Raw genomic sequence first — 72,089 nt, forward strand, 5'->3', positions numbered from 1 at the left:
ATCGACGACATCCACAAATCTCTGGACTCCGATCAATGCCACCTCCTCATTCTCCTCGACCTATCGGCTGCATTTGATATGGTAGATCACAAAATCCTCATCAAAGCTCTGCAAGAGAGGGCAGGGCTCAATGAGATAGTCCTCAAATGGTTCTCCTCCTTCCTGCACAACTGCTCCCAGAGAATCAAAATCAACAACTTTGAATCGGATCTACATCCAATCAACAGGGGAGTCCCTCAAGGATCAGTGCTCTCCCCTCAACTATTAAACATCTACATGCAACCCCTCACTACCCTACTCAAAGAAGCCAACATACCCTTCCATCTGTATGCCGATGATACGCAGATCTACTTAGAAATCTCATCTGCGAAGGACATTCAACGACTCAATGGCATACTGAAGGAAGTACAACTTTGGTTGACTAGCAATCATCTAAAACTGAACCCTGATAAAACTGAACTACTCATATCAAACAAAGCAGAGAACCCCCAAATGATAGATTGGCTAAAGACTGTAGATGCTCTCAATGGAAACCTCACCCTGGCAAACTCTGTTAAATCACTAGGTATCACGCTAAACCCGAAACTGGACATGACCAATCATATAAAGAACTCAGCTAAGAGCGCCTTCCTCAACCTAAAGTTATTGAACAAAATTAAACCTTTCATTCCTCCCAAAGATCTCAAACAAGCCACTCAATCTCTGGTGCTGTCAAGACTAGACTATGGTAATGCCGCCCTCACAGGAATTCCAAAAGCACATCTTTCTCCCCTTAAAACCACCCTCAACGCAGCTCCCAGAATGGCCACTGGACTCAAGAAATACGAGCACATCTCACCGGCACTCAGAAAACTCAAATGGCTCCCTGTCGAAATGAGGGCTAATTTCCGAACTGCTTGCCTTACACACAAAGCCCTACACACACGCAAACCTGAATTCCTGGCTGACAAACTCAAAAAAGCAGGTCAGAACAGGAACCTCAGAAGCTCAAACACCCTTCTACTCATTCCACTGAAAGCTTTTAAACAAAAAACAGCGGCCAGATCATTTGCAGGAAATGCGCCCAAAATATGGAACTCTATTCCTCCCCACATCAGAACTAACCCCTCCTTTACAAGTTTCAAAAGCCAGCTCAAAATCCTGTTCCTCGATCGTTACCTAGTGAACAGATAGGAGGTGCTGGGGCGCTAAACAATTGACTCCGTACTCGGCTGGCACTGCGCCAGCCAGACATTCTCTGGCACTGTGTCTTCTCAGTGTTTGTACTCCAAGATTGTCTCCATCTTTGTATTGTGTTTGTACATGTCCTATAAATGTTGTAAAGCGCTCCGATACCCACCGGTCAGGCCAGCGCTATATAAAACTCTGAAAATAAAAAATGAAATTATGTACTGGTAAAACAAGCTGCTGAAAAGTCACATTACAAATGAAAACATACTATTTTATTCATAACCCTATTTAGTATCAAGATAAGGTCTTTGCAGGCTCTTTAAACAACACATGGCTGGCATTTTTCTTTTGGCAACCCTACTTTAAATTCCTTTTCATGAAATGCATTTTCACTCTAAGGCAGTAAATGTAAATTTAAAATGTAAGAAATAGGCAGAGTGGGGGCCAAGGGGGTACTGGAACAAGGAAAAAAAACTAAGCCTTTATAACCTGTTTACAAAGGTATGTAAGTATGCAAATGATCTTTAAAGACCTGTGAAAAATGTGGGCGTGCTGGAGACAGGGGCTCAACTAGAGCCACATTTCGGGGGCGGGGCTAAGGAATAATTTCAGGGGGGCTAATTCTTCCAGCGATAGTCAGAGTGGAGATGTAGGGGATGAAGAAAGGGGTAAAAAAACAACAAAGCCTCAGTAGCGAGTAAATGGTCTTTCAAAGACCTGTGAAGTACTCGGGTGCGGCTGTGTGTGTGTGCCCGGGAAGCTGTCTCAGCCCAGGCTGCCACACACGACGGGGCAGGGCCGGACTGGCCATAGCGGGCAGCGGGCAATCCCCCGGTACGCCACACGGGTAGAGGCCGGTTTTGGGCCCCTGGGGGCAGGTTTTGTTACAGGGCCGTTTTTGCAGCATAGCTGCAAAATCGGCCCTGCACCAAAATCGGCCTAAAACCGGCCCCCGCAAAGAGCTCGGCGGCACCTACAACCCCCCCCCCCCCGAGTGGAAAGGGGGGGCCGGCCGAGCACTCTGCCAGGGCCAGTTGTGGTTCCCAGTCCCGCCCTGCGACAGGGGGGGACTGAAGACCTTTCAGCCCAATGGGCGTTGCGCGCCTGGCTGGAGATAAGACTTCAGACACTGCCCAGCCGAGCCCACAGCAGCTCAAGCAGCAGCAGCCCAGGCTTGGTGAGGGGGTTAAGCCCTTTTAGCCCTATGGGCTTGCACGCCTGAGACGTTGTACATTAAAGAGTAATGTAATTTGGAATGATTATGGACTATATGTTTTTCTAGCCCTGAGAAAGTCAATGATAGTTCCAATAATATAAAACACTTGTTGGCAGTCTAGAAACATCAGTAGCAAATATAGGCTAAAGAAGATTCTAGATGAAGAGTACCCAAAAGGAATACGTTGTGAATTATTACAGTGCCTGTGGTGATTGTCTGAACATTTTGGACTTTTGTCCTACCAGAGGAGCAATTAGGTGGCTGCTTTAGTCCAAGACGGAACAAACCCTTTGAAATATTGTGCCAGTTTAGGAGTTTATGCCTGCCACAACCTAGCCAACGAGCTGTAAATATTCCCTTTAGCATTGTTATACCACAGCTATTCCTTTAATTTAACCCCTCAAGTGCGTTGACGACCCATTGACATCAATTACACTACCTCTGCTGTGCAGAGAATGCCTTGGGTCTTCCACTGGTGGTGGTGGTGTGAGGGAACCTTTGGTGCTTGCACCGCTGGCTTCCACTGATGTAATTCCTAATTGGAGCCAGGCGTAATTGCTTCTGCGTCAGCCTCTACATTTCTCCATGCCCATCAGTGATGTCAGCTCAGGCGTATGGCGTGCTGACGTCACAAATCCTACCGATGGCGGTTTGGGAGCTCCATGTAGGTCCGTTTGGGATTTCTCACCTCACCCCCCCCCCCCCACCCGCCTCCCCCCAGGCGCTACCCCGAAGATGATGGAAGGCCTTGCTGGAAAGTGTAGATTTTCCCTTTTCAACAATGCCTTTCTCAAGGAAATTTCTGCTCAAAGAGTTGGGAGCGTGACAAGATCCATGGGGAGAAATCACACCAGGGATCTTTTGTTCTGGAGGATGGATCAGCACCCCTGGCATGGGTCGAAGCTCCCCCAACACAAACGTTGTCTTCTATGGGTGCTGACACGGCGAGTCCACTGAAACTCAAAGGGGTAAATTAGAACAAGTAAGTCATTAATTTATGTTTAGAGCAATGTATATTAGCGGTGCTTCATACTTTTAGGGGATGGGGGCCATCCTCAAAGACAGTCCCAGCGGTTCAAGACATCTTTTCCAAGTGCCAAGTTTGAGCTAGTTGGTCAACGAAACTGGTGTTTTCCAAGTGGCTTTGCTTTTACGGAGGATGATATGGTGTAATCGTCTCTAAGTATCTAGAGAGAGAGAGTTCCACACTTAAAATTGAAATACAGTATTTTCGGTGAAGTTCGGCTTCTGCTAGCAACCAGTCAAAAGACCTTCTGAGTGCCATCTGTTTCAAGTCTTCATGTTACATCCTTTTTTTGAACTCCAGTAGCTCAACCAAAGCACAGGTTCACCACGCTCCCTCTTTGGGCAGAAGTTAGTTTGCAGAGACAATAGGTAACTACTGGTCATATGTAACAATACTGAGGTCAGAATATTGACTTCTATTCGCTGCAAACTATTGACTTCCAATATATTATCAAGGTAAGAAAAGTTGTTGGAATTTAGATGTAATATTCTGACTTCACATCTGCTTAGACTGATGATATGTTGGCTGTTTAATTGTGCAGTGGCTGTACGTGCAGGCTGATATTTTAAAGTCGGTATTCTGGAAGCACTTTCTGGAGGAACTTCTATTCTACACCTGTTGTTGCTTAGAGAAAGAGAGAGAAGCACCTTTGATTTGTCATTTTAAGTATTCAGACATTCGTTGATATAGGGCCAGCATCCAGGTACTGCCTCCCATAGTAAGACCCGCTTCAGAAAGAACCTCTTGTGCGAAGGCAGCCCTCATCTATGCTTTAATGGCACCTGTTTGTGAAACCCAGTTACAGCCATTTCCATCTCCCACGTGCTTAATGACAGGTATGTCCACCTGCAACTTACTTAACATCAGATGTTGCTAATGTCACATGCCTCATAAGAGATGCTGCTAGCACCAACATGCCCCAATTAACAGGTATTTCAAGCTAGCACATACAAATGAACATGTAGTGCCAGCTACGTCCATTCCTACAGTCACACATATCTGCAGTTTTGATAGTTGCCCCAGCAATGGGTAATTCTAGGATATATGTGTCATCAGTAACAATTATTGGCACCTTCCAGTGCCCCAGTAACAAGAATTGCCTTCTTCCACACACTCCCATCAACAGGTATTTATACTTTGACAGTTTCCGCATGCATACTTAGACAGTTTCCGCATACACCTGGAGCCAGCATTGCTTTATCCTATGCCTCCATGATCAATATTGCCTGCTCATACCATGCCCCCAGTAACATTGTACATTATGCTTCAAGCATTCGCGTAGCACTGTTCTCCCATTTGTAGGAATCCCTTGTGCTCGTGGAGTCTGGATTCCATTCCAGCTCTGGAATTCTCGTTGAAATGAGACAAGGTGGTCTGCAAACATTGGGTATGGTTTGAAAAGAAAGGTATGTCCACAGAACGCCTTTAATATTGGTTTGTAATGCAAATAGGCTGACTAGAAAGGTAACAGATTTAGCAACTGATGTTAGTTCCCATTTCTTTCCCTTAAGCTAATAGATATTGTCTCCTCAGTGACTTTTAGAGGGCTTTAAATATCTATAAATGAAGCCTTCGATTGTGACATAAACTACAGAGATACTAGCATTATCCTTCTCATTTACATGCTTATCAGATGAACCTTTGTATTCATTTTCATGATTTATTGGACGTATTAAACATTACTAAACCTTATTTGAATAGTTGTTCAATTAAAAAAGCAGCATGATGTTGTTATGATCGAAACTTATTTACCTTGTGGTTCTTTAATCTTAATTTAATGAATACTTTTTGTTCTTGTTGCTTAGGCTGTTTTGAAGCCTATTGATTTTTATCAGAGGCCAGATTATGTGTGCTTGATTCTTTCAGTGGGACACTAATAGGTTTGGAAAGTTTGCCCTTGGAGGTAGATTTCTGAGAACAATAGCTCTCTACAGATGAAAGAGTGTTAGAAGTTTACTTTCTGCAGTGTGCTCAAGAGTGATACAGTTAAAAAACTGCTAAACATTTCAAATGACACATAAACCGATTCTGACACCGTTTTAAAGGAAGTTGGACAACATGCACAAGTTACACGTTAGATAAAACTCAGGAAATTTTGTTACTGTATCATAAAAGCATGTAAAAGAGTGTCGATTAAGCAAAAGAAGTCATTTGAATAACATATATTCATGTTTCACTAAGCTGCATTGGTGTTATCTTTAACAAGTAATAGAAAAAGTGAAATTGACGGATCAAGGATTATAGAGATTTAATTAACCATCCTCATTATGTAATGATATATGTGAAGAATTGATGCAAGGCTAATGTAGTCTACATGATATTCATTTACGGAATGGAGACTTTCATTTTAAACTCCATCTTTGCATGTGAAAAAGTGTTTATTAAATGAAGAAAGAGAAATGGTACTGAATATTCATAATTGATGTAATTAAACTGAAACCTCCACAGAATGATCTCCATATATGTACTAATGAGATTTACTTAAAACAATATTAATTATTTAGAATTTGAAATACATTTACACGTTGGTACTTTGAAAATGCAGATACATCATAGTTACACCTGCCATTTACAATTAATTTAACATGCTTCTTAAGTGTTAATAGGTACAAAAGGGGGTGGTGATGGACGGAGCATCTGAACCAATCAGACACTCACACCCAGTCAACAGATCTGGGTTTAATCCATCACCGTTCTTTAGCCCACTCTTAAGTGTTAATAAGCAGAAAACAATATTTGAATTCATATTTGCAATGAAAATGTTTACATCAGTGAGTCAGTCGATAAAGTCTTTATTTCGTTTTTATAATCATAAAAGACAATACATCAATAATTAAAAAGGCTTAGAGGATTCCGAATATAATATGTTTTCTACAGTCATCCAGGCTTGTATAAGAACCTCAAATATATTTACATGTAAATTAAAAACATATATACAATAAGTTAACAATGTTGTAAGTACAAAGGATAAGAACACTTTCAAAAACACATAAAAAGTGCATGTCTGTAAAGGCACGCAAACTGTGGGAGGACAGTTGTTTCCTTTTGTCAGTCCATGATACGGGGTCCAAATTTAGGCGAAGGGTCAACGAGTGATCATTTCTTAAATAACCAGTTCTCGGGGTCTAGATGGATATTTTGTCACCAGCCCCATAACGTGTTGTCTAAACCCTCATAAATAAGAGTGGCGAAATTAGTGTACCCTCATCATTTTGGTTTGGATGACCCACATCCAGTTCAAGAATTTTGCCATGGCAACCACAATGGAATCTTTGGTGTTTGTCCTTAAAATCCTTAAGGCCTCCAGAGCTATTCTTGTGCCCAGATTCATACAAATAGGTTTGTGCCATTTGGTCCTAGGTGAATTATAGGCTGGGCATACAAACAAAATGTGCGCTAATATCTTAATTTGAGCTGGGCATGAAATACATTTGTCATTCGTAGGCGGGTGCCAACTGCTAGTAAGAGCTCTTATAGGGAGTGAGCCCACCCTGAACTGGTGATACAGTTTCCTGTCTGTTGGACTGGTAATGAGGTCCGAATAGGTTTCAAACTTAATCTCATGCTTGAACTCCAAGAATTCTCTTGTCAGGGTGGGCCTCATAGAAGATGAGAATCGCTTGGTTTGACCATATTCCAGTATACTTCCTTGAAATTCTTTTTAGAAGGAAATGGGTTAGCAGCTGGGTCCTCCCACAGGTTACTCATCCCCATATCAATCAAGGTGGTTTTGATGTTAATTAGCCAGGAGATCTTATGTAAGCGGCCAGCCCCGAACTTCAAGGAGAGCTTTAGCATACAGGGAAAGCTCAGGTGTAGCCCAGAGCCTTCTCCAGAGTACTATAGGTCTGGAGTGTGCCAAGTCCTCTATGCTGTAGCAACCCAAATCAAGATAAAGGGGCGTTAGTGGGGTGGACTGCGGGAGTCCTATTAGTGCTCTAACAAATTTGTTTTCAGCTATTACCAGAGATGTTAGGTCCTCAAAGCCCCAAAGTTCAGCACCATATAATATTGAGGTACTGATTTTAGAGTTATAAATCTTAAGGACGGGACGAAAGGCTTAGTCTGGGAAAGCCTCTGCTCTTTTATCAACACACCAGCTAATTGTGCATATTTTAGGGCCAGTATATCCATCTGAGGCTTCCAGTTAAGTTTCCTACCTAGGGGCCGATTCCGATTCAGCGTCCATCCGAATCGTTTCCGGTGCCCTCTCCGTACGAATCGTACACGTCCGTCCGAATTGCGTAGTACGATCCGTATTTCATCAATCTATCCGAATGGTCGTGAACCGTACGAATTGCAAGGCTGAAACCGTACGACACGGACCCTCACAGTGAACCGTACGATTCGTAAACATGCCGTACGACCCGACGAGTACGATCGGACCGGGGTATGAGGACGGGATTCGTACGGTCCACGTCAGGTAAGGGTGATTCGTACGGACAACCACACAATCATACAATCACATACACACCGTACGGTGGGTACACCCCATGATCGCAGGGTTACGGTGCGTACCCCAGCGATCATGGTGTGTATGCACTGTACCCCATGATCGCAGGGTGTACGCACCGTACCCCATGATCGTGGGGTATGGTGCGTACACCCCATGATCACAGGGGTATGCCCCGTACCCCTGCGATCATGGGGTGTACGCACCGTACCCGGGGTTGGCATTCCGTACCTGTTTCGAGGCGTACTCTGCTTCTGCGGACGTTTTGGGCTCCTCTAAAAAAAGCCTTGTACCGTGCGTACCCGACACGAATCGTACTTGCTGGGTCGGGAAAACCTGCTTCGAACCATACGGATGTCGCGTACATCGGGTTCCGAGGGATAATCGTGCGGATATTAGAGTCGTACGGTCTTTGTACGATTCGTACGTAGTCCTGCTCCTGGTACGAATCGTACTTCATTGTATGTACGGGGAGGTTGCAGGGTACAATTCGTATGGGAAAAACGCTCTTTACGGCTATTCGGAGTGGTTTTCCCCGAATTGGAATTGGCCCCTTAGTGTTATACCCAGATAAGTAAAGACATCAGTCTGTTCCAAGGGGACATTATTCATGTACACTCTCCCAGTTATGGCTTTAGATTTGTGGAGCACCATAAACTTTGTTTCCTCCACATTTACCACTAATTCATGGCCGTGGCAGAATACCTTGAAGCGGGACAAAGCGGCCTGCAGACCCTGTTGAGTCTTAGATATTTTCAAGGTGTCGTCCACGAAGATGAGCAGGGTTACCTTCATGCCAGCTAACTGGGGCATCTGTGGGATTGGTGGAGAAATACTGAGCAACCTTGTTTATAAACAACAAAAACAGGGTTGGGGCTAGAACACACCCCTGACGAACCCCCTTGGAAACCAGAAACCTCTTGGTAACATTCCCCTACTTTCCCCAGCATAGCTTGAGTCGTGTAGTTTTACTAAAATAGCCAGCAGTTCCAGTGGCATCCCCATGTCCACAAAGACCCTCAATATTTTCGTACGGGGGACTAAATCAAATACGGATTCAAGATCAATAAAAGCTGCATAGATTGTGCCCCCTCCAATGATAACCACCCGCCAATAGATAAGCACAAACCTAAAGACCTGATCTAAGGTACTCATGTGTGGTCGAAACCCTGCCTGAAGAGGGGTCAGGATATCTGTCTCATCTATCCAGACCTGGATTCTGCCAAGAACTAGCCTGGCAATAATCTTCTGAATGGAATCTATAAGGCTGATTGTCCTGTAGTTACCTGGTAGTGAGTGATCACCCTTTTTATATATGGGTAGGATTTCAGCACCTGACCATGTGTCGGGAAAAGGAGCACCGCTAGCTATGGCATTGGCCAATAAAGTTATATAAGATACCCAATGTTCTTTATCATATACAAACAAATCTGCAGGTCTACAGTCAGGGCCTGGGGCCCTGCCTCTCTGGATTGATTTTAACACTGATTCGACCTCTAAACTGGTAAAACACAGAGTAGTAGTTGCGGTAGGCCATAGGGGTATATCATCACTGCGATTGGTGGCAGTGAACTGAGCCTCATAGTGTAAAGCCCATTGTTCCGGAGCAACATAATCAGTAGGTGTCTGCTTTAATTCTCCACTGCCCCATTTAACAAGCTTCTCGATTTGGATCATGTTTTTCTCCTTACTGGCTTTGACCAATTCTTGCCAGCGGTTCTCATCCCAATCATTCTTCGCTTGTTGCTGGACTTTCTTATACTTTACTCTAGCCTTTTTGATATCGCCCACAACTTTGGATCTAATAGCCCTGGGTAAAATCTTATAGACCTGTCTACACTATTTAACCATGAGGCCGCCTTTGCGCAAGAGTTTTTCCTAGGTTTGCTGCTTTTGATAAAAAAAAGTTTCAGTTGCTTAAACAGGTCGTTGTGAACCTGGAGGATAGTGGCATTGATGACCTCCTAGGAATCACAATTAAGAAGGGTATTGATCGAACAAGCAAATAGTTCCTTCATTTGTTACAGAACACCTTCATTGTCAATAATCCTAGCCCATTGAACTCTCCTCATATCATTAGTGAGCATGGCCTCTGTTGTTATATATTCAACTGCCCTGTTATTTGGATTTAAAAAGCCTGAAAGCCTGCAATTGTAAAATCAATGGGTTGTGGTCACTTTCAGTTCACTATTGCACCTTCATACCCAAGAGAGATGCCCAGAATTCTACTTTGAGGAAAATGAAGTCTATGCGACTGCGTCTGAGACCATTGACTGCCTTCAGTCCCCTTTCCAGACACAGCCCTTTTAACTATAAAGCAGCCTCTGTCCATTTTTTAATGGGGCATCATTCTAGTAGTGGGATGTTCCACTGTGCGTCCTCCTCTCCGCTAAGGTTTCCGTCATCGTGGTCCAAAGGCTCGAAGCAACAATTAAACTCGCCAGTGATTATCAAATTACAACTGCCCTGTGAACTTTCCAGGTGGCTATCGAGGGCGGTAACCACACTTGATACCCTGCCACCCGGCTGTCCTCTTGCATAAACATTGATAATTAAAACATCAGGTCCATGCGCCATTCGAAACCGTATGGACATGATGTCTGGACTATCAATGAATACTTCCTTCACCGAAATACCCGCTTGCTGTCTGACCCAACAAGTCAGCCCACCTATAGGTCTCCCTCTCTGCCCTGCTAAAGCAGCCTTTGAAACAATTACACATTTTATCCAGAGACCAGGTTTCCTGGAATATCCACACATCATGACTATCAATATATTTTGACCAATCGGTTGAGGTGGTTTTAGAAGATAAACCTGCGATATTCCAGGAGACTATAGACATATGGTTTTTTTTTTTTTTTTAAACTTTATTGATAGGAAGGAATAGTGGTTAGTCAGTTGCACACAATTTTCCGGCAATCGTTACATAGTGTGTAAATTATCATTTCTATACTTGACGATCGGCTTTCCGGTAGCCCGGACTGCGCTGCCCATGGCCTCTCGAGTTCTACATATACATTAACCGTCCGTTACAGTGTGTAAAGTATAGCTTCCCGATAATCCTTCCCTCATATATCAGTGATGTTAGCATCTCTTTTTCAGCAAAACATTATCAACAACTTCCCAACTAACCCCCCACCCATGAGTCATCTTCGCCCCTTGTTCACCCACATCTCGTAGTATCCTGTGTCTCCATTTGCACTTTGGAATACTGCCAGGTTAGTGCCACTCATGTTTCATTGTCCCGTTAGAGAGGCACCTGCCACGCCTCCACCCAGTTACTCCTCCTCCCCCTCCGAGTCTGAGTCTTCACCTTCTGGTAGGGGTTCACAGATCTCCCCTCTGTACCTGTTCCACGCCGCCCAAACCCGTTCCACTTCCGTGGCGCTGCTCGAAGCACGTAAACTGCTCTTTCCGTCACCATTAGGATGTCCATGTTTTTGGCCCATCTACTGGCAGTGGGCACGTCTAGCGCTCCCCATTTCTGCGCTATATCCCGCTTAGCCACTGTCATAGCCAATGATGCCCAAATCAGTTCGTATCTACCCAAGTCGTTGGGGTCCCAGATGTTTAAAAGGCATTTGCGCGGTTCAGGTAGTATGGAGAGTTTAAGGGCCTGGGAGATGGAGCGGAGTATCTGTCTCCAGAATTCGCGTATTCGCGGGCATTCCCATAGTGTGTGTATCAGTGTACCCTCCTCCCCACAGCCTCTCAAACAGAAGGGGTGCGGTGCTCTCTGTATCGTATGCAACAGTGTCCTGGTGTAGTATATGCGGTGTAGGATTTTAAGTTGTACCAATCTGAGCCTACTAGAAATTCCGACCTCCTTCGGGGAGGCCAGCGCCTCATTCCATTCGAATTCGTCTGTCTCACCTAGTTCCCTCTCCCATTTTTCTTTAAGTTGTAGCGTTGGGTCTTTGAGATTGTTGAGCAGCTTTTTATAAGTAAGGGAGGTGGCGCTTTGGAGCATGAATTCCGTTAGCAGTCTGTCCTCCAACGGGGAGGAGTCCGGTATAGTGGTGCCTGTAGGGATTGCCTGCAGTAGTGCATGTCTAATTTGGACATATCGAAATGTCTCGGTGGGGCCAAGATTGTACTGTTGTTGTAGGTGCGGAAACGGTACTACTGTGTCATTGTCCCAGAGGTCTCCTACCGTAGAGATGCCAATGGAATCCCATCGCTCAAACCCCTTACAGCCCCTCAGGTTTCCCAGTGTCTTTGTGTCCCACAAGGGGGTCATTTTTGTGATTCGACCTGCCCACCCTAGACGGGCCTGCGCCATGTGCCAGAGGGCCGCCGTGTGTTTGGTCGGGCCAGTCAGGGCCTTCAGTTGTGACTTGTTGTAGAGCACAGACAGCATACAGTCCATCCCAAGTTGCGACCAATCCGCCCGGTAGGCCGGATCGTCTTTCGGGGCGTGAATCCAGTAGTTTATAACTTTGAGTTGGGCAGCCCAATAATATAGTTGAATGTTGGGGAGCGCTATGCCCCCCTCGTACCAGCTTTTTACAAGCTTGTCGTACGCTATACGAGCCGGACCTGTATTCCAGAGCAGGACAGTAACCAGTGCCACAATCTGTTGAAAGTAGCGCGGTGGTACCAGGTGTGGAGTATTTTCGAGGACATAAAGGAGCCTCGGGAGGGCCATCATCTTGTATAATGCCGCCCTTCCCAGTAGGGTCAGGGGCAGGGCCGCCCAATGTTTAACATCTGCTCGCAGGCGATCTATGGGTGGCTTCAGGTTGTGAACAAAGAAATCTGCTTCCCCGCTTGTGATAACAATACCTAAGTATTTGAAAGAGGTCGATGCCGTAAGTAGCGGACAGTTCCCCTGTAGTCTCGGCGCCGGGCCCTTTAACGTATATAAGGTGGATTTCGACCAATTTAGAGTGTATCCCGATGCTCGCCCGTGCGTGTCACATAAGTCTAGTAGGGCTGGGATGCCGGTATCAGGTGTGGTCATGTAGATGAGCATGTCGTCCGCGTATAGCGAGACTTTGTCTTCCCACCCTTCCTTCCATTTGATTCCTGTGAACAGGGGCGTGGATCTGATCTGGATGGCCAGAGGTTCGAGCACCAGTGCGAAGAGCAGGGGGGACAGGGGGCAGCCCTGTCTAGTCCCTCTGCCCAGTGGGAAACTCGGCGAAATGTGGCCATTGGCTACTACCTGTGCGACGGGTTTTGTATAAAGCAGCCGTACCCATGCTATGTATTTCGGCCCAAATCCCATACGCTCCAGCACCACGAAGAGATATTCCCACTCTACCAGGTCGAACGCCATTTTAGCGTCGAGAGAGAGAATCACAGCCTGCTCCGTGAGGAGGTGCGCTCGGGCCAACACTCCGTGTACTCGCCTTAGATTCATCGCAGTGCTTCAATGGGGCATAAAGCCCGACTGATCAGGGTGGATCAAGGCATGGAGGTGGGGCAGCAGGCGGGTAGCTAGAAGTTTAGCTAGTATCTTGGCCTCGATGTTCAATAACGATATCGGGCGGTACGAGGCACACTCTGTCGGGGGTTTCCCCGGTTTGGGTATCGTTACAATCGTCGCTGTGCGTTGATCGAGCGGCAGCTCTAGTCTGTCCCTGCTCTCCAAGTACATGGCCAGCAATGGAGCACTGAGGTCTGGGGCCATGGACTTGTACCACTCCACCGGTATCCCGTTAGGGCCCAGTGCTTTACCGGACCGCAGCGCCTGGATCGCCAGCTGGACCTCCTCCTCCGTCGGGTCTAGTTCTAGGACGTCCCTATCCTCTTGTGCAATGCTGGGGATAGTAATGTCTGCAAGAGTTGCCGTTGCCAGTTGTCGTGTGACCCTTCGTTCTGGTGTGTATATTGCCCGATAGTGTCGTGCTAACTCGCAAACTATTTCTTCTGGGTGTACCAGTGTTCGCCCCTCCTCTGTGTGAAGCCTTTGAATACCTCTCGTACCGTTCCCTCTCCTATCCAACCAGGCCAGCATACGACCCGCTTTATCACCCACATCGTAAACCCTATGGCGAGTGTTCGCTATATACCCCTTCTCAGTCGTTTTGAGGTGTGCTAGGTATTGTTGTTGCCGAATCGTGAGGGTGTGTGTCGTGGACGGGGAAGGGTCTGCCATATGTGCATTATTTGCCGTGTCGAGTGCAAGTTCCAAGTCTGTGAGGACCTTCTGTGAGTCCCGTCTGTGTCCCGTAATCGTTGAAATGGCCGCCCCCCTGAGGACCGTTTTGTATGCCTCCCATAGGGTGGAAGGTGACACCACTGTACCTGTGTTCTCCGCAAAATACTGCGTTGTCACCAGTTTTAGTTTTTTCCGAATCTTGGGGACTTTCAAAAAATTGGGGTAGATCGGGTAGATTCGGGCCTTTCTTTTCCCCCCGGTGGTAAGCGATAGGATAATAGGAGAATGGTCTGAGATTCCCCTGGGCAGTGTGTCTACTTTGTCTACCATACCCAGCCCCAGTCCCAATGCCAAGAAGTAATCTATACGAGAAAGGCTATTATGTACCGCCGAGTAATAAGTGAATTGTGTGGTTTCGGTGTGCAAGTGTCGCCAGATGTCCGTGAGGCCTAGTGCCTCCACAAAGTCCGACAGCGGTGTAGCATCTCGTGGTCGGGTCCTAGAGGGAAAGGCATCCTTAAGTGGATCCATGATTGCGTTAAAGTCCCCCCCCACAATCGTGTCGCCATCGGGGAGATCAAGAAGGAATTTGCCCAGTGCTGGTAGGGCCACAGAGTGTAGGGCTGGGGGAACATATACTGATATTACATTAAGAGCCCTGCCCTCCCACTGTCCATGGACCGCGGCAAAGCGACCCTGGTCATCTGCCACACTGCGGGTTACAATAAAGGGGGAAGACTTTCTCACCAGTATGCCTGTTCCCCTGGAGCCAGTAGTGAAGTCTGCGTGTACCGCCATTGTGTAGCCACGTCTGTCCAGGGCCTTGCAGGTGGACCCCGTGAGGTGGGTTTCTTGCAGGAGGACTATATCCGGGTTCTGTCGTTTTATGGCCTGCAGGACTAGTCCCCTCTTGATTTTGTCACCCAGGCCCCGGACATTCCATGTCAGCATGCGAAGTGGGGGAACCCCCCCGGCTGTGGAGGAGCCCTCAGCGGGCGTGTGAGTAAGTGGCCTGGCCATTAAGCTGAAGAGGGAGTTTTGCACACAACGTGTGCAGTGGCGTAACCCATGTGTCGATCTGTGTCGCCCTGCATTGGAGACATACAGCTGTCGGGGCGATAGTGCAATGTAGGTGTGGAACGATGACTATAAACAAATTGAAACATCCCAACATGTAAACCTCAATCCCATCCCCCCTCCCTGCTACCCTGCTCCACGGACAAATCCCCGCCAGCTTCCCCAACTGTGCAGAGTGCTTTAACCCTCCCCTAAACATCTCACTTGCTCGTGGGGTTGGTGAGTCACCTTCGGGCACCGCCTGTGCCCACCCTACTCAGCCGCGTCCGAATCACGGCACCCGCGGCCCACACAGTCCCGAAAACAATATTGTTCAGTTTCACACTGGAGCCACTTGTCCAGAGTCTAGCGGGTCTCTCTCAAGATCTGATTCTATTTCTTCCTCGCCTCCCTGATGCGGCGGAAGGGAGGACTGACTGGGTGTTGGCCTTTCAGTACGGTGTCGTGGCCGGTCTCGCTGTGGGCGGTGTCGCTGTCCCGCCGGTCTCCAGCCCTCCAGCCATTCCTGAGCCGCCTCTGGCGTGTCAAAGAACCAAGTCTTCCCCTCGGCCACTATCCGTAATTTAGCAGGGAACATCATGGAGTACGGCAATTCCCTATCTCGTAGTGCCTTTTTGACCTCCGTGAAGGACTTGCGTCGTCTGGCCACCTCCGCCGTGTAGTCTGGAAAAAACGCTAAAGTCGCATTTTGAATCCGTACTGGTGGCGAGTTCCTTGCCGCTTGTAGAATTGCGTCTCTGTCTCTGAAATTAAAGAGCCGGGCCAGCACCGGTCTTGGTGCTGCCCCAGTCTTGGGCGGACCCCCCGGGACTCTGTGCGCTCTCTCTACCGAGAAGAAGTGAGATAGGCCTTTGGGCTGGAGTTTGCTCTTAATGAGGTCTTCCACATAGAGGTCCATGGCCCCTTTCCCTTCCGTCTCAGGAAGTCCAAGGATACGTACGTTGTTGCGTCGTGAACGCCCTTCCTGGTCATCCAGCTTGTCATGGAGGAGCTTGTTCACTTTCTGCATCCTTTCCATTGCCACTTGTAGCTCCGATGTGTCCTCCACGAGCGACTTTGTGACCACTTCTACCTGTGAGACCCTCTCCGCCATTTTGTGAAAGTCCGCTCGCAGCAGGGAGACATCCGAGGAGATGGCGCCTACCGTAGTTTTCACCTCCGAGAGCGTTCTCATGATGTCTTCCAGCGTTATTTTTGTCGTTTTTTCTGCTTCTTGGGCATTCCCTGTGGAGGAGCGCCCTGTATTCTGTTGTTGACCCTGGTGCCCATAGGCGAATTTGTCCAATTTAGCTTGCGTGGACCCACTCCTGAGGCCCTTGCCCGCCATGGTGCTGGGGTCTGCGAAATTCAGTGATAGGCCCTGCGGGATCGTGACCTGCGCGCCGTTCGAAGTCGCCGTTTGTAGGTTGCAGCCAGAGAAGTGTGGCTTGGCAGGTGGTGAACGGAGCGGCCCCCTCCGGTGTCTGCGGAAGCCTCCCCGTTTGTCCGCACGGGTGTCGGTGGGCCACTGGGACACTCTGAGTTGCCGTCCCCTATGCACTCTTTCAGGGCTGGAACGGCCACTGCGCTCCTCACCCCCCCGTCCACAGCTGACAGTGTTGGTTCCGGGTCCGGGCAGCCGCCCCCCCGGTCACCGAGTTCCTGCCACTGTGTCGGAGCTGCCGGTAGTATGCGGGTCCCCTCTGAGGTCCACAAATGTTGCTGGTATGGCGCTCTCCCCCTAGGGCACCGACGTTGTCTTCCACAAGACTGGGGCGGTAGTATTGTCCCCACCGATGGTGCCCCCCGTGGTGCTCCGCCGTCCGCTAGGCTCTTGCGCGGCGGGGGGGGTTATCTCCAAGGCGTCTGCACCGCCTCGCGCGGCCGAGATTGGGGTCCCACTGACCTTGGTGCTACCCCGGTCCCGCTTGGTGATCGCGGTAGTCCTCGCGCCACTGGATGACGCCGCCGGGGATGTCAGGCCCGCTCCGGGTTTCCGGGCAGGCACCGGGGAGCTTTCACTTTCCTCAGCCGGCTCGGCCGCACTTCCGCCGGGGCCTGGACGTCACTCGAGACCGGTGCTGCTCCTCCGGTCCTAGGCCCTGACTTGCCACACGACGTAGATCAGGCTCCGGTGCGCCGATTTCTCCACAAATTGGACCGGTGACACCGCTTGGGCCCCGGACCCGAACGCCGCCGCTTCAGGCGTGCTAGGTGTCGGATTAGTATGACGGATATATCAGAAGGCTACAGTGCCCTCGGGAGCTCTCACTCTAGGCGTCCGCCATGCTTGGCTGTTAGCCACGCCCCCAGACATATGGGTTTTTAAGTGCCCTGAGTCGTATTGCTGGTGTTTGTTTAGATACATGATCATTTTCCAGTATTACCAAACTGGGTGTACTGGATGAGGTATGAGGTCTTACGAAAGATGTGTGGGATGAAATATTCTCCCCCGCCCCAATGCTTATTTTCATCTGGGTTTGACACGCACCCACAGCAATATCAGAACTACTGGCATATGTAACCTTTCGAATGGCCATAGGTTCAGGTGGTACGACTGGGTCAGGAATACACGGTCCAAATTCAGACCCTGGCTGGCCCATAGGTACTGGTATTCCAATTAGAGGGGGGGTTATCGATTGTTCCCAGTCAATCTATGTCTTCTAAAGAAGCGAAGATTTCAAATTGATTACTTGTGGTCACCGGGTAGTTGTGTTGGCTATGTGCTCGGGATAACCTCCTCATCTCGCTACACCTAAGGGTGCTGTTTGGTTGGTAGAAAAAACCCAGTGGAAAGATGTTTTTCTCGTCCTCCTTGATAAAACAGTTCCCCCACCCTCTCTAACATATGCTGGACCAGACTTGGCGACCTGAAACTTAGGACTATGCAGTCACCTGGTAAAGACTTGTGAGATTTCCCAACCCAGGGAACTCTACGAACCATTTTTAATTCAGGAAAAAGATGGATCTTTTAAGCCAATCCTATTACCCAGCAAATGTAGGCCCTTATTTCTTAGTGTTGACCAGTGCTCCCATGCATTGGATGAGAGCATTGGAACATTGGCCAAAATGACTGTGTGTGGAGTAGCTTCTGGGAGGAGATGCAAGAAGGTATGGTGATTCTGAGCACTAGCAGCATAAGGCTCGGAAGGCCGTCTTCTAAGACCGCTCTTCCCTAGCTGCGATGTTGCTGTCAGCAACATTCCACCTTGTGGTACGTTAGCGGGTTGAATGGCCTCAGAAGTTATTGCTGTTGGTGGTAGGGGGCAACGTGCATTTTCTGGTGGTCCTCTTGATACTGTTACATTTCTCCTCTCCGATTGGGTTACAGTCCTGACACCCCTCTGCCCATTAGAGTTGTTAGGGGGGGCTACTAAAAATGCCCTGTTCTATTTTGTTTATGACTGTCTTCAATCGAGGTCCATTTCTTGAGTAGGGGATCTATCAGGGCTGAAGATTTCAGTTCTATCTGTGAGCAGAGCTCTTCCATATTAAACTGGGGAGGTGAAAAGGCAATACTAGTGGGGGGGCATGTAGGATAAATTTGCTATTCTTTTGGCTGTTGGCTGCCAATATTTCCATTGCCATTTGTAACTGCTTTACGTTTAGCTACTCTAGAAGGTAGGGGGTTTGACTTCGATGGCCCACGGCCGTTCCTTTTTTCAAAGGCGGTTGGCTACCTGTAACCCCAATGAGCTTCTTGCCCCTAGTAGTGACCATAGACATGTTTGTAGAACAGTACGAATTAGGTGAAGTGGATGAAATAAGTGGCACTGGTTACAGTTGTATTGTGGAAGACTGGCTGGGGTGCAATGCTGTGTCAATGGTGCAATTTATCAGTGATTGAGAGGGTTGAGCTATGGAGCTATGGCTGCCAAAAGAAGTTTGGGGTTCAAGTCATAACCTGCGCTCAGTTATTTGGATCTCATGCATTAGTGCTGATTCTGTCCTGGAGAGAAAAGCGTCAAGTGTACCCACAACCCCTGCTCCCACCTTCCGTTTACTCATATTGCTAGACCCTGACCTCCGAATAACACCCTTAAGTTATCTGTCTGTTATATACAGCAAAAGCTTACTGTTCATACGTTAGTGGGATGGCCCAGCCCAGCCTCTTCCAGTCTCTGACTGGCGCGGATGGGCCCGCCCTTAGCCCGGGCATGCCCGCGCGCGTCCCGTGCTGCGGGAACCCGTGGCTACTTTGTAGCGCCTCCTGGCACTGGTTGATGACGTGGGCGGCCGTGCACCACAGTTGCAGGCTAGCTGTTCCTTCGTCAGTGGCCAGAAAACAGTGCGATGGAGCTCGGGGTTCAAGCAGGACACAGACGGCAGAAAGTGATGGCTTGTAACAGGTGAGAGCGGGTCCCACACTGCGGGAGCCCGCAGCCGCAGGAGCCCGCAGCCGCTTTGTAGCGCCTCCTGGCGCTGGTTGATGACGTGGGCGGCCGCAGTTGCAGGCTAGCTGTTTCTTCCCCCGTGGGCAGAAAACACTGTGATGGAGTTCGGGGCTCTAGCAGGACACAGGTGGCAGAAAGTGATGCCTTGTAACAGGTGAGAGCGGGTCAATACTTTGTCCTTTGCTTATATCAGCTTGAATTCAGTGCAGGCCTGCCTGCTTGCATATATTTTTCCTTGCTTACTCAACTTCGTTCTCATGGGAAAGCTTTCTACTACTGCAAGTGAATTGAATTGAATCTGTGTTTTATTTTGAAAAGTTCCCACTCGTATAAAAGGACCATTTGACACAATTTCTGCTACATTGGAACTGTCCTTTTGGACTTGCTCATGTCCCTTTGCTAAAGGATGTTTGTTCAAAGGTATACACCCTCTGAAAGGTCTGACCATGTACTTATTCTGCACCGCCTATATTCCTACAATATGTATCTTCTTGATGCCTCATTATGATCATCCTATACAAACTGACCAATGGACTGAGTGGTCTGACAAAGTGAGGTGACCAAAAGACGTGTCACTCCAGAACTTGAGGATTATAATATGCATTGATTTGTCAGAAAAAGAAAAATTGTCTGTCTTTCTGTCAGATGGACATTAACTTCTTTTGAACCTGAGGATTTCCTTGCAGATCGTTGATCTGCCTTCTGATCCAGACTGGGTTATGCGGACTTCTCTTTCGGACTGAAGCATATTATGTGTGCGCCTTGGTGGTCTCTTCTACCCTGGGAGACTGCTTTGAACTGGCTAAACTCATGTCTCTCCTTGAACTCTCCAGTGCTTTGGTAATTTATGACAACCTAATTTTGCATGATTACTCGTTAAAATTGAATCAAGCTTTAGTACTAATGTACTTATCTTTCACTTATATAAAGCTAACTAAATTAAACTGCCTTTGTCATATCATGATTTGTTTCCATTTGATTGTGCATTTCAATTGATTATTAATGACTGAAAGGCATTGATTCAGAGAGATCTCTGAATATCAAATATTAATGTTGTTGTTTTGTACAATTTTAACTGAAGTATTAGGTTGCATGATGTTAGCCCCACTAAGGGGCATACTTACAAGCCCACATCACGCAGGAAAATCACTTTTAGTGGTCAGTAAGGGAAATAAGTCTTCAATTTCTGCTCACCAGTCACACCAGTTTGGACCCAGCCATATGCAAATCAGTCTTGACCCTGCTCCTCATGGGATCTGTCCACCCCGAACTGCCAAGCCAGGTCCTCCCTAGACTGAAAAGAAGCCTCCTGAGACCAGTTTGGGGGTAAATGTACCACACTCTTTTGAAGTGTGGCTTACTCATACACAAACACAACATCTGACTAGCAAACACCTTATTAAATATATCATTTTGGGAGCTGGGAATGTGACACTGAAGAGATGCATCAGTCTGAATCCTGTGACGTTAATGCCTCTCTCTGGTAATAAAACTGTGGTTGACGAAGTTGATCATGATTGTTTGGACGTGACTTAATTGTGTACCAAGCATTGGCAGGATATCCTTGAAACTCCGTTGACTGAATCAGATCATGTGTTGTTTGTCGATGGGTCTTGTTAGGGTGATGCAGAAAAAAATCGGAAAGCTGCGTATGCTGTTTATACAGTTGCATGAGTTGTTGAAGTATCATGGTTGCATGGTGTGTTTTCAGCTCAAGGGGTTGAGCTGGTTTCCTTGACGCAAGCTTGTAACATTTTGGACCAACTGAGAGTCACCACCTTTACCGACAGTCAGTATGGATTTGGCATCTTACATGACTTCGGGCAGTTGTGGTCACAACGGGGTTCATGATTTCATCTGGATCCCTCATTCTCAATAGGGAAAAGCGTAAGGAAGCTTTTGCTGTCATTGCAACTGCCACAGTGAAGTGTGCTGCCCATCTGCAGGGCAATAATTACGTTAAAGTTGGAAACCGCTATGCGTACGAGACTCGTCCCTATTGTGCCCCAAATTCTTACACTTTTATTGGAGATCCTTTAGGAGAAAACACTGATGTCGCATATTGCAGACTGCTGCTGTCCACTGTAGATACTTGGGAGAAAGTAAAAGCTTTATAGGATGAAGTGCCAGAAATTGAGAACCAAGTATGGGTCAGAACAGGTTGCATTAGGAGACAGGATGAGGTATGGGTGCATACTGAAGGGAGGCCTGTGTTACTGGATAGTTTGCTGCTACCCATTGCACAATACTATCATGGTCCTGCACATGTCAGGGGGATGCCATGCTGTATCTCTTTCATCAGACATAGTTTAATCCTAGGTTCAGAGCAGTAGCTCAAACTCTGTATCACCGCTGTGTGGTATGTTCAAACACAACAGTAGATGGACAGAATGCAGAACAATGTCATCCATTCACCCCAGTACACAGATCTGGGCCTAAATCCATTGTTTTTTGGCTTACCATGCCATTCCAGTTTGAACCCAGCCACATGCAAACCAGTCTTGACCCTGTGCCCCATGGGAACAGTCCAGCCCGAACTGCGAATCCAGGTCCTCCCTGGACTGGAAACAAGCATCCTAGGACTGGTTTCGGGCTTTCAGCCCTTATCAGCCATGATAGATTGATTCCAGTGACATGGAGAGCACAGGACTCACGTCTGAGCATACCCGTCCCACTCGGGGTGACAAATGCAAAAACAACAGTTGATGGACAGAATGCAGAACAATGTCATACATTCACCCCAGTACACAGATTTGGGCCTAAATCCATCGTGTTTTTTGCTCACCATGCCATTCCAGTTTGAACCCAGCCATATGCAAACCAGTCTTGACCCTGTGACCCATGGGAACATACCAGCCGAACTGCTAAGCCAGGTCCTCCCTGGACAGGAAACAAGCATCCTAGGATCGGTTTTGGGCTATCAGCCCTCATCAGCCAGGATAACTTGATTCCAGTGGCATGGAGAAAAGTGGTATGTCAGCAGCAAAACTTAGGAAGAAGAACACAGATTACAAAGAGTCACATAGGGCGGTCAGGAGGACCTTTTAACCGAATGCAGCTTGATTTTATTGAAATGCCTGCACGTAATGGTCTGAGATATGTGCTTGTAATTGTTTGTATATTTTCCCAGTGGGTAGAAGCCTATCAGACCAGATGAAATGACAGTTTAACTGTAGCTAAATTATTGTTGAGGGAGATAATACTGTGTTTTGTATTTCGCCTGATTTCATCTTCTTTTGGTATATTTCCGGGTTAGGCCCATATAGTGAAGCAGCTTATTTCTTACATTGTACTCACACTAACATTTCAACTGTGAACGTTTGAAAACATTTGCTTGCACGACAATACTGGATTATTTTCTCTGAAACTACACTATTTACACATCTAGCTTCGCACAACATTATCACTATGCCTCGAACATCTTGTACCAGGCCTCTTTCCGCACAATGTACAAATGTCTAACTTCATCCATGGGGCGACAGGGCTATCTACATATCCATAATGTACTTATCTAAAGCGTACATTCCAAGGCTGCTCATTATAAGTAATGAGCATCCCAATAGATTAGTAGATGAAACACTTCAGCCGACACCAAGGGTCTCTGCCTGTTGAGACTTCACCACACAGTGGTCTGTGAGGGGTGTCCAGTTCATTACTAAGACGGGGTCCTTCATTCTCTCTCACCAGGTAAGTGGGTTGGATCGTTCGTAAGGGAGATCCTTGGCTGTACACCTACACAGACTTTAGGTACACTCAGATTAGGGTTTGCATATTAGAATTACGCTTGATTACTGCCTTGTTTTATATGCCTGCATATATACCCTGTTTTAGCATCATGGTAGAATTATATTCAATATGTACGCTTTTGGTGCTTGTAATCACTTTCATCTGTTTCTGTCTATCAATCATTGCAGCCCACGTGTTTTATACTAGAAAAACATTGGTTCAATAAACATATTGAAAACGTCCCACCATTTTCTTTTTTTTTTGTGGCATCTTATACAGCTAAAACCAGACTCGAAGGTATCAGAGCGCTTTACATGAGCACCAGTTACATTACACGTTCTTTGTATACTTCTCTGAGAACAAGTAAGCACGAATGACTGAGCGAAAGGTCCTGTACTGTTCCCACAGTCCCTGATGGGTCAGATTTGCCACGTTCAGTGATTTTCTCCCTGGAAAGGTTAGGGGGACTTCTATAGGCCAACATATCCTGCAGTGGTGTTCGGAATCTGTCTAGACACCAAGGGCTACATGTATCAATCTATTTAGTGTTCGCAAACGGACCGATTCTGCAAATCAGCCCGTTTGAGAATGCTAAAAAGGCTTTTTACTTGTATCAAAACCCATTTTGCAATCCAGTAACCTGTTACCGAATTGCAAAATGGGTTAGCGATTCGCTATTAGGAAGGGGCATGTTTAGGGCATCCCTTCCAAATACCGAATCACATCTGTATGTAGGAATGTTTTGTGACCGAAATGGGGTTGCAAAACATTCACATTTTACCACCTACTTCAAGTAGGTGATAACCCATTCTCAAATGGGAAGGGGTCCCCAGGGACCCCTTCCCTTTTGTGATTGTTTGTCGCAGCATTTTTTAAGAGCAGGCAGCAGTCACATGGACCATTGCCTACTCCTAAAAAATTAAAAGAAAACTTTTAATTTTTGTTTTTGAAAGGCATCCTGTTTTCCCTCAAGGAAAATGGGATGCATTAAAAAAAAAAGCTTGCTTTATTTTAAAGCAATCACAGACATGGTGGTCTGCTGACCCCATCAGGCCATCATCCCTGTGAGTTTAGCGATTGCTAGGGGGTCGCAAATTGCGATCTACCTCATTAATATTCATGGGGTAGAGTGATTTGCGACCCCTAGGAATCGCTATTGAAACTCAACGGATTTTCAATATAGTAAATTGCGATTACCTAATTGCGAATCTCAGAAATTCGCAATCAGGTATTCGCAGTTTACAACTTTGAGACATGTAGCCCCAAGGCCCTTGTTTATATTGTCCAAAACAATGCACAGATCCTACAGATTAATAGGAACTACATGACTTTGCGCCGCCAAAGTTGGTTGAGTCAGTGGCGTAACAAAACTTGAGGGGGCCCGCTGCAAAGTACATGGAGAGGCCCCCCATTCTCAGCACCTGTCAAGAGTTCTCAGGCCAGTGACCCGTCATACTGCAGGGGCTCATAAAAAAAGGATTCTGGTTCCTCCATTGGTCACATCCGCCCTCTCATCCGGCGATTTACATACATCAGTAAATACTGCTGCTGCGCCCTCCAGCAAAGATACATAACATGGCCTCCAGCCAGCCCACCAAACACATCCTCCTACTTGATGACCCACCTCCAAGTGAAGCCCGCTCAGTTAACCACCTCCAAACACAGACCACTGCCGTTGTGCCTGCTACACTTTCCCTTCTCTCACAGTTTACCAAAACAAATAATAATCTCCACCCCCCTCAATCCGGTTTTCGTGCCGGCTTTTCTACTGAGACAGCACTATTAGGAGTCACCGATAGGCTGCGTCATTACCTCGACGCTGGACAGACAGTCGCACTCATTCTGTTATACCTCAGCGCGGCATTTGATACTTTTTCCATCACCTGTTAATCCACACACTAAAATCCTTTGGCATGTGCGGCTCTGCTCTGGACTGGATTACCTCCTTTCTGGACAACCGCACATTTCAAATTTTCTCGGCCACAGCTTGTTCTAAATTTTACGCATCACCTCATGGGGTGCCCCAGGGTTCTATCCTCAGCCCACTGCTTTTCAACTTGTACGTCAGACCTTTGGCAGACATTGAGGATCAAGCCGGTCTAACTCTCTTCACCTATGCTGACGATTCCCAGATTATTTTCTCCCTCTCTAATTCCGACCCCCTCGCACCCTCATGTCTCAAACAAGGCCTTAGTAGAATTTCTAATTGGATGACTCAAAATCACCTTAAGCTGAATGGCGAGAAAACTGAGGTTCCCATTTTGGGCAAGAAGAAAGACCTTTGGAGCCCCTCTCACTGGTCGGTTGAGATGGGTAATCTTCCCAAGCCATCTAGCCATGTTCGGAACCTGAGCGTCAATACTGACGACTCATTGTCCATGCACCAGCAAACAGTCAAGGTTACAGCGTTATGCTTCACCATCTCAAAATGGCTTAGGGAAATCTTATGGATGCTGCCTGTCACCACCCAAAAAACCGTGGTCCATGCCCTTATTACATCACGGCTCGATTACGGCAACATTCTTTACCTTGGCTCAAACAAGGCCGTGACTTGCAGACTTCAGCTTGTCCAGAACTCTACAGCTAGACTCCTCTGCAGAATTCCCAGGGCTTCCCCTATTTCTGGAAACTTACGTGACCTACATTGGCTCAGGGTGGAGAACCGTATCAAGTTCTAAGCCCTGAGCTATATGTTCAAAATCAAGGCAGGTACTGCGCCTCAGTACCTTCAATCACTTGTCTGCTTCTATGTTCCCTCCCATCACCTACGGTCTAAAACCATGGGCAATTTTGTTGTGCGAAGGGTCAGACTCTCCAGAATTGGGGGAAGATCTTTTTCCTACCTCGGTTCATCCCTCTGGAATACTCTGCCCCCTATCATCCGCCAAGAAACTGACTTCACCCAGTTTCGCAGAGCTCCTAAGACCTGGCTATTTATTCAATAAATCCATCCGACTGCATTGCGATTTCTGCTCCGTGTCCATCATGGCGCCGGGAAACCCTTTTTGGGTAGCTGTAGCGCCTTACAAATCCAATAAATAAATAAATAAATAATAAATAAATACTAACGCATCCATTACACTCTACTCACACCCCTACAAACCTCACAGTTATGCCCTTCTGCCTGCCTTTAAAACCACCCCTCGGATGTCACTGCAAACCTGTGACCACAGCCCACTGCTCCCCTGTCCACCACTGACAGAAAGACTGATGGCCGCTCCCCATCTAACCACTGCCTACCAGTAAAGACAGAGCCTTTAAGCTGCTGCCCTTCTCAATGCACTGTGGTAGTTTAAAACATGTTAAACAATGTCTTCAACTGACCACCCCAAAACTGTTCTTCCTGCAGCCTCCACGGCATCAAAGCCGCTCCTGCTACTTTTCATCCTCTGCATGATGCACACAATAATATTAAATGTACAAAGGGTCCAATTTTGGTTTCTTCACCCCAACATTAATTTACACTATGTACACCACTAAACCATACCTCCTGTTAGAGGCAAACCTAATCCCATATGTAGCACCAGTCAGCAAGTACCCCAGGGACAAACACCAGAGAAAATGCGTGATTTATGTAAATAAACCTACACTGACAATGTAGCATTTCGCCACCCACTGTCAGCCCAGCGAAGTCTGCAACCACTCAGTAGCAATCAATACCAGCAACGTCTAAAGCGCATTTCCACTTCCTTTCATTGGCAGCTCCTGATACATATACCTATGCCTTCTGGGCGGCATCTATCACAGACCACATCATTCTTTGTCTCCCTAAGACTAACCGAATGCTGTTGGTGAAAGCTTTTCTAAACTAATGGAGGATAAGGAAATAAATACATAGTATTTTCTTATGCAAATAGCGTATAAAGCACTTGGTGCCCACAATCCTCACCAGATCCACACATATCAATATTCTGCTATTGCACCATCCTGTCAACCCTATTATTATCTGGAGATGTTTCTTATCCCTTTCATGAACTGGGAAAAGCAATACCTTGCACGAAAACAAGTCCCTTTAACACCTTCTCTTCTTATACAGGCTGGCAAAGCACTTACTTGTTTTACGAACTGTCGTTGTAAAGCAAACAGGTAACTCATTCTAGGATTGGAATTACTTCTTAGAAGTGTGTAAGTTAATACTGAGATATAGGATGATTTTTTGAATGTCTGCCAGACACTTGTTCTTACCTGCATGCGCACACAATGGAACAATACAATTTAGCTTAACAAATAGTTCAGAAATGTACCGGAAGGTAAAGAAACAGCCCATATAATATAACAATGAAAAATAGACAATTGTCAACTTTATACCCCATAACATAAAAGCCTTAGCGTGCACAGCTTGTTCAAATCCACGCCACCTAGTTCTACCACATACAGCACATTTGATCATCTCATAATTCCATGCCACAGAATTCAGCTATAAATAATTGAACCCTACAACATTCCATACCACATAATTATACTCCTAAAAATTAAAAAACACATATTTCCACTTCACTCCATATCACATAATTCCAAATCACATAATAGCATTCCACACAACTTAATACCACTCCAAACCACATAAGTACACTCCACACAACACAATTCAACTACACATAATTACACTTCAACCTATATAATTATACTTCACACAACATATTTACACTCAACTCCAAAACACATAATTACCCTCCACAAAATACAACTCTACAACATGCTGCATATTTCTACTCCACTCAATTATACACCACACCATGCCACATAATTCCACAAGTCACACAATTCCACAATGCATCCCCACACAATTCATCACACAACATAATTACACTCCACATAATACCACTCAGGACCACATAATTAACCACCACATAATTATGCTCTACTCCATATAGCATAAATACACTCTATACCACGTAGCAACATTCCACATAACTACACTTCACACCTGCCTCATAGTACCACTCAACATAATTTTCACTCAACAGCACACACTTCCTCGTCACACAATTCAACTCTACACATTTCCATTCCACACCACATAATTCAACAGTAAACTACATAATTCAAACCAACAGCACAATTACACAACACACCACATTCATACAATCTACACCATAAAATTCCACATCATGCTACAATATTTAACAGCACACCATATAAGTAAACTGCACTGCATATCACTCCACAACACAAAATACCATCCCAGATAATCTCACTCCAAGACACACAATCCCACTCTATGACACACAATCCCACTCCACATAATTCCAGTATACTCAATACCACACATTTACTATCCACACAATTACACTGCACACCATGCCACATTATTTCACTACACAGATCAAATCCACACAACACAATTACACAACTAATAATTCCAATCCAAACCATATATGTCCACTTGACACCACACACATTCACTCTACCCAATACAGAAAATGCATAGGTAAAATACATTGTTCTTTACAACGTCAATAGCTCTAACTCTCACAAATGCGAGACTAATTGCATCGCAAATGCTTGTTTACCTTCCAATGCGTCCCAGCAGATCCTGTTCCTGGAGCTGCAAACATTCTCCTGCCCCAGTCAGCATTGTGCTGCCTCGTCCCTTCTTGGAGGAGCAGTGCCCTGTTGAGAATGCTCTCTCTAAGGGGCCCCACTCCCATCCTTTTTCCAGGCCTGGCTCTGACTAAGGAGAAACAATGTAACTTATTACTTTGTTTCTCTTCAGCCCTGGGTCAACCAGAGGAGCTCAGAGCAGGCTGCACACTGCAGCTGCTTTAGAGCAAGACACACACAGCTCTCTACAGATGAACTGAGGGGTCCCCCTTCATGTACGGAAGATTGGGGGCCCACCGCACCGTGGGGGCTGCAGGGGTGTTTGTTACGCCCCTGGGTTGGGTTCTTATTTAACAGTCAATATGAGTAGTTCAGTTGTGCTTTCTCATAGAGCCCTACCCCGAGACATCCGTAATGAGAAGAAATCCATCTCAGCCGAGAAGATATACCCTATTGGCTGTAGGTTTGTCAAGCTTGGAGGATTAAAAATGTCCTGCATTGTGCATACCCAATCTCATTAAGTTCATTTTTATAAAAACACCTTTCTTTAACAATGACCGAACAAGGTGATGACATAGAGGAGCAGGAAGTTGCTCTAAATATTTTAGAAAGGGCAGACAGACAGTTACTAAGAAATAACTACAACATGGCCTTGTGGCAACAGGTGGTGACAGTGCCTTCATGGTTGAGACACAGGAAGCATTCAGAACAGAGGTAGTCTACACTTTGATTAAATTCCCACCTGCAGAAGCACGCACAAAGTTATTTCACACTTACATTGAAGATGAACTGTTGCAGCGGTAATTTCTCAATGCAAAATCTCATGCTACCTCTATTTACAGCTGAAAAGGTGTTGGGCCGTTGACATCACCTATTACCTTCAGGAGACTTTAAATAAAAATGAACAGTCAAAAATGCAATTATTATTTAAGCCAATGAAGTGAGTTGTTGAGTATTTTAAGGGTTTTATTTTCTAGTCAAAAGACAATTTTTCTCCGACCCTTTATTCTTTAGTAAAATATCAATCAGGTTACAGAATTTGGAAAACAGGAAAAATAGCATTAATAGAGAACATTTTACAGTCTGCATATGAGCATCACATGTAGAAAAGAAAATGTGGTGCAAAATGTCAGTCAAAACTCTTAAAGAGTTTCTAAGAAAAATAGTCTTGCAAGGCTAATCAATAATTAAATAGTTTGCAAAAATCTCCCATAAAGAGAAATAAATGCATAAGACAAATACATCTTTTCAGACCTAATTAATTAGTCAAAGCATAAACTTAAAGTTTAGCATCTAATTCTATCCTAATCAGCTGCACTCTCTGCCTGTATGTGTCTTAGGAGCAAGCAGCCCCTCCTTCACCAGTCCTCAAAAGAAATGTGGCCTGCCGTGCCAAAAATATGACGTGTGAGGACCTCTCTAAAAAAAATATGAGCAAGAAACCTCCCCCTGGCTCTCCTCAGAAGCAAATCTCCCAAGGCTGCACCCCTGACGATCGCGCACCTAACCCATAGAATTTCTGGTCTAATCTGTTCCTTCTGTCAAGAGATCACAAGCCCCCCTAAAGCCGAAGAGCCGAAAGCCTAAGCCAAAAGCCCAAAAGCCAAATGAGCCCCACAGCCAACCACGCCTCCAAAGAGGTCATTATTTATACTCTAATTCTTGGCAGACTACACAAAAATGTTTCATATTCAGAAAAACTTGTACCTGATTGGTCAGCCACGATGGCATGAGGTCTCCCCATCCTGATCTCACTCTAAATTCTAAACTATACCAATTTTAACAAAAGAAGCGCAAATGATTAATACATTTATACGTTTTTGCAACATTTACTAGGAAAAATGTTTCATTCTATTTTCCTTCCTTCCTGACACAGCAGGCAGGAAGGATACTTTAACTATCACTGGTACATTGGCACAATCACAAGAATGTACAGTTCACAGTTGCCTTGACTCCTTCTGTGCTTGAGGCAAGCTGCCTTCATCTGCGCATGCTCTCTTCTTTTGAATGCAAGTCACAGCCTTGTTGGATTCACAGGCAGCCATTTTCTCTTAGGCCCAAAAAAAACACAAACACAAAAGAATATTAACTTTATGTAAATACACCCAATATTTTTCCTTCCCTTATACTAATACCCTGTATAAGCATTTTCCTAACAAAGCTATTAGTTTAAAGCAGCTTTTCTTATTGTTTATGTACAACATACAAAATGTGCAAATGTACAACATAGCATAAATCATGCACTAGTGTAAATTTTCAAAGCTCACACTGTTAATACAGTACACATAGCAACATGCTTTAATGTTTAAGATAGCTTTTTATGCAAAAAAGCGTTCAGTCCCATGTGTAGTGTTTGGCGCATTGTTAATTCACACACATTATAAAAACAGGCGTTTTAAACTGAATAATGTATCTAAATATGCAGCAACAAGCCAAAGTCTTTGAAGACAGGGACAGGGGTGTAGATTATAAGGAAATTGAGCTGGGAAGAGAGAACACATTCTATGGTTATTCTTCACAACTAAAGAGGCCACTTAAATCACAAGTTTTTCTCTACACTGGAAAAACACGTAGTAAATCCAGCAAAAGCATTTCAGGCTGACTAGGCCTCACTTTCATATTTTCATTTGCTATTTCTTTTAACTTGCACCAATGACTGACTCCAGATGAAATCTGCTCCATCAGAACCACCTGACAAATATTTTCCAAATGTGGACATAGAAGTCCCATTAATATCCCAAGAGCATATTAATTGGTGTAATGGTGCCCTACCCCATACCACAGAAAAAGTGAGACTCAGTCCACTCAATAAAGAAGGAGCGGCCTGGTCGGTCTCAGCTTATTATTCACTGCACCAGACATTGCAACTTTACCAGCAGCAGGAATGTGTATAGAGATTTAGTAAAAATCTTACACAGTTTATAATGCAAAAGTTAACAGTTCAACCTGCGAGGGCTGCTCAGGCTGCACAACCTCAAATGACAACTATGGGTGTCATTCCCCAAATGCTGAATATCGTTATGAGTAAGATTCCCACCAGTTGGGACCAAATCTCGTTCTAGGTAGTACAGAAGACAGCTCCGCTTGAAGCAATTTTTCACCATACAGGCCCGCAAGAAAAACACCTAATATTAACAAATTGCTTACCAATGGGGATGGCTCCCCTGATAGAAGATTGTACCACTTTGGGTACAATCTTCGTGGCCATTCATACCAGGACTCATGGTGCCCCTTCAAAAACAGTTATACTGGATGTACTGAAACATACAGAATGAGTACAGGGCACAGCAAGTTTGCCCAAGAATCTGCTATTATGTTAATTAACATGAAAGGGGAAGCAGTAGCAGTAGCTATACACCAACACCTGAGGGAATTCACTCCTGCACAGCAGGAGTGAGAAATGCCTAAGATTATTGAAGAAACATATGCTTGACTGGGTAGAGATAATCTGGGAGCCAGACCTGGGAAACCAATAGTTAAAGAAAACCAATAGTTAAGAGCATTTCTGAAAAGGATAACTCTATATGCAAGTACCTGATTCTGAACAAAACAAAACACTGTCATTGGTGGGTCTTCCTCAACAGGAACACACCAAGAACAAATACAATTTGAGAAACTGTGATACTATTAGGAAGTCTGACAGGTATCAGGGTACTGATACATGTTCCTCTCATTCCTTCCAGGAGTCATCCGAAAAATGTTTGGAGAGAGATGGACGGTTAGAGCACAGATCACAAGAGCAAGTGAATCGGAAAAGGGAGACACATCGCACTTCAGACTAAATATTTAAATGGGAATAAAAGCTAAAGATTTTTAAACCTCAATTTAAAAGGAAAAACAGTAGCCGGGATCAAAATAAGAAATGCCCAGGCTACTGAGACTCTGTTTATGAAGCAGCAATGGGCAGTGATGATGCTGGATAGAACGGCAGAAGTCACAATAGCTTGCTGGAACGTGATGGAGTATCTGTCGGTAGTAGCGCTGAGTGAGCATATCATGTTGGAAACACCTGATACAAGGGTAAGTGTCCGATATTGTTTACATGAAATAACACTTCAAATGAAGAGGGGACATACCCAGGCAAGCTAAACACATCCTTTGGGAGAACCTGACATTTGGTTATGATATTCTTTTAGCAGAAAAAGATTGGCCACATGAGTTCGTAATAAAGTGCCCAACGGAAGAAGATGTAATTTTAACCTGCTTTCTCTGACCTAGTACCAGAATCAGTTACAAATTCACATGGCATGAGTCAGCATTAGTGCTGGCTCCTGCACTCTATCGCAGTCATGTTAGGTGGGACGGTGAGTCATTTGTGAAATCGCATTGACATACATTCTTCAACCACAGAGACAATACCCAATTAAAAATGAAGCAAAGAAACAAGCCAGGAAGATCTTAGATCAACTTGAATACCAGGGTGTAATAGAGAATTACTCCTCATTCATGAATACTCCCTTGTTTCCTGTACTGAAACCCAATAATTCATACCGTCTAGTCTTTGAATACAGACATTTAAACGCTTCCACGTGAACATTTGCAGTACAAAATGCACATAGTGCCACACTAATGAATTACATTGTGCAGAAAAATTACAAAACAACAATTGATAGCTGTGATTTTTCTGCCAGAATATAGTGCCTTGAAACATATATCTGACCGCATTCTCAAACCTAGAGTGATTTGTGAAATCCCATTAAAATCCATTCTTCAACCACAGAGACAATACCCAATTAAAAATGAAGCAAAGAAACAAGCCAGGAAGATCTTAGAACAACTTGAATACCAGGGTGTAATAGAGAATTGCTCCTCATTCATGAATAATCCCTTGTTTCCTGTACTGAAACCCAATAATTCATACCGTCTAGTCTTTGAATCCAGACATTTAAACGCTTCCACTTGAACATTTGCAGTACAAAATGCACATAGTGCCACACTAACGAATTACATTGTGCAGAAGAATTACAAAGCAACACTTGATAGCTGTGATTTTTCTGCATAATATAGTGCCTTGAAACAGATATCTGACCGCATTCTCAAACCTAGAGTCTCAGCTACAATTTTGTCATTTACCACAAGGGTGTAGGAATAGCCCTGAGCTGTTTTCATTAAGAGTGACTTCAACATTTTAATGAAGAGACATAGTCCTACGTAGATTGTATTTATCTGACGGATGATGAATTATTGGAAGATTGCCTACCTCAATGTCTTGTTTTTAGGATATGAGCTATCGAATAAAGGCAAGAGCCTGGCAGCACATTTTTTAGAAAGATGTGCATTACATCAACATCCAAAACTCTGAAAAACTTACAATCCATTTTAGGATATTTACATTTTGGCAGATGTTACATCTTGCATTACGCAGAAAGGGTAAAACCATTCTACAGCTTAATTAGACCTGATTTTTCAGTGCATCATTGGACACAGTAAAATTCAAATATTTTGCATTCCTTACAAACTGCCATGATAAGTTCTAAACATTTTCACATGCTTGTTAACACAACTAAACTGGTGATCTACATAGTCGCTGGACTGACTGGGTACACTTACATAACTTTTAATGGAGGCGATACAGTACCTACTACATAAAAATCACTTTTGTGCACTGATGCTGAAATGCGTTTTGCATCCATTGAGAAAATGCTCACATCACTACGGACTTCTGCAGTGAGAGAGAGAGAGCACTAGCGAAAGGAAAACTACTAATAGTCATTACCCCAGTACTGACCTTAGAGGCTTTTACCGATGGAAGTGTTCCAAACACCAAAGCTTTACATCCAAGATGGATTCAATGCGCTAACTCTCACGACCACAGATGTAGATTACAGATTCAACTCTACATTACAAACACAAGCATTCTTGCAGTATGAACAGTGGCGGCTCGCAGAGTTAACGCTATGGATTGGTGAGGCAGGGCGGGGCTGGGTGAGGGGTAGTGGTGTCCGACATACAACAGCAAATATGTATTTATTTATTTACGTTCCCCTTTGCAGTCATATGTCGGACTCCACTACCCCCCACCCAGCCCGTCCCGCCTCACCACCCCACAGCATTACCTCTGCGAGTCGCCACTGAGTAGGAACAAGAATATCCTCTGTTAAATGAAATAATGCCTCTAGATCGACATGAATGCATAATTTATATCAAAGGATCTGCCTAGCCAGCTTTAGGAATGAAAGAGCAATATTCTGTGGCATGCGCAAATTGTTAAAGGACGCATGCGTGATGGAAAGTTTCATCCAGGTAAAACATTGGGGCACATTAGGATGGCAGGCGGACTTAGTCCACCCGCCATCCGGACGTAAAACGGTACCGCCCTCCATAAGGGCAGGGGTCCCATGGGGCCATTAGGATGCGCCCACCACACTGGCGGGCGCATCCCGCATTTTTAGCATTGTGGCGGGCGGTGCTAAAAGCAATGCTAAAAATGCACATCATGCATTTCAATGCACAACATGACAGGCACCTCGCATTTCCCCGCCATTAGGCTAATGTGGATGGCGGTGTCTTGGAGACACCGCCGCCATGTTAGCAGCTTTTCTGCCCGGTCGTCTCTCCGACCGGGTGGAAAACCGGCGGATGGTCTTTCCGCCATGTTAATGTGGTGGGGGGAGATTACACCACGGGCGGATCGCCACTGCCATATGGGCGGTGGCGATCTGCCCGCAATCATAAGGGGGGCCATAGACTCAGTCCCTAGGGGACTGCACAGTGCAGCTGGCAGAACTAAAAGCCCTGATATTGGCAGTACAAAATACGTATTGTGAGTTCTCCCCACTTATTGTGTGTGATTCGCTTTACTGTGTCCAGTTCTATAATGAATATCTATACTACTGGGGCCAGAATGGATTTAGAGGTTCTAAACGTTGCAGAGTAAAGCACAAGTTGCTTATGGAACAGGTGGAAAAGCTGAAAGAAGGCCTGCCACTGGCTTATGTTATTCATACATTGAGTCATCAACTTGTTTGTGTTCATGTTGAGGGGAATTCCATTGCGGATAAAGCTGCCAAGGCAACAGTTCATACTGCTGCTGTTGCTGCAATAACATGCTCAAGTACGAGGATAGATGGAACAACTTTGGTGACAGTAAATACAACACGGAACAGATTAGCGATGCCAAAAGGCTGTCCACTCAATTACTCCTACAAGTTAGATGCACACAACATTGAAAATATCCAAATCAGACTGAGGGACTCATTTTAATAATGAGGTCCTAAAAATGTTATGTGCAGCTTTCCATGGTGCAGAAAAAAATCGAGATCAAAAATATAGTTTTAGGTAAGAAATATTGATTTAAAAATATTAAAGTGTTAAATATCATTTTGTAAAAATATAGTTGTTAAAAATATAATTTTTTTATTATTGTTATATATTTTAGTATATATTTTATATGTGTGTATTATTTGTTTTTTGTGTAAGAATTGTTTGTATTTATATTATATGTGTTCAAATTTTAGTAGTTAATAAAACATTTTTTATTGAATTTTGCGTTTTTTGTTCCATAGGGGGTTGTGGGTTTATAGGGAAATAGGGTGGGAAGTAATTTAATTATATACATTGTATTCATTATTTATAGTAGTTTAAAAAAAATTTAATTCATTTTTGCATTATTAGTTCTGTAGTGGGTTGTGGGTTCATAGGGAAATAGGGTAGAAAGTAATTTTAATATATGTATTTTATTGATTATTTATAGTTGATATTCATTTTTTTAAATTGCATTTTGCGTTTTGAGTGCCGTTGCGGGTTGTGGGTTTATAGGGGAATAGGGTGGGAAGTAATTGAATTATATAAAACTAATTGAATAATTTATATTTATTAATATTTGTATAATTATGATGTTCTAGTGTTACATGTGAAAATTAATTTATTAACACTTTTTTTGATAATTAGGGGCCCATTAGGATGTAGGGCGGATCACCACCGCCCGCATGGTGGTGGCGATCCGCCCTACATCCTAGCATGCCCGCCACCCATTTCCCCCAGCCACATTAGTATGGCGAGGGGACCACGGTGAACGGGAAGACAGTCCGCCGCTTTTCTGCCCAGTCAATGAGTTGACCGGGCGGAAAAGGGTTTCATATGTTGGTGGTGTATGCTAGACACCGCCATCCATATCAGGATGCAGGCGGGAGGGTGCCTTTCCGTGGCAGTGTTTGTGTTTGGGGGCCCGTTTGCAGGCCCCCAGGATGTTGGGGAGTGGGGGGTGGCACATGGTGGATACCCATGGTATCCCCCAGCAGTTCCATGCACAACATGGAAGGCACGGTGCCTGCCATGTTGTGCATGTAAGTGCACAACATGCCTTCCTGGCATTGTGGTGGGTGGTGCTGAGTGCACCACCCGCCACAATGCCAGGAATGCAGGATGCGTCCGCCACGGTGGCGGGCGCATCCTAATTGCCCACATGGGACCCACGCCCCTATGGTGGGCGGTCCCAATTCCCGAAAGGAGCCATCCTAATGACCCCCTTAGTTGTTAATTAATTTAATTTAATTAATTAGTAGTTAATTATGGTAATTGTGTAATTTGTGTGTGTTGTGTTTATAGGTGTAAATGGTGGGAACAGTGGGAAGTAATTTAATTTTTATTGTACATTATTATTTATTCGTTAATTAATATAAATTAATTAATTAGTAATTAATTATGGTAATTGTGTAATTAATTTTAGGTGTGTGTCGTGGTGTTTATAGGTGTAAATGGTGGGAAGAATGGGATGTAATTTAGGGTTTATTTATGAATTATTAATTAGTTGTTAATTAACTAGTTATTTAGTAATTAATTATGGTAATTGTGTAATTATAGGTGTGTGTTGTTTTAAAGGTATAAATGGTGGGAAGGGTGTGAAGTAATTTATTTTGTGTTGATAAATTATTAATTATTTGTTAATTAATTTAAATTAATTAATTAGTAAATATTATTCATAATTCTTTAATAATAATATATTTTAAATGAATTATTAATTTTGTTAATTATGGAAGTACATCTTAATAAAAAAAATGATATTTTTTATTGGTGTGGGTTTATAGGATAGAACATAAAATAATTACATTTATGTTTTAAATAATTTCTTTGTGAATATTTGTTTCTATAAAAAATATTTTTATAAATGTATTTTTGCTATTTTTTAATATATTTGTAGGTTTTTATTATATGTAATTAACATTATTATATTTATTTTTCTGTATGTTTAATATGCTTAATGGTATATTTTTTAAATATGTTTAATTATTTTTAAGAATATATATAAAAAAATTTAATTGTAGAAATGTTCTTAGTAATTTTTATTTTACACTCACTGGAGTGAGAATAGTAATTTTTACCCCTCTGCTATCCAGCACTTTCCCTACTGTTGCACTCACTAGAGTGGAAGTAGTAATGTTTACACCTCCACTATTCAGCACTTTTCCTACTGTATCACTCACTGGGGTGGGAATAGTAATTTACCCCTCCACTATCCAATACTTTCCCTACTGTTGCACTCTTTGAAGTGGGAATAGTAATTTTTACCTTTCTGCTATCCAGCACTTTCCCTACTGTTGCACTCACTTGTGTGGTAATAGTAATGTTCACCCTTCCGCTATCCAGCACTTTCTCTACTGTTGCACTCACTGGAGTGGGAATAGTAATTTGTACCCCTCCGCTGTCCAGTACTTTCCCTACTGTTGCACTAACTGGAGTGGCAATAGTAGTTCTTACCCCTCTGCTATTCAATACTTTCCCTACTGTTGCACTCACTGGAGTGGGAATAGTAATTTTTACCACTTTGCTATCCATAATTTTCTCTACTGTTGCACTCACTGGAGTGGGACTATTAATTTTTACCCCTTCGTCATACAGCACTTTCCTTACTTTTGCACTCAGTGGAGTGGGAGTACTCATTTTTACCCCTCCGCTACCTATTACTTTCTCTACTGTTTCACTCACTGGAGTGGGAATAGTAAATTTTACCCCTCCGCTATCCAACATTCTCCCTACTGTTGCAATCACTGGAGTTGGAATAGTACATTCAATTTTTCTTCTATCCAACATTTACCCTACTTTTGCAGACAATGGAGTGGAATAGTAAATTTTACCCCTCCGCTATCCAACACTTTCCCGACTGTTGCCCTTATTACAGTTGGAATAGTACATTTAATTGTTTTGCTATCAAACATTTTCCCTACTGTTGTATTTATTGTGTTGCGAAATGTACTTTTTAATTTTGTTTTATAGAAAGTTTTTTAATTTTGAATTATTGATATATGTATATATTTTATTTTTAAATAAAGATAGTAGTTAATACATTATTTTAAGGTAAGTATATGTATAAATTATTATGTTTGAGTGTTTATATTTTTTAAATTAGGTTTAAATCTTATATTTAGTTAAAATGTATATTACATTTAATTAATTGTGTTACAAATAATATTAATATTTTTAATACATATTATTTTACTTTATTTATATTTTTAAGTCGACATTTTTACATCTATATTTTTAACTTCGATTTTTTTGTTTCAATATTTTTGTACTTACCTGTTTAAGTATAGGGAGTCGATATTTCTACCCTCTATATATTTTTTTCGATATTTTTACCATTGATGTTTTTACCATTGATTTTCTATTATATTTTTAAGTCGACATTTTTTACATCTATATTTTTAACTTCGATTTTTTTTTATTCAATATTTTTGTACTTACCTGTTTAAGTATAGGGAGTCGATATTTTTACCATCTATATATTTTTTTCGATATTTTTACCATTGATGTTTTTACCATTGATTTTCTATCAGTGAACCACTTTCCATATTGATCAGAAGATCCATTGTGCTTATTGCCCAGAAACTTCTGGAATTGTGGCGAAAATATATGGAAAGCTGAAAACTAGGGGCATTTTTACAAGCCCTTATTGCCACCATAACGTCACTTTAAGTAAACAGCCAGCAGCACCGTCCACAATGGTATGGCGGGCGCATCCTAATTGGGCCGGTGGTACCGCCACATGTCTGGCGGTCGGTCCCATCCCCGTTATGATGGCGGGCGGACTGATGTCTGCCCGCCATCATAACGAGCCCCTTAATGTGACTTAACACTGCCTTGTAAATAAGGCACCCTTTCAAGCTGGACTTAGCGTGAAAGGGGAGGTCAAAGAGTATTGAGGTGGGCGTTCCACCGCAACACCCGTTGATTTTGATTCTTCCCCCTATTTACAACAGTGGCTTAAATCAGAGGCAGTGCCAAAATTAAGACCAGGGAAAGCCTGGTCTTAAGCAGACGAAACTAGGAGAAATTAAGAATTTCTCCTAGTTATTGCTTTTTCCATGTTTGCTGCATTGTGCAGCACACATACAAAACGTCATTTCATGATTATTGATGTGCAGGAAGGGAGACACACCTGCAAATAAACAATATTTCCCTCAACACAGACAATGGTGCCAGGGTGCTTGAGTTGGTGCTAGGCTGCTAAGTTTACCTCCAGCACAGGGGGAACATAGGGCTGCACCATATTCGTGTAAATATGGTACAGCCCTGTGTTTCTGAAGTGGCGGAGTGCGACGTTCAGCCAGGAAGGCTAATGCCGCTTGGTTGGAAAAACTGTGTGCTTTGACTAATCTAAAATGGCCAGATGCATTGCCCTCTGTGTTATTGAGTTTGAGAAGTACCCCAGACAGAAGAACAGAATTATCTCCTCTTGAGAAAATTATAGGGAGGTCCATGAGACAGTCTGCAGTTCTGCCTATCAACTGGTGAACATTACTAATGATGACTGACTGACGTGGGACATTCTTTGTCTCAGTAGGTTAGGGAAGTTGCAACCTTGCCATAACAGAAGCAGTGCCATAACCTCAGTGCTTGTGACTGGGTCTTGGTAAAAAAGCACGAAGGCAAGTTGTTTTTGGAGCCTCGTTGGTGTGGGTCATTCCAAGGGATTCTGGTAACCATAAATGTTGTTAAACGTGGTGGTCTATTGAATTGGGTGCATCTTGAAGATACAGCGCCAGCTTCAGATGTGCCTCTGGTTACTGTGAGACAGCTGTCTCAGGTTAGCTAAGCTGTTGAGGACACTCATGCCACTGGGACTCCGTGCACTGGTTCACAGGAGGGTCCGAGATAGTCGGCTCTTGTAAAGTACCAAAGGGTCCCAAGGGGAAGAGCTAACTAGTTGTGATTTTGACCCTACTGGAGAGAACGGTGAGAAGTAGATTGAGACGCATTCTGACTGAAGGCAAGGTACCATGGACAAGCACAGAAGTCTCGAGCCAATCTGAAACAAGCATTTACAATGCAACGGTTTCGCCTTTGCAAAAGTTAGAGCTATTGGCATTGTAAATGACAACATTTTTATTTATGTGTTGGTTTTGAAAACAGATAAATAAATGGCATTGTCATTTACATTGCCAATAGCTTAATCTCTCGCAAATGTGAGACCTATTGTACCCTACAGACGAGCTCAGCAGACAGCAATTACTTGCAGACGAGTTCTATAACACAACAGTGACACTGCTAAATCCAGCGCTTCACAATAGAAACCGAAATGATACATGAGAATATTACGAGTGAACAAATTACAAAAGCAGACGTTAAGTTACATGAGGCAAAAGTGACAATTGTGAGCAAACAAAATACACGAGGTAGCAAAAGGTACATTACAGGAGGAATATACGAACTCGAAAGTTTCAAACTGGCATCCCGGAGCGGCCACGTCCGCTGGTTCAAGACGGCGGAAGGGAGACATCAAAAACCCAGTATTTACAAGAACATGCAGAGTTTGGTGCAGTAAGAAACTAAATCTGAAAGTAATTCTCCAAAAACTCGTAATTGGGTTATATCTGTTGCTCAGTGGAGTCGGATCTTATAAAGCACAATAAATAGCACACCAATTACGAGTTTTTGGAGAATAACTTTTAGATTTAGGTTCTTACTGCCCCAAACTCTGCATGTTATTGTAAATACCTGATGAGGGTCTGAATGCTTCTTGATGACTTGTGTTCTCGTGCAAGAGCCGATTACGTTAGAGTGGTGTTATTAATATCAGAACATTGATTGAGACCTTGGTTCAGTACTCTTGAATACTTTTGTTTCACATACTTTTTGGCTCAGATATTGCATACATATACATGAAATAAGGAGAAGCTGTGTAACATAAAAGCACAAGCAAGAAACTGAGACCACAACACCCAATGTACAGATATGAAACAACGTTAAGTATCTGTCAAAGTATTTTTTATATTTATGTAAGCTGTACTGCTGCACTGCCTACGAATAATTTAACACCGCTCCTAGAGATTCTTGATAATTAATGTTTAGGTTATTTATTCGTCCACATGAATAATTGTGATTATACGGGTACTGACAACAGCATGCCATTTGACCATTTTATTGCCCTTTTTATACTAAATGATCACCAGAGGCGTGCCTCTGAAAAACCACAAAATCTTCGCACATGTACTTTGCATTTCAATTCGGTATGTAGGTGCATACTGTGGTCGCATATGTTCTTGTATTGTGGCCAACAGTGGCAGGGGTCATACTAAGCGAGAGCGTGGTGCAGGAGGGATTAGTTGCTTAAAAGAGGGAACATTAGTTGATGGTGACACCGTTTCAGGGTACACTATTAGGTGCAAGACAGCTGCAAGAGAAAGGGCTTGACAAGATTGAACAGAGCCAGCAAAGTGGTCAGTGTGACAGTGAATTCTACTGTTGATTACAGGGGCACGGACGATTTGACGGGTTGTTTGGTGTCCAGTTGATACTATAGGGTTAGATTGTATTAAGAACAGGCGAGGAGTCTCCTGTCCTTCAAAACCACACACAAGAAGTAATGTCGAGGCTTCAAGTCCGTGAACTGCAAGCTTTATTTCAAGTACACAGAGGCAGCATTATGCTCTTTTCCTGACGCGTTTCGACAAATGATTGCCTTGTTCACAGGTGAGATAAAACGTAGTGCTTGATATCATTGGCCTTAAATACCCTGCACACGTGACCTCAGTTATCAGCATACATCATCCATGATGCACCATGATTGTGAATACAAAATTTGTCATCAGTGTTCAGCTCGATAACAAGAAATGATAGCAATATATATAAAAAACAAATACACCATATTATAAGCTTTTATAGCAACTCTACAGTAAAGTTATGGCTATGTTAAAATAAAGGGGTGCGAATGGATGAATGAAAATTCAAAAAAAGATCTTAAAATGCAAGATAGAATGTGTAGCAGGTCACGGGGACTACCTATCGTTTAATAAAAATACATGTCGAAAAAGCACCTACATAGAACGTGAAACCTGCAAACTTCAGGAAAGTGGCTAGCACCAACGTGTCGACAGACACATAGGGGTGGTTCATGTTTCAGTAGATACATACAAATACATTATGTTCTAATTTAACATTTTAAGATGGTTAGACAGCCAGATTGGAGGACTAAATGAAAACAAAAACTGTTAAGAGCGTGCCACTAAACATTGTCTTCTTTTTTGAACAAAGGAGCAGCCCCATATCAAATTTAACATAAAGCAGGATGTGGGAGAAAGAATGAAGGGGGCAGAGGGAAGAGTAAGGTGACGTTGCTGAGCGGCAGGAGTAGCGAAATAGGAGCTGAGTTCGCTGCATGTAAAACTAGTGATAGGACAAAGTCACCTGCTCGCGTGTACTGCTGCGCTGGAGGCGGTGGGGAATTAAGGACTGCTCCTGCCACTTACCGGCTAGCCCATATTTACAAAAAATAATGCTGCATGCATCGCAATTCCAGGATCTACCTAGATAGCACTGTAACCCATCACCGAGCAATGCACCCCCCAGTCTGCTCCCAGCGTGCTGCCCTTTCAGACGGACACATCAGCATTCACGCGAGAGAACGGGAGAGCCGGAGCCGTACAGTGCACGCGGATCCTGAAAGGGTGGGGAGGTGCTCTTCAAATGCATTTAACATAACATCATATTGGCATGCAAGGTTTCCGGATTTTTAGAGGTACGAGCTGCCTTTACGACAAATGGACGTTATATTCCAGCCTGTGCATTTTCTGTGACCCACTTTAAACTGGTTTCTTGGTACCATTTGTTTAATTGAAATGGGCCAAGACTGCAACTCCCAGAATGCAACATCTTGCTGCATGAAAGCGCGGGACTGAAGCCCTCTTGCAGCCCTATTTGCTAGCAAGCCTTTATCGACGTTTATTTTCATTAACAATAGAACTCGAGGTGCCTTATTGCACCCCTGGGCAGCTATGTGTGGGAGCTGCAGATCAAAGGCTTGAGTCCCGGTTCATGCTTCGGTCCTCCCAACCCCAAGGCTGATGACATTTGCAGCGCTTTCAAACGGTCCTTGAGCTGAATAGGCACTGTACAAGTATCTAAGATATTTGTAAACTTTCTACATTCACACATTTCTATGTCTGTGACAAACAATGACGTCGCTTCCCTAGTTTGTTCGTCAAGACTTTGCCAATGCTGTATACTTGAAGGTAGTGCGAGTACTTGTAATTTCGGTAACTTGCAATGCCCAGCATCCCGCAATGAGAACTAGCCAGGGTGAAGCTACTGGCTGTCAGCACAATCTTATAATAATGTGTAACAAGTGAAGTAATTCATTTTTTTGTGTACCACACATTGCATGATTTTTCACCCCAGAGACAATAAGCTAAAGTGAAATGCCCAAGATCACACAATGCGATCAAATACATATTCTAACACGAGTTATTTAACTAGAAATTCTGCAAGTTAAAATCTTCCCTATTCCCTAAATGAACACGAGAAACAGTGGTGAGACACAACAGGCTATGAAAGGGCCGACATATGATTTGCCTACAGACGTTAATTCTGAATGGCTGGGGGCTGAGGGAGAGTCAGTCGCATGCCGGGTGCGCCTAACACTTATTCAACTACAGGAATACTAATCTTGACGCCCTGCCGGGGTGGACTATCTCTCAATTCGATTAGTGGCCAATCTACATTACGGCTTTCGTCAACCTCAATAGGATGAACTACTGAATCAGTCGCATCTGGCTGTACTCACACAGTTGGCTGCAGCGCTCCAGTAAAGAGAACAGACAGACAGGGCATCGCTTGTCGCACACAATACCCACACCCTCGGGGACCTGTCCTCTGGCAACAGAAGAAGCACCATGAAGCCTAGCCACTTGGGAAGGCTACAATAATTCACAGAATAACAAAGTGCCCCATGCCACTGTCCTACCTGCCGGTTCTCCGGGCTCCGACCATTCCGGCTGTCTCCTCCCAGCTCCCTTCCCCCTGCAGCACATCCACGGCTGGCTGGGGGATGCTGCCTGCCTCCTTCAGCGCTACCTTCCCCTTCATCCCTGCGTGCCGATTGTCCCGGGCCACGCGGCGCAGTCAGCCAAGCCCCTCCTCGAAGCAACGGTAAGACTGGAGGAGCAGCAGGCATCGGATGCATATTTCAGCGTAAACAGTTTAGGCGGGCAGCGCTCGGGGTCACCGACCTGGGAGTCCAGCTAGGGCACCCACCTGCCTCCTGGACCTCGCGGTGCGTCCCACAGCTTGCCCGGCTGCAGCAGAGGCCTCGGGCCACCCTGTACCAGGCGTGAAGGCTGCATACAGCCCTGTATTTACCCAACATACTGGTACCCGCAGTTGTACCTTCATAGCACATGTGTAAGAGTGGGGGGTTTGGAGGATTCATGTTTAGAAATAACAGGAGTTAAAACAAGGCTCGGAAGGTGTTAAAAAGCAGCCGGCGAAATCACTTGCTGGTTAATGTTCAGCACGAAAACAACAGCATTGCCTCTGCGAGCGAAGCTGTCTTCTTCTTAACAGCATAATAATGAATACGGGGCCAGAAAAGAGCTATATCTCAGACCACAGTACCTTGGAGAGGACTGGTTGTAGAGTATGCTACCTTATAAAACAAGTTAGGTCCCGGGCCGGCAGCCAATAACGGCGCGGCCGGGGAATGACGTCTGGGGGGTGTCCCGGGCCGGCAGCCAATCACAGCGCGGCCCGGGGAATGACGTCACGGGGGTGTCCCGGGCCGGCAGCCAATGACAGCGCGGCCCAGGACAAAGGGGCGGGGCTTAAAAAAAGCACCAGAAACGCCCCCGAATCGCGTTTTCAAGAGAAAGCGCGATTGACAGCCTCTGTCTCCCAATGGCTAGCCTCCATTTATGGAGCTAGCCAATGAGAGGCAGAGGCGGTGCCGACATCCCTACTGTAGACAATAGTTTTCGATCTGGGAGTGGCACTGCGTGCCCCTCGCCAGGTCGAAACCTAAAAAGCAACTGTGATGGTGAAGGACCATCAGTAAGAAGGTCCAAAAGAGCAAGGGTACCAAGTTGAAAGTGTACTGCATCTGAATGGACATACTTTGCATTGAATAACTGGGGAAAAAAGCATTTCACATCTTCTGCTACAACAATCCGAGCTTGCATGAGCTACCCTGAAAGAGTGTTGTGTTCCAATTGAAATCTGAAATCGATTTCCGAATGAAGGAACTGATTCAATTTGTGTTGGGGATTTCACAAAACAAAGGAACAGTGGGGCTTATTTACAAACCCCTAGCTCCACTATTGCGTTATTTTTAACATGGGAAAAGTGACGCAAAATTGCCGCAAGGGGCTTGTAAATATGCCCCTGTGTGTTTACACAAAGACTGGAATTACAAGGCTGTGAGCAATATGAACTTTGCAATATGAAAAGTATGAAGCCTTATGAGAAGATGAACTTTTGATATTCTAATAGGGCTGCAAACACTTGTACCATCTGATCTAAATTTCTCAAAAGAGTCATGAGGTCTGATTCTAAAGAAATAATGGATCCAAACAAGGTATCGCTGAAACGCAAATGCATAAGTGCTTGTATACTTTCTATATTTTCTATAACCTTTGTAGTATTACTTATCATTCTAAATTTGCCTCATCATGTATATATAGCAACGGTTAAATCTACTTCAATGCCTAAAACTTCTTTTCAAATCATAATGGACTAAGCATGCTAGCTGACAAGGTACTGCATGGAGACCTATCTACTGATGATAAAAGTATTTACCAAATTGTTGTACAAATACGTTGAGACCATGGATGCTTGAGATTGCTATGTGTGCTTGCAATTGCCTTCAGTTTCTGAGGGAGTGACTTATCACTTGCCTCTATCATATGGAATTTCTTGCAGTGTATTGCTAGCTTATTTTATGGCAAAGGACAATTTCAGTATCACTATTCTAACTATGACCTAATATTTTCTGAAGTGCCTGTGAGGAAATACTTAAATCCTGTACCATATGCTAAAACAGCTTTGATGATGGGAGAATTATTTAAACCTACGCAAAGCTATGATACTGCTTATGCACATTGACACAATTTAACATGCAATTTACACATGGTAGAAAAATATTTTGTAGGCTCAATCGAAGGTAGACGTAGAGATATTATGGCTAAAGCTGCAAATCATACAAAGATACCACCATGGGCAAGTAAAGAACCAGATTTCAAAATGACAGGAAACTAAGCGGCTATAGCTTTAGATTGGCAACATAGACAAAAGTTGTGTATATTATGGCATAGAACTGAAGCTAATGTGAACTTTGTTGGTTCCAGTGAAGGTGACCACACATTTCACGTTATGGGAAATTGGGGATTGTTTCTGGGAGGTGTGGACCCTGTGTTTCCTGAAATATATTACATCTGTGTGAAAAACGCCTATTATAGGCTGCCTAAAACATGGTATGGTTCCTGCTACATGCAAATAGTTTCCCTGAAGATTTATCATGTGGGTCAATCTGATGAAACAACAAAGTCTCACACAAAAGACTTAAAAGGCATGCAAGTGCAGGAGAGATAGTGGGAGATATTTTTGGAGTCTTAAAACCATCTGTTGGGGTGATATTGAATTCTTACAGAATACGAAAACTTCCTACTGTAGTGGACAAGCTGTCTACCGACACTGCTGAGGGTTTCTTGGCCAGAGGCACTGAAATGATTGTCATGCACTCTATAGTTCTTCAAAACGGACTTGCATTAGACGTACTTCTTGCAAAGGAAGACTGTTGCAGCTGTATTTCAGACAAGAGAAAAGACATTAGAAACATTACACATCTTGTAAATGCCATGAGTGATTTAAAAGCTGATGGTGCATGGGAATCAATTGGGAATGGATTTTCCTCTATAAGTAGATGGTGTGGAAATCTGGAAAGTGAACTGCTGGGACAAATCTTGAAGCCCATCTTGACATTTGCTTCTTGTATATTCTATTCTGATTGTTGCTTACAAGATTTATTGACATGTAAAAACAAAGAAGGAAACAAGGGGAATAAAGAGAAAAAGGGATTAGACAGATTTGGAAGACAGACAAAGTGGGTTTTATGATGAGATGAAGGCTCTAGAACAATCTAGATTAAAGATCACGAAGACCACAAAGCTGTAATGTGTGAAGTCAGATCAGATAATGGTGTGATGGCTTGATTCGCCATCAAAAGGAGGACTGATGCAGTTGGAAAACCTGCTAAACTTTTTAAATGACACATAAACCAATTCTGACACCATTTTAAAGGACGTTTGATAACATGCACAAGTTACACATTACAGAAACCTTTCAGGAAACTTAGGGGCTCATTACAATGGCGAAGGGATTGCCACTGCCGGCCCAGTGGTGGTGGTCCCTCCTCCATCTCCATGCCTATTTACTCCTCCAGATCAGGATGGTGGAGGGAATCATTCCGAAAGCGTGGCAGGCGCAAAGCCCGCCCACCACGCATCCCCTACAGGCAATCGTAACGATTGCCTGGAGGAGCGGATAAGGCGTGGATATGGGGGCAGTGCCTCGAAGGCACCGCTAGCCCGATCACCATGCTACCATCAGCCAGCCTTTCCATGGTGGTGGAACCGTCATGGAAAGGCTGGTTACGTGGGGCCCATTACAGGTCCCCTGGGGGGGGGTCAGTTGTGCACTGGATACCCCCCTCCATTTCCATGCTCAAGGTGGCAGGCAGTGCGCGGTGCCTGCCACGTTGTGCAGGGAAATGCACAACATGGCTATTTGACATTGCGGCAAGTGCTGCATCCAGCAGCACCCGCTGCAATGTTAAATTGCCAGATCCGACCGCCGCAGTGGCGGTCGCATCATTATCAGGAGTGCTGGCCACCGATTGACAGGCCGACGGTCCGGTTACCGCTAGGATTGCGAGAGGACTAGAGTCTGCCTGCCATCCTAATAACCCCCTATGTTACTGCATCTTAAAAGCGTGCAGAAGAGTGTAAATTAGGAAAAACACATCATTTGAATAACATAGGTTAATGTTCCACTAAGCTGTATTAGTGTATTCTTTAATGTGTAATAGAAAATGTGAAATTGACGATGCAAGCATTATAAAGATTTCATTAACCATCCTCATTAAGTAATGAAACATGTGAAGAATTGATGCAAGACTAATGTAGTCTAGATAATGTCTATGTACTAAATGGAGAGTTTCTTTTTATACTCCATCGTTGCATGTGAAAAAGTGTGTATTAAGTGAAGAAAGAGAAATGGTGCTGAATATTCATAATTGATTTAATTAAATTGAAACCTCCACAGAATGATCTTCATATATGTGTTAATGAGATTTAATTAAAACTATATTTATTTTTTAGAATTTTTCATAAAAAATGCAGTAATAAATCATAGTTACACCTGCAATTTACAATTATTTTAACTTGATTCCTAAATGTAACTAAACAGAAAACAATATTTGAATGTCATATTTCCCAAAGAAAATTAATATTTCAATACTTAATAATTTGCTTATATTAACTTAAATCAATACAGGCCTGCCTGCTTGCAAACATTTTCCCTTGCTTTACTCAACTTCGTTCTCATGGGAAAGTTTTCAACTAGGGCAAGTGAATTAAAACAATTTTATATTTTGAGAAGTTCCCACTCATTTACAATGACTTTTTATTACAATTTCTGCTACATCTACCTGAGAAACTGTCCTTTCGAACGTGCTCATGTCCCTTTGCTAACGGATCTTTGTTCAAAGGTATACACCTACAGAAAAGTCAGGTCATGTACGTATTCTGCACTATCCATAGTCCTACAATATGTTTCTTCTTTATGTCTCATGACAGTCATCCTATACGAACCGACCAATGGACTGAATGGTCTGATCACGTGAGGTGACCAAGGAGGTGCCACCCTGGGACATGAGGATTATAATATGCATTGAGTTGGCATTGGCATTGAGTTGTCTCTCTGTTGGACGGACATTCACTGCTTTTGTTCCTGAACTTCTCTGAGGACTTCCTTGCAGATCACTGATCTGTCTTCTAATCCAGAATGGGTTATGCAGACTCTATTGGTTTCTCTTCCAGACTGACGCATAGTCTGTTTGGACCTTGATGGACTCTTCCCCCATGTGGGACTGCTTTGAAGTGGCTTAACCCATGCCCCTTGTTGAACTCTCCAGAGCTTTGGTTATTTATGGCAACCTAATTTTACCTGATTACTCGTTACAATTTAATCAAGCTTAAGTACTAACGTATTTATCTTTAACCTATATTAAGCTAACTAAAGCAAACTGCCTCTGTCTTATTATGGATTATTTCTATTTGATTGTGCATTTCAACTGATTAATAATGTCGGAAAGGGATCGATTCAGAGAGACCTCCGAATATCGAATATTAATGTTGTTTTGTATAGCTTTAACTGAAGTATTAGTTTGCATGATATCAGCCTGACTAAATTTCTTTAGGAGATTTGGCCTACCAGTCTTAATACTATATTTGTACAGTGTAGTTTTGAGGATCATATACATGAATTTGATTATCAGTTTGTAGAGCAGCGATCTAACTCCTGGTCCTCGTTGGATGGCTGAGTGAAGCTACTTTTATCCGACCCCTCTCAACACAAAGCAAGATAAATTGGAAGACTAGAGAGTGGTTAATAACCGAATGAAAGGCCCAAACACTGCCACAAGAGGACAGCTTTATTATGCAACTGGATGTCATAGTGTTCAGAAGACTTTCTTCTTTCATGTTGGACTCAATGGTTGTCTGAAGTGTTTGCTGCTGAGGCTGTAGCTTTATATAGTTTGAAGGTTAATACTATTCTGCTGTTAACTAATGCTGGAACATCCTGGGCCTTTCACCGTAATCTCCTAGTCAAGTCATCAAAGATCTATCCCCATTGGTCATATAGACCTTTGGTAGATGACATGAGGCATTGAGAGGGAGAAAACATCATCAATTCTATTCAACTTGTGAAGCCATGTGACTCCGCAATGAGGACCAGGAATCGCTAAATACGTTTCGAAGGTTTTATTTGGGTTACCAATCAGCCCAGTAAATATGCAAGCCAAATGCAAATTCAATAGAAAATAGGTACATTAGTACAATCAGCAAAGTGAAATATCTCAGTTGATTGGGACCAAACAGAATAAGATACAGAATTATGACAGCCACAATTATACAATAGCAAATAAAAGTGAACAGGTTATGTTATGTTACTATATTTTTGTATAGCGCAAATCACCACTGGTCTCTAAGCGCTTTTAAAGAAAGGAATACAACAGATAACCACCGGTTATCGGAACAGGTGTCCCATAAATAAACTTCCCTTCTCTACTCTAAACATGAGTCAAATATGGATTAATCTATCAAAGGTCTCTAATTCAGGCATACAGAAAAAGGTGTCATTATGATCCAAATTCAGTAAAAGTTCAAAGGAAAAGGAAATAAGTCTTCACCATAAAGCTTCAATCGTACAAGACTAGGGCAAGCAGAGAGGTTTATACTTCTGTATATCTAAAGGGAATCTCTCCTAACTCAAACTATGGGAACATCAATATAAATGTAACAGGAGATTCAGAAACATCTTACCTCACTCACACCACCAGGAAACAATCAGAGCCCCACTTGAGTGCATCTGCAACATAGCTCTGAATTCCCAACGTAACAAACTGAGGCTGCCATTCTCAGCCTTGAACATCTAGCCATACTGGTACAAGATGAAGAGAAAACCTCTTTCAACCAATGTTTCTCCATGTTCACTGCTAAGTCTCTCTCAGGAATTTCTATCAGTTGTCTAATACAGACAATAACCCTTTCTTTTGCTAATGACATAATAAACCTGCAAAATGAGAAAAGCATGCTGGCAAGCGAAATAAATATCAAATGAGGCCTGAAGACAGGCTGACTTTAGTTAAGCATTCAACATACACTTCGGATACTTGGTTATACATGCACACATGTGACTTTAAATTCATTGCAAGCGTTAGCAAAAGAATACGTTTACATACACAAATATAACTTGAAGTGTAAGTGTAAAATGTGAATGTAGAAATATGTGATTCATATTTAAACTGAACATTAGAGCACATGTATATAAATCGCTAGATTCTACAGTGAATATATTTCAGTAATGTGCGAGTGCATGTATAGAATTGCATTTTTGGGATGTGTGAGGGTGAAGTCTAAATTATGCTGCTCCATTACCAACATCTAAATTCTGCTAACGCTAATTTGGAGAAGTGCCATTTTGGAAGCACTTATTTCTACAGTTAATGAATCAGAACGAATAGCAGACATCCATGTTGCTTAGGAAGAAAGCAAAAGTACACAGTAATGTGAGCTCTGGTGTGTGAAAAGACACAATAACAGTGCTCCACCCCTGGGTCCATTCCTAGCATATAACAGTTTTTATGTGTGCTAATATCCTTGGCCCTGGCCAGGGGGTTAACAAGGTCCCCAGCAGCCCCCACAGTGTGGTGGAGGGGCTCAGGCTTACCAATATTGGAGGGGTCTCGCTCAGCCCATACAGATGAGAGCATGAGGGGCCCCTTCAGGGCCGTACTGGCAGTATCGGGCATCAGATATTTCCCCGGGAGGCTGGATGGGTGGGTGCTGATTTTGCAGCTGTGGGGGCCAGGTTTGTTACTGGAGGCCGGTTTTGCAGTGGTGCTGCACTATCGCCCCCAGTAACAAAAGCAACAAGCAAGCGTTTTCAGCTTCCGGGGCCAGGCAGTGGTTTCCCAGGGTCAGGCACTAGAAAATTGCCAGGGCTGCTTTGGCTGCCCAGTCTGGCCCTGAATATATAGATACCCGAACAGAGCCTACATTTTGACACAAACAGAAACTTGTTTGGTTAAGATGCTAGGAGGTTTGTGAGCCACCTTCACAACTTACAAGTATCACTTGACGTCTGAGTGGTTGGTGACGCAAGAATTGTTTTACGCCCACTGCCATTACACAACATCAGCGGCTCGCGAGCCATGGGTATTCATAGAAAATTAGAGTTGTGGAAGAAATCATAAAATGTCATGTGGGAACATTCCCCAGCTCTTGAGGGGACTAGAGCACACCTCAAAGGGTGGAAAATATTTTCGTATAGCGCACAAGACATCCATTATGGTCTCTGTATGGTGATAGGACCAGCAGTGCCAGTGGGATGGAAATTGGAGGAAATGACAATAAGTAGTTTTGAAATTTAATTTTTTAGGAATTAAGTACAATTAGGGAGAGCTCATTTTATCCTACAGGGTAGCATGTCACGCTGCGAGATATCCTTCCGCTCTGTGACAGTGCATGAAAGAAGATCCTTTGCAACTTCCTCAGGCAACTGGCAACCAAGAGACTCATTAACAAATGTATTCAAATTAAAACTGAGTTCACACCTTAGACTGAGGTGTGGGGTACAACAGAGAAGCTTTATGAGAATGATCACAATCTAACCGAGATTAGAGCCTACTTTTCATGTATTTGAGCAGGGCTTAAAGTGGGCCGTGTCCTGCCGGTGCTGAGAACTGGGGGCCTTATTTATGAAGGCCTTGCGCCGCCGGTGCGTCACTTTTTCCCATGTTAAAAGTGACGCACCGGCGGCGCAAGGCCTTCATAAATAAGGCCCTGGGAATTTTAAAAATGGGGGCATCATAACACGCACCTGTCGGACTCTGTTTCAATGTCCTGCCCTTTTTATGCCCCCCCTGACAATAAAAAGGGTTGGGAAGGCCTAACAAACATGGCTCATGCAGCAGTACATGAGTTACATATAACACTTCACGTCCCTCACCAAAATGAAATCAGAACCCGAGAATAACCGGAAGACGAGTGCCCGGGATGGTGTGTTAAAGACATCCTAGGAAGCAATGCCTTCATTTTCGACTCGATTCCAGAAACGTTGCTTGTAAAAGTGGGCGAGCCCCTGAAAGTTCGACCTATGCTCGAGCTTGAAGCCTGGCTCTGGCTCAAAGTCAGCTCGAAGTCCTGTTGGATCCTCAAGCCCATAGCTAGCCGAGCTTTCATCTGGCTTCTGCTTGTCTCCCTTTCTCTGTCCAGGCTGTGGTGTTATTATCAGAGCTCCACTGTTGAACTAGAGGAACCATGCTCTAGTCTCATCATTGGCTCAACATCCTGTGAATCTGGCCATATGTCTTAATTGCGGAACATTCTTTACAACGCGGATGTTACCCCGCAGTGCAGTTACGACGTGTCTTTTACAACGCAAGTCGTAACCACGACTTGCGCTGGAGGGCGCTCTAGGATAAGGAATAGTAGATTTACTATTCCAACACCTTCCCTACTGTACGTCGGCTGGTGTTGGAATAGTAAATGTAACTATTCCAAAGTCCAGCACCCGTATAGCGCAAGTCATGGTAACGACTTGCGTTGTAAAAGACGCGTTGTAAAGTACCGCGGTGTAATATATCGCGTTGTAACAACGTACATCCGTCTTAATTTGCCCATGTCTATAAACATTGCATGTGACCTTGTGCAAAGTAACTGGTGCCTATATAAAACACTTCAATACCTTCAGGTTGAGTTTGCGCAATATTTCAAAAACTGCAGAAAAATTCACTAAGAGCTAAAAGCAAAGCCTTGACATGAGGAAAAAAAATAGATCCCATTACTGGCTGTTTTGTACAAAGTGAAACCAGAAAAAAACGGATGAATTGCCGCTTTCTTGCTTGAATTGTGTGATCTAAGGCAATTATTTTATAGCACCAAAACTCTTTTTTCTTCATTGCTGCTTATGAAAGCGGGCTCAAATAAGTGAGTTCAAACTACCTGTTGTAAAAAACTATCATTTTTAATATGTACTTCCCAGTTCAGTGCTATAATGTGCCCTGTTGATGTCATAGCTTCTACATGGTAAAGAAATACACATTTTGGGGGTTTGAAGAGATTTTATCATATTTTAAGTGATGTTTGTTTTATGAGTTACATAGCAAATATTTTCGGCTTGTGCACGTGCTCAAAGAGCAAAGCCAAACCCTTGGCTTGGCCCTGGCTCTTCCTGCTAATTGGTTGGCTCACCCATGTCTAGTGGATAGACCAATGGCCTTATTTATGAAGGTATTGGTTAACACTTGCGCCACGCAAGGGGGTGCAAGGGCAACGCAAAACCTAAGTTGGAATTATCAAGCCAAGCAAGGCCACCCTGAGGGGCCCTGCATGGGTTCATAAATCTATAGTAACGCAACGCAGTGCAAATCTCTGCATTGCTTGAATCTGCCTTGGAAAGACATTGATTGAGTGGAGCGTGGGTGTTCCCACGCATCCATCCATAGATTTTGGTGCATTCCCAGATGTACGAACACTGGTAAACCTGGGAATTCGCTGAAATGCTACACCTCCGTGGGGAGGCGGAGCAAGGAGAAATATCTTTATTTCTCCTTGTTTTTCGTCTTTCCATATGTGCTACATTGTACAGCACACATAGAGTAAAAATATGGGGCAGCGTCAAAAAGCAATGGGTGTTGTGGTGGAACGCTCACAGCGACATACATCGCCTGCCCCTTTGCCGCAGCAGATTGCTGCGGTAAGGGACATATTTGGAAGGAGACGTAACCACCTTGTAAATATGGGGCAGAGAGCAATGCCATTGGAGTGTCAGAAAAGGAGGATTGCTTTTGTGAAGGAAGCAATCCTGACTGCAACACAGGCGCCCTTGCACCCGGCGCAAGGGTGCCTGTGTTGGCAGCCAAATGGGTGCCAGCGCAAGGAAAGGACAGGAATGCTTTGAATTATGTTAAATGGCACATTCCTGCCTTTCACGCAGCGCAGCAAGGTGGCTTGTTGCGCTGTGTGAAAGCTTCATAAGTATGCCCCTCACCTTGGAGCCTCCTGCGCTGTGTGATTTCCTGTGGACATGACCTTTGTTGCTGGATGTGGTGTTGTTTGCAACTGAGCCTGAATCATCCCTGGATAGACAGTGTGTCGGAATAAGATGAGTCGCGGGAGGTACTTGGCAGCGACAGGCCTATATTATGTCTAGGACATCTCTGTACATTTTATTGGTACTTTCATGACTTTTACAAAAGTAGCTGCTGCAGTTCAATCAATCTGCACATTTAAGGCAATAGAAAGTGAACTACAGGCAAAAAGAATGGAGTTCTTAGAATAATTAGGACTGCACAACTCCTCGGAGTAGGGTTGTGAAAATGAAAACCATTCGCATCGAAATCCAGTAATGGAAACATTTGTGTCTGATGTTTTTGGCCAAAGTCTTCACCTTGCCCTATACGTGATCAATGGGCAGGCAGAGGACACATCAAATATATTTGTGATGGTTTTTAGTTTGGTAATGACTTAAGAACCCTAAATGGAACTTTTGTGTTTTTATTTTCTATAAATCATCACTCATGGTGCATCTCAGGTGGAAAAGTCTAGTAAATGAATCTGCTAAATTCATTGCCTGAGCCTGTTGTATAGTCACAAAAATGAAAATGTTTGTTATTTCTTTTTTCAGCATTTCATGTATTTCACTGTTATGTGTATAAGGACACTTTGTTTATCTAACAAACTATCTATTTAGGTTTGTTTGACGAACGAAAATGCTCAAAGACAAGCGATAAAACAAAGATAGTATTCAAAGTGGGCTTTAGATCTTTAATAACCACATCCATAATATGCATCCCATAACATCATTTTGAGTACCTCATGTATATTTGAATCATCAATGAAGGGGCCGATGAGTTTGCCAATAAATTGTCAACCCTCCCTGTTTAGGGTGGAACCTGCCTACCATCTGGACAAAAGTTGACATTTCTCATTAGTTTTTACTTTATCTATCCTAGAACATTTAGGGGTGTCTTTACAATAAAATGTTGGAGCACGATGTTACTCCAAAATTGGTAACGCCGCGCTCTGACTTTTTTTAAATGCAGGGTTGCGCCGCATTTACAAAAATATGGCGCACCCACGTTGTTATGAACGCCAATGTACATCAATATAGACCTAGGTAGTTACACAACCTTGTACCTACATCTGTCGTACCATTGTTGTACATACCCGGTCTGAGACTGACCTTTTACCTAGTTAGGTGCTGCAAGCCTGTCGAGTGGTTTTCTCAGCCTCATGTATTGTGCATGAGGATTCTCAGTATCACAGCAGGATTACCATCTTCTGCATGATAACTCTGTATAAGGTTCACCTCTATCGTCATCCTTGCTCAACATTACACAGTACTCTTTTAGGTAGAACCCCTGCGGGTACCTTTCGGGTATATAAGCACTGCATCTTCGCTGAGAAAAAAGACTTCCATGCTGACAAGAGGCGCTGAGGTTCCTGCACGCAGTCACTCCAGCAAGCAGTGGTCTGACTCTCCTCACTGGGTGTTCTTCTTGAGACCAAGATGTAGTCCTTCACTCTCCCACATCAGGTAATAGGGTTGGCTTTATCCTAAGGGTATTCTTAGCTACACACCTCCATACATACGAGGTACACTTAGGTACCTCTAGTTAGGGTTGCATCGTAGGAGTACGCATTATAACTGTCATGTATCTATATGCCTGCAAATTTTCATTGTTTTAACACTATGGTAGAACTCCACCTTTTTTTTACTCTGTTGGTGCTAATAACCGTATACATTTGTTTCTGTCACAAGGTTGTTGCAGAACACGTATTTTACATTAGAATGATGCTGGTTCAATAAATGTTTATTCAGAACGTCCCCACCATTTATTTGGTATATCTCTTTGAGACAAAGTGAGCACGAATGACTGCGCGAAAAGTACTGTACTGTTTCCAGGATCCCTGAGTGATCAGGGTTGTCATGTTCGATAGATGCCAGAAGTTATTTGCGCCTTGGTAAGAGGGGCTCGTTGTGGCACTGTGAGCCAGGAGGACTAACAGACTAACATATCCTGTGGGGGTGTTTGGAAACAGTCTGGACACCAATCACTTAGTTTATGTTGCCTAAGCGCGAAGATCCTATATAGACTTGTAGGAACTACAAATGTTTGACAAAAGGAAATGCAAAAAGACAAGCAATAAAACAAAGATAGTATTCAAAGTGGGCCTACATTTTTAATAACCACATCCATAATATGCAGCGCATAACTATATATATATATTTTTTTTTTTAATTTTTTTTTTATTTCAAGAATTAAAAAGGCACAACCAGTATTTGGTGTAATACACGTTACATTTGAATTATATGGTCCACTTATGTTTACACAATGTTGGAAATCCTATAAATACAGCACAAAAACCGTTTCGTTCAAGCTTTGACTTATACAGCATTACCATCAGCATTATTGGTCATATTGAATTATTCACTTTCTAGAGGTATGGAGGGCACTTCGCTGATATCTCCTCTATAAGTGTGTTCCACCTTTCCCATTTTTGATCCATTTTTTGGGGCATCTCCTATGCACATACACTGTCTTCTCCGCCACCATAACAGTGTCCATGTCCCTACATCATTCTGCTAAGGTAGGGGTGGACGCCCCACCCCAGTGGCTGGCAATATTTCTCTTGGATGTCATGATATTTTAGTGTAGGCCATGTCTGTAGCGTTGAATTTAACCCCTTCGCTGCGGGGATTATTTACCTGCTGTGCTGGGGGTAGGGGGGCGCGCACAGCGCCCGCATGCTCGTGACAAGCTCAGCTCATCATGAGGCACGGCGCTCCTGTGCTCATGACGAGCTCGTCACAGGTGCATTGGCTCCCGTGAAACGTTCAGCACAAGTGGCGAATTCTCCCCGCACCTGAGCGTTCCACGGGCCATGACGAGCTGAGCATGGGAGGGGTTAAATCTGTTGCGTCCCAAATATTAAGTAGACAGCATTTGGACTCCGTGAGGACTAGGTTACCACTTACCCTCGTGACTAGGGACATGACTGACGCCCAGTACGATACTATAGAGGGGCATGTCCAGATAGTATGGAAAAATGTGCCACCCTCGCCACATTGTCGCAAACAGAGCGGGTTGTCACCTTTACCAATCTTACAGAGGGTAGTTCTAGTGTAATAAATTCTGTGAAGCATTTTGAGTTGTACTAGACGTATTTTGGATGTGATCTCTACCTCTCTGGGGGACGCAAGAGCCTCCTGCCAATCTGTGTCATCAAAATTGCCCAGGTCTGCCTGCCATTTGCCCAGGAATCTAGAGCGGATAACTGGGGCAGGCTCACCGACGAGTTTCGACTGCACAAAACTATTCCCTTTCTTGAACCCTACATGGACTTTATTAGAAAACCGAAAGATAGGGCATTGTATGTACAGTTCAGAATAGGAACCTTACCAGTCCGTGAACGCACCTCCAAATGGAAACCCCCTTACCAGACGCCTGCCACCTGCCCGCACTGCAGCACTGAATTGGAAACTATTCCACATGTTTTCTTTGTCTGCAGTGCCTACAACAAGCCCAGATCAAAATGGTTAAAACCTGTTTGTCTCCGTCTTGAGACTAGATGTTATGCCTCAGCTTTAAGAATATTGCAATCTGATCCTAACACAGTTTTGGCGTGTGGGGTAGCCAAATTCCTCAGTTGGGCGTGGGTGATCAGATGTAAAGCTATGTGACGAACCAACTTGCAGGCAATTCTTGGCTTCTTGTCTTTTTTATAATTCAAAGCTGCAAATTGTGTAATACTGTTTTAAACTGTCTTTTTAATTATTTATCAAGTGTTTTTAATAATATGAATTGTATTTTAACTGTCATGTGCTTTTAAGATATTATTTTATCGAAATAAAGCTTTGTACTATACCACTTGTTTTTAAGCTTCTCCATCGGGTCTGACATGTTAATAACAATTTTGTTATATGTTAAGGAGATTGCTCTTTTGTCCAAATAGTCAGTCAGCAATCTGTCCTCCAGTGGGGATGCCTCAGGCAGGGTGGTATCCAGTGGGAGTGCCACTTGAAAGCGTGTTTAATCTGTTGGTAACAAAAGTATTCTGTTGGCGCCAATTCGTATCTCAGCTGGAGTTGCTTAAAAGTAATCATTTTTCCCTGAACCTAGAGGTCACCCACCTTTGATATCCCGATAAGGTCCAAGTTGTGAAATCCTGTTACTCGTTTGAGTGTGTCATGCCACCCTAACTTTTTGTGCACTATTTTCCCAATCTGGACTGTATGGTTTGTCAGACCCATCATGGGACGAGCCCTGTCGCCCCTAACTGTAGCCTATCGAGGGCATTGGCTAGGTCTGTGTGGGGGACGTGAATCCATTGGTTCACCACTATTAGTTGAGTGGCCCAATTGTAATATTGTATGTTAGGGAGTGCTATGCCCCCATCATACCAGGAGCGATATAATTTCACCCTAGCTATGCGGGCTGGTTTATTGTCCCATAGGAGTTTAGTGACTTCCGCCTCAATGGCCCGGAAGTATGTTTGGGGGACTAGTAAGGGTGTGTTTTGAAGGGTGTAAAGGAACTGGGGGAGCACCATCATAGCGCATAACTATTTTGAGTACCTTATGTGTATTTCAACCATCAATGAAGGGTTGATAAGTTGCACAATTTATTGTCATCCCTCCCTGTTTATGGTAGATCTGGACAAAAGTTGACATTTCTCATTAGTTTTTCCTTTATCCATCCTAAAACCTTTAGGGGTGTATTTTGCAAAAAAAATTCAGAGCACAGTGTTAAAGTTGGTAATGCCACACTCCACCATTAGTTTAAATGCAGGGATGCACCATATTTACAAAAATACAGCGCACCCATGCATTTACCCTAATACTGGTGCTAAAAAAGCAGCCTAGGACCAGTGCAGGCACCCTTGCGCTATGTTACAAGATTGCCTGTGCTGCCAGGATGATTGTTTAAGTGCAGGAAGGGATCCCTTCCTGCGCATAAACAATATATGTTCAAGTTCAAGTTCAAGTTCGGGCATTTATATAGCGCACTACTCACCCAGAGGGTCTCAAGGCGCTTGGGGAAGGGGTTCATTATTTGTCGAATAGCCAGGTTTTAAGTTCTTTTCTGAAGGAGATGTGGTTTTGAGTAAGGCGGAGGTGAGTGGGGAGTGAGTTCCAGGTCTTGGCAGCCAGGAAGGAGAAGGATCTGCCACCCATGGTGGGATGCGCGGGACTGCGGCGGGGGCTTGATTGGATGATCTTAGTTGGCGGGTGGGTTTGTAGAAGGACAGTCGAGTGTTGAGGCATTCGGGTCCTAGATTGTAGAGGGCCTTGTGTGCGTGGATGAGAAGACGGAACGTAATTCTTTTGTTGACGGGAAGCCAGTGGAGGTCTTTTAGGTGTCTGGTGATGCGATCTTGGCGAGGGATGTCCAATATGAGTCTCGCTGATGCGTTTTGGATGCGTTGGAGTTTTTTCTGTAATTTTGCTGTGATTCCGGCGTATAGTGTGTTACCATAATCCAGTTGACTCGTGACCAGTGCGTGGGTGACAGTCTTTCTTGTTTCGAGGGGGATCCAGCGGAAGATCTTTTTGAGAATGCGAAGTACGTTGAAGCAGGAGGATGAGACTGCGTTGACTTGTCTGGACATCGAGAGAGAGGAGTCTAGGATGAAGCCAAGGTTACGTGCGTGGTCTGTGGGTGTGGGTGCTGTGCCCAGAGCGGAAGGCCACCAAGAGTCGTCCCAGGCAGAGGGGGAAGATCCTAGGATGAGCACCTCCATTTTGTCTGAGTTGAGTTTTAGGCGGCTATGTTTCATCCATTCGGCTACTTCTTTCATGCCTTCGTGAAGATTGGTTTTGGCGGTGTTAGGGTCTTTGGTGAGGGAAAGGATTAATTGGGTGTCGTCGGCGTAAGAGATGATGTTGAGGTTGTGTTGGCGCGCGATGGATGCGAGTGGGCTCATGAAAACGTTGAAGAGGGTGGGACTGAGTGATGATCCTTGTGGTACTCCACAGATGACTTCAGTGGCTTCTGAGTTGAATGGGGGAAGTCGGACTCTTTGAGTTCTCCCAGCTACGAACGAGATGATCCAGTCCAAGGCTTTTCCTTGTATGCCGATGTTGCTGAGGCGTTGTATAAGGGTGCTGTGGCAGACTGTGTCGAAAGCGGCGGAGAGGTCGAGTAGAATGAGGGCCGCTGTTTCTCCGTTATCCAGTAGTGTTCGGATGTCGTCTGTCGCTGCAATGAGGGCGGTTTCGGTGCTGTGTTTGGCTCGAAATCCGGATTGAGATGGATCGAGGGAGTTGTTGGATTCAAGGAAGGCGGCGAGCTGGCTGTTGACGGCTTTCTCAATGACCTTGGCGGGGAAAGGGAGGAGGGATATGGGTCGGTAGTTTTTAAGTTCAGAAGGGTCTGCTGTGAGTTTCTTCAAGAGGGCGCTGAGTTCGGCGTGTTTCCAGCTTTCTGGGAAGGTGGCAGAGTTGAACGAGCAGTTGATGACATCACGGAGATGGGGTGCGATGATGGAGTCAGCTTTGTTGAAGATGTGGTGGGGGCAGGGGTCAGTTGGCGAGCCAGAGTGGATTGAGTTCATTAGGCGGATGGTGTCTTCAGTGGTGATTGGGTTCCAGGCGCTAAGGTTGTTAGTTGGCGGAGTAGGATCTGAGGGGTGTGGGGAGGGTTGATCGCTGGGAGTGTTCTCGAAGCTGTTGTGGATGTCGGCAATTTTGTTGTAGAAGAAGGAGGATAACGCATTGCAGAGGTCTTGGGAGGGAGTGATGTCGTTAGATCCTGCGGTGGGGTTGGTGAATTCTTTGACGATGTTGAAAAGTTCCTTGCTGTTGTGGGTGTTGTTGTCGAGACGATCCTTGAATGCTGATTTCTTGGCGGATCGAATCAGTTGGTGGTGTTTGCGGGTGGCTGCCTTGAGGGTGGTCATGTTGTCGGTGGTTGGGTTATTTCTCCATGTTTTCTCCAGGGTGCGGCATAGCTTCTTGGATTTTTTTAAGGTCATCATATGAAGGTGATTTGCTGTTTCTATGTGTGCTGCAGAATGCAGCACATATAGAAAGAGCAAGATATGAGGAGAAATAATAATTTCTCTTCGTGTCCCATGCTAAGACCAGGTTTTACCTTGTAAATATGGGACAGCATCAAAAAGCAATGGTGTTGCAGTGAAAACACCCACAGCAACACACATTGCCTGCCCCTTTGCCACAGCAGACTGCTGCAGTAAGGGACATATTTGGAAGGAGGCGTAACCACCTTGTAAATATGGGGCAGAGAGCAACGCAACTGGAGCGTCAGAAAAGGTGAGGCTCCGGTGGCGTTAGAGGCTTGTAAATATGCTTCTTATTCTGCTGATGCAAGTCACTAAGCAAATTCAACACCTTCTTTCTGCTGCCAGTTCTCCTCGGTTGCCACAAATACACAAATACTGGCCAAATGCTTCCTGTCTCTTTTGCTTATTCATGCTCCTCCCCCCCTCCACATTTGCCTTCTTCCATCTCCCCCCACCCCCCACCTCCGAAGAAAACTTGGTGCTCAAAATTGTAGTTGACTAGGAAAGGCAGCACAGACTTACAAAAGGCTATCATCAATTTAGCTCTGATCTGAGAGATCAAGCACCCCATCACAATATCATTTTTACTATGTTATGTCCTCTGTTAAATGCAAATTTATGCCTCAAATTGTGCTGACTACTCCCCTTCAGCCAGCTTGCCAAGTCCCTTTTAGAGGCCCACAGTTTTCCATCCCACTTAGAGTCCTGCCTTTGAGTGAACTGTACAATACAAACTAGAAAACAAGAAAATCGATCAGTGTCTACACCGAGAGACCTGTTCACTGAATTCCTCGCTTCTAATGATAATGATGCTGTGAAAGAAAAACATAAGCAAGTAGCGAAATTGCCCAAGAATTGAACCACTAATACAGAACCAATGTGTGAAGCCTTTTCACATCAGACCCTACTTACTAGCCAGAGATTTCACAAATTGTTTATGAGATAGAGCCCCTACTACCACATCTTACAAAATAATATATCATTTAGCATGAATGAGACAATTTGATATTGAAATTAGCTCATTGTGTTAACAAATGATCATGCACCTTATGACCCTGTGCATGTTTGTTGTCCAATAAACCCCATTAAAAATGTAAAACAAGGACTCAACTGTTTTTCAGACAATTATTATAATTAATTAGAGGATCAAATATTGTAACCCTCATTCATAAAGGAGCTCAATCTTTTGGAATCAGTGACTCCCCCATGGAGGTAAATGAGGAACCCTCTTTTTGTCCCATAATTGACCCTACTTTTTTTTATATAAGATAACACAGTTAACCAAACCTCGTTGCATATTCTCTCGAGGAAATAATCAATGTGTTTCGACCTTAAAGGTGGAGTGTGCATACTCAATTATGTAAAGTCTTCATCAGGGCTGACATGATCCTCAACAGTGGTCTCTTCACATTCGGAGTTGTTGGATGTGCTGTATATGCTATCCTTCCCAATAATGTAAGAAGTTGTCAGTTTTTGTGTATGTCCTAAGTAGTATCGCCTACCATTTTACATGCCTTTTGTAGCAGATGCAGGGCAGCAGCTACCAACGCCTCTTGCGTGTCTGTGATTTAATAGGGTCTCCTATTTGTTGATGTGTTGTGGCTAGTGCTGCTTACCTCTGAAATCAGGATGATGGGCTCCAGTCACTGAAACCAAAGACCGCTCCAGGGCAGTTAAGATGCAAGACAACGGCTTCTAGAAAAGAACAAGCATGTCAATCTATTGGAAAGGTTGGGTAAGCAATAGGTTCACCTTTGATGACCACAAATGTATCTCATTTTTCCAAGCCAGCAGGGCTACAGGTGCCTTGAGGCTCTTGTGAGAGAGAGAGAGAGAGAGAGAGAGAAGATTGGGCATGCTAGTGGTATGGATCTTGTGGATCTCCACAGAGTTGGGACGTTTCCTTCACAGAAGTATGAGGAAAATGTGTGATTTTTAAATAAAATTGAGGTTTGCAGAGCACTGTGGGTAAGAAATGTTATTGGGATCCACACAAGCCATACCACTTTGGATTCCATTGGGTGTTAAGTTGTAGAAATGTCTGGGTTTAGGAAGTTTACCTGGGTTATCAAGATCAAGTCTGGACCCCAGTTCTGAAGGTGCCCACATTGCCAAAAAGTGTCATTGGTCATGTCAAAAAGTTGATGTGTGTAGGTCACGTTTTGGGGCCTTTCCTACTGTGGGTAATAGGCTCAGCCACTTAAGTATGCACCCATTTTTTACTGAGAGAAGTGTGGGAATACAGAATATTATGAGTATAACAATTGTTATTAACAATTGTTTTTTTCCCAGTTTTGAGTTTCAAAAGTAAGCCAATGTATAAGAAAGAGCAAGTTTTGCAAACTGTCCTCTGATTCACATGATAGTAGCAGCAACCCCATTACTAATAACCATTATTCCTAAACTCCCTCTCTTGTGCACATTAAAAAAATATGTAGGTTTCCTTCATACCCATTTTTCATTCATGAGTTTTCACCACATGAATTGCTTCATGGTTTGTACACAATTAGAAATCATAAGCTTCAGCTCAGTTGTTGAGTATCATGCTTTTTGGACAACCAACAAACATTTTACATTGCTTCAACAGAATGGTCTGACAACAAAAATGGTGTACTACTTTATAATCGTCCACCAAGTCAAAAGAAATTACATTTAAACAAATTGTCACCAAATGCTATTTTCCTTTCTAATTTTCATTACTTTTTATCTCAACGGTTTGTTATTCAGGAAATCCATAAACAATCTACATGAATGAGCCCTTGTGGTATTTTAAATTTGTCCAGTTTTTAGAACATGTAAATCTCTCTGGGTTAACCAATGGATCTCACATCTGTTTCCACCACAAACAGCAAGTAGGTTGAAACCACAATAAAATTGAAAAAATGGACTGCCACATCGAAAAATGCAAAAACACAGGTACAAAATAGATTTCTTTTACAACTCTGCTTGCTCCTGGATGCTTGGAAGATGGTGATTTTACCACAGAAAACCATTTGTTGATGCCACATTTAGAAAAAAATGTAAATTTCCTTGCACTTTTTCCCCATTTTTAAAAAATATATACATTTTTTATAGATTTTGGCACTTTTTCCTGTTCTCTTTAGGGGAGTCTGCAACCCACAGGATCATTTAGAATACTCAGAATTTAAGATAAAGGACACACGTTTGACTGGGTATCATTATTGGAAAACATGCTATGAAGGCTTAAGAGTGAAGTGCCCCAAACATCAAAATACAGGACTTAGCACTGGGGGGCGAAAAGTTTCAGCAGATAAGGCCAAATATGTTTGCTTAGCTGCAGCACACTGGTCTACAGACATATAAAGGTTTTCATATATTACTTGAATTTAGCAAGGGAAATGCTGATTTCTGGACTTAAATAGTTTTGCTATATCCTCAATCTTTGCTGTTTTGAAAGCTGTGTTGACTGCAGACAGAGTAAATTCACGTGGTTTGTTTTGCATTTTATATTAAAAAATATGGCTAAAGTTTAAAAGATGTGTTTTATTATGGCATTTTGAGTACATGCTCTGTTCCACGATGGTACATAATGCAAAAAGTAAGTACTAATTAAAAATTAGATATAGCATTTGAACAATGAAGGTCTGTACGAGTATAAAGTCTCCTGTGATTTGAGAACTAATGTATTTGTGGATTTGGATTTCTTTGGGGGATTCTTAGTGAATGCAATTCTGTGAGTAAACAACATAATACTCTGCAAGTGTACATCGAGGCCAGTAATGAAGACAGAATTGTTTCTGCAGCCTTTGTTTGGGGATTTGAGACTATTACTTTGTTCAACATAGGGAAACAGAGAACAGTAGAAAAGATCTGGCATCAGCCATTGGTGATCATAAGAAGAAGGAACAGCCAAAGGGAAGTCCCCCAAGGTGTTTGCAAGTAATTACTTACAGTGTTTCCGTTCCATTTAATTAAAATGTTTTTGATGTATGAAAATATGCATATAACAATATGTTATTCATGAAGTATTGGAAAGTGGGCTTAGATGAAATGGCAATACTAATGACTGGGGCAAATGCTAGTTTTTCCCTATGCTTTGTTTTGCTATTAGCGACTTGCAGACAAATGTATTTGTACTAGCACCATATCAAAATGAATATGGATTTTCACCTTTGTATGTAGCTACACTGTCAGGCTATTCATAAATACTTTAGGCCTCATTTACAAAAGAAATGATATGGCGCTGATAGTCATCTTGCTGCACTGAGCCGCGTCATTTTAAAAGCACAAGGATGCATCCTATTAACAACAATACGATGCATCTATGTGCTTTCCCCAGCGCTGGCACACAATTGGCTGTCATGCGCCAGCGCAGGCACCTTTCCGTCATGTTGCAAGGGTGCCGGTGTTGCGGTGATGATTGTTTTTAAGCAGGAACAGAACCTTCCTGCAAAAAAGCAATGATTGATGGAATTTTCCTCTTTCCATGCGTGCTACCACAGAAAGAGGATAAAATGAGGGGAAATAAAAGTATTTCTCCTTGTTGCATCGCTCCTAGGCCTCATCTGGGGAGGCTTAGGATTCTGACGCATTCCCATCCTTACAAAACATTGTAAATTTGGGAATGTGCCAAAAACCCAAACCTACCCTTGAACCCTAAAAATACCCCTGTACCCCAAAACCCAAACCTAGCAATGAATCCTACAAATACCCCTGTACCCCAAAACCCAAACCTATCCCTGAACCCTAAAATACCCCTGTACCCCAAAACCCAAACCTAGCCCTGACCCCTAAAATACCCCTGTACCCCAAAACCCAGACCTACCCCTGAACCCTAAATATACCCCTGTACCCCAAAACCCAAACCTAGCCTTGAACCATAAAAATAACCCTTTACCTCAAAACCCAAACCTACCACTGAACCCTAAAATACCTCTGTACCCCAAAACCCAAACCTCGCCCTGAACCCTAAATATACCCCTGTACCCCAAAACCCAAACCTAGCCCTGAACCCTTAAAATACCCCTGTACCCCAAAACCCAAACCTACCCCTGAACCCTAAAAATACCCCTATACCCCAAAACCCAAACCTAGGCCTGAACCCTAAAAATACCCCTGTACCCCAAAACCCATACCTATCCATAAACCCTAAAACTACCCCTGTACCCCATAACCCAAAACTATATCTGAACCGTTAAAATACCCAAACACCCCAAAACATATACCTCAGTACCCCAAAACATATACCCCTATACCCATACTTACCATATCCACACATTAAAAAAAAACATGCTTTTACCTTTCATGCATTTACAACGAATGTCGTTGTAAATGTACGCGTGGTAAAAGCATATAAAATGTAATGCCATGCTTTATAATGGCATTGCGGAGTCATGGTACTTTCGTAATAAAAGTATGCGGAAAGAAAGTTGCGGAATAATGGGTGTTTACCCTTCCCGGTAAGTACATTGGTGGTACGGCGGCCCACATCTCCAGCAACATACTCATATTTTTTCACCACCGATTTGAAAAATGCACAGGTCTCTCTCATTAATGGCCAGCACCGAAATACACTTTTAGACATACCTCCCGCCACAAGTTCTAGAATTGCGAACTTTAGAGCTGGGGAGCAACGTTCGAATCTCGGCATCAGCTCAACATCCTGTGATTCCAGACAAATCGCATCACCGTGCCTACCACAAATGAATGTGTTCTACTGTAATGTAAATTGTGCTCATGCCATGTTGTCGAGTTCGCGCTATATAATATTGCAAGGAAAAATAAAATAGGGAAACTCGAGTTCACACACTACTGAACGCGCACTCTTAAGTGCATCAGCAGTGCACTGTGAATCGGAGCGTTTCACAGGCCTGTCACAGATAAGAAATGCTATCAAAACGAAATCCTACAAAACAATATACTACTGGCCGGCAGCAATTCATACCCGGACAATGTCGGGAATGGCTGCTAATTAATGAATATAATTTAATGTTAAAATAATATAAAAATAGTGAATATTTCTTGCTTAATTATACAAAATTGTAATATACCATTTAAAATTTAAAATTTAGTGTAATAACGATTTTTATTAAAATATAACTCGAACTTTAGTTAATTCTCTACATCACTTTAATAATCATTAATGCATGTTTTTCTCTACTTTAGGCATGCATTATTTTTTTCAATTTAAACCAGCATAATAATTGCATTTCATTTTAATATAGATACATTACATTAAAAAAATCTACATGTAAAATAAACATTAACAACACCCTCAATCTCACACATGGGCTGAGAGCTTGCAACGGTCGTACTCGGTCCGACATCCCCTCACAATGCACTTTTAATAGACAAGGCAGGGAATCTAGAACTGACTACTTCCTTGTACAGTTAAAAACATGGAAAAGGGTAGTTGACTTTAAAATATCACCAAGACAGGATAGTGACCATAATACCCTGGAGCTAGAATATACGATCCCTTGCGAGAAAGCGATTGGCGAGGAGAAACAGACAGGAGGACTACTCCTAGAGAACAACAGGAGGCGGATAAAATGGGATACCCTCGCCTCCAGTGAAGAAAGGCTTACCTCTCTTTACGCTGGGATTATTCCCATTCTTGAGGAGGCTTTTGAACTAGGGGGTCTACCGTCTATTACGGAAAGAAACGAGGTCTTAGTTCAAATTCATACCCACTTGACCCAGAAGCTTGAACTAGTCTTTTCCACTAAGGAACGCCCGAAAACACAAGGGCAATTCAACAACTCCTGGTACAATCGTTCATGCCGTCTGGCCAAACAAGACCTTATCACGGCCATAAAAGAGGGAGGCAGTATATTGGAGATCCGATCCAAAAGGCGTGCCTATAAGATACTCTTGAATAACGCAAGACTGGAGTGGGATACACAGCACTGGGAGAATCTGGCTGAGTCCCTAGCTAGCAGGGACTCTCGTAGATTCTGGAGAATCATTAACCATGGCTGCGCAGATCTTCCATCTGCAAGTGAACCAAACATTGCAGCCAATGTTTGGCAAGATCACTTCCAGGGGCTATACGCCCCTGAGGCAGAGGAGTTATATCCACCCGAACCTAGCATTACCAACACACATAAATCACTCCCCTTCACCTTGAAAGACGTTGAGGTGGCCATATCGGGCTTGTCATCTGGAAAAGCCCCGGGATTGGATGGGATCCCTGGCGACCTCTTTAGGCAGGAACCTGTGATCTGGGCTCCATATCTGATGGTCTTATTTAATGCAGTCCTAGAGGGAATGAGACTACCAGATACTTGGCTGGGAGCAGAGGTGGTACCGATATATAAAAAGGGCTCGCCTCTGCTCCCCGCCAATTATCGTCCGATTAGCCTCATTGATGTCAGTCAAAAGCTGTTCGGAAGGCTGATCCTGGATAGACTTCAATGTTGGATGGAAGAGACTGAGATCCTGAGTCCTCTTCAAGCAGGCTTTAGGAAGGGTGTCTCTACAGTGGACCAAATACTGAGATTAAATATTCTATTCTGGAAAACTGCATATGTAGAAGGGGGGTCACTCTATGCAGTTTTTGTGGATCTCCGTGCTGCCTTCGACCTGGTCCCTCGGGCCAGGTTGTGGGCGGTATTGGAGGACATGGGTGTCCCCGGAGACATCCTACAGATTCTCGTTAGGCTCCACACAAACAATTACGCCCGGGTAAGGTATGGTAAGGGAGGTAGGCTCACAGATAGGTTCCCTGTCCAACGTGGAGTAAGGCAGGGGTGTGTGTTGGCGCCGACCCTGTTTTGTTTGTTCACAAACGGGGTGATAGAGCACCTCTGTAAAATCGCCAACATTGACGCGCCATCATTGAACAGCAGTAGGGTGCCCGCGATTATGTTTGCGGACGACACCCTGCTGCTGTCAAAAACGCCAATGGGGCTACAAAGGATCCTGGATGGATTCTTGGACTTTTGTAACAAACGGGGCCTAGAAATAAACCCAACGAAGACAAAATTTATGACCCTGAGCCGCAAACACAAAAACTGCCCAATTCCACGTCTAGGGCCTACACCTCTGGAGAGAGTTAACGTGATTGAGTATCTGGGCATAACACTTAATCACAACTTAACCTGGCTGCCGCACAAAACCAAAGCAACCACTAAACTAATCCAGAGGGCGGGTGCAATCACTAGAATCGCCAAAAAATCCCCCTTTCGCCCATTGGCACCTGCATTACAAATTTATAAGGCCCAAGCACGGGGTGGTATTATTTATGGGGCTGAACTATGGGGCCACACACCGCTTCACTCCATCCAAGTTGCCGAGAACAATTTTATTAGGCACTTGACGGCTCTTCCTTTAAGCACTCCACTACTTCCGCTGAGAATGGACTTGGCACTGTGCCCAATTAGCGAAGAAGTGAGCCTTAAACCACTGACCTACTGGAGGCGCCTCTGGAGTAGTCAAGATTTGAGCCACTACAGAAGCGAATTGCTAGAGCTTTTTAGAACGATACCCGTATCCAAAATTCAATGGCTCAAGCACATAAGAGTTCGATTACTGGACGCAACCACTAAGTATCACAACCAATGCTGTAGTCGGGTAGATATTAAGAACACCATGCAATAACGCTAGTATCTATGGCAAAGATATTATGTTGTAGTAATATTATGTTTCCTTGTAGACACTGTCCTGAGGAAGGTTTTTTAAACCGAAACGCCGCGTCGACCTGTGTTCTCAAGAACATTTTTAACATTTTATGAAACTTTGGTGTATTACAATGTACTTTTAATTTGTTTAAAGTTTGTGTTTTCAGCATCTTGAATATGTGTAATAAATTTGTGTTTACCTTTTTAAAAACAACTTTTGTATTCCTTCTCCTGTCACAAAAACTTTTTAATTTATCTTTGCCATAGATACTAGCGTTATTGCATGGTGTTCTTAATATCTACCCGACTACAGCATTGGTTGTGATACTTAGTGGTTGCGTCCAGTAATCGAACTCGTATAGGAAGAACCCAAATCCAAAGGGATTTCTTCTCCACTGTCATTCTGTCTTCTTGGGACACTGTCACAATTTTTTCCTCTTACTCCCCTTGGTCCCAGATCACACCTTAGGGGGCCCCCTATACCTTTTTTGATCAAGTACATAAGAGACATGTGTATGACCCTTGGAGTCCCAGAGCTATGGAATGATCCACAAGTAACATCGCAAAGGCTCCCCAGGAAAGAACTTTCCAAACTTTTTTATGGTTTCATGCTCCAGAGATCCATCACTTCAATTCGGGAGGGCTCTTTAACTGACATATTCATCAAAACAAAAGACATCTATAGCTTTGAACATGTCCTTGATGCAACGTCTCCTGTATATGTTAGAAAAATTTATTT

The sequence above is a fragment of the Lissotriton helveticus genome, chromosome 7 (assembly GCF_964261635.1).
Source record: "Lissotriton helveticus chromosome 7, aLisHel1.1, whole genome shotgun sequence".
NCBI lineage: Eukaryota > Metazoa > Chordata > Amphibia > Caudata > Salamandridae > Lissotriton > Lissotriton helveticus.